Raw genomic sequence first — 72089 nt, forward strand, 5'->3', positions numbered from 1 at the left:
ACGTTCGATTTTACATTTCTACCTTTCCGTGGCTATCAATTAAAAATGTTTCGCAAAGTGGAAACATGTTTTTATGACATCGTATATTTTGCTCCAGGATTTAGCTGATGTGACAGTGGCGTTAGGATTGACATATGCAAAAATTGTTATGCTACGCCCACACTACTCTAAAATACCACGATAATCTGTGGTTATTAAAATATGAGATAAACTGCCTGATTGTATTTAGTTTTGATACATATTTTTGCGATCTCACAAATTCGTTATCGTCGTCAGAAAATCTAAAAATTTTATATAAAAGGCCATATGGGTACATAGAGTTGTTTTCCTTGACCTGTGTTAATATATTAAAATCTAAATTAATCGCGTTCGGGTTTGCAACGAGTTCGTCTTCATTACTATTCATAACATTAGGATGTCCCTATTTCCGCGCGTATGACAATAGTGTCCATAAATGCAAACGTTCATGAGTGCAAATGTACGTGGATGCAATTGTACGCGGGTACAAATGTGCGCGGGTGCACAAAGACTCACTCGTCACCTCATTTTTTGGTACTCCCGAAGTATGTGAACCAAGATGGCGGACACCAGAACGTGGGTTAGGCCATAACTTCAGGTACAAATACTACGGGAGTCACTTGGCTAGTCCCCGATCTCGTAATAGGAAAAAACTAAGGAAAATTGCAATAAAATTATGGCCTAACCCTAACCGGTGTCCGCCATCTTGGTTCACATACTTCGCGAGCGCCCATTTTTCAAATATTGGACAAACTGAGATTTTTCGCAGGATGCAGTACGAGTTCAACAACAATATACTCACCTATAAATAGTACGGCAGTTCCGTAAGCTTGGATTAAATAAGCATAAGCTTGCTCGTTTGCAGTATCGGTGGCGCGAAGCCCATCGGATTCAACGATATTGTTCAAACCAGCTTTTTTCTGCCTCCGCATATAACGAAAGTTTGTTATCGTATCAAACACTTTTATATAATTTGGGAAATGCTGCGCCAGTTTCATATATTAATTAAATGCGTTGATAGATCTTTTTAATCATCAGTAACTTCGAGATATAGCATTCTAAACGGAATTCTGCATTCACTGTAAAATCAAACAAGCAGTTCTTAAGGTCGATTACAACATTCGTGATAGACAAATAGTAAATCGGCGTATTCGACGGGTTTATAAATAATGCATGCATCAGTGTTGTTAATCTGCGTCTAAAAAGCACCTGGAAAGCGGACATTACGTCGATATTACGTTATTCAGTGAACACTGTCGCTGCGGGTGAGTGGTCTAGCAATATCGACGCCATAACTAAATCGCCTTTGTGAAGATCACAACACACCTTCTTTGACCTAATAGGCAATACGTTCAGCACGGGGCTACGCTGAAGTTACTCATGCTACGAAAGATATGTTTTCTGATCCTCATAATGAACATAGCATTGTTGTAAAATATGAAATTTTATGTTTTCACGGGCCACAAAAAAAAGCACGTTTTATTATTATTTTCATCATGCCAACCTGGAAAGTGATCATGTGATTTTACTAAACGAAAGCTTCCACAATGGCAAGTCGATTTATTCCCGGAGACAAATATCCATCGCGAACACAACCAATGCCAAATATGGCGTTCCTTTTTGACGCCAAATTGCAAACTGTAATCCTACTTTTCTTTATAATCTATGGCCAGATATACATACACATTTTACGCCACGCTAGGAATTGCGAATCTTTTGCACCCGCCAACGCCCAAAATAAGAAAATTAGTAATTATCCGGTCAGGATAGGGAATACAGATCGCGCTGGAAATTCAAATTTTTAAACCTTTCTTAACCCCAATTGGATAATTACTAATTTGTTATTTAAAAACGCAGCGGAGGTGTTTTTCTCTCAAATCTCCAGGCTTGTCCACGGGAATGGGAATCTCATGGGAAAAGTCCCATGAGATGGGATGGGACAGCACACATTTGTATTTCCCATGGGACACGTGGGACACGAAAACCGTATGAATTCCAGGGAAATGATGGTAAAACATTTCGTTATGGACCTCGTATTCATATATTTGAGCATAGCTCTCTTGTTAGTTATATGGAGCAAAATATATTCAGCATTAAAATATACTTCGTGAAGGGGCTGATGGACACATGTATAATAGTTAGGAATATAAAGTGAGGCCGTAAATTTTGTTGTTTTGTATGTGTATTCGTACATGTAGTCCTATTTAGTAGAGGCTGATCTTGAATTTAACACTTTCTATTGAATTTTATTCCAAATAGAAATCCCATGGGATGGGACAAGCATAATTGCTATGGGGTGGGATGGGAATGGGACAGAAAAATATGTCCCATGGACAAGCCTGCAAATCTCACATTTTTGTGCATTGAGGGCATTTCCCCATCTACTGAACGGCTTGAGGTGGTAAGCCCGTGGCGCGGAGCCGATTCTGCCTGATAAACTGTTCAATGTAATTTTAAAATTTTTGATTTGGAGTACAACAAAATATACATGTAAATGTCCATCAACGATTTGGTCATTCCACAAAACTATGTTCAGACTGGCGATTCCACCTCACTGCCTTTTATCAAGAGTTCGTGACCAGATAATCACAACAAGTGATCTAGGGGTTGGCACCTTTTGTCTGATTAAGCCGGCGCAAATGTTTTTATCATAAAGAAATCAGTTGTCAATGCTCAATGTCCGTATAATTTAGTGGAACGTCGCGGTGCGGATCTTTCGCTCCGTGAGCCGTAGGTTGCCGATCACTGATCTAAGCCTCGGCAGTACATTAAACCAAATTATTGCATTCTTTACTCTGGTTGGATATTTATTCAACAACAGGTGCAGTCACACAATGCACCTTAATGAAATTTAAAAGTGCTTTTTAGTAAGCCGAAGAATTACTCTTCGAACAAATAACGACGGATTAAGAAACCCATTTTACCACCGCTACCAGGTTTTCAATCACTGCCATGGCTTTTTACAGAAACTCCAGACATTTTAACTTTCAAATAATCGATGCGGATACGAAAATCACGCCAATGCGTGCGTGTATATATGCGCTGGTGTTTTCGGTGATGGTGAATTAGAAAAAATCCAAAATTCCAATTAATGGAGCGGATAAAACAAGGACAAAGTTGGAATTGTGCTTACGATGCATTTCCAGTAACTTATCAAAGTTAAATTTATTGCCAAGGGACTTCCCGTGCGCGTTTGTGCGTAGAAATTAATGCAACATTTGAAATAAATCATGTACATGAACTTACAAGTGAACTGATAATAGCATTAGAACTGATAATAGCAATAGCAAATCCCGAACATGTGACCAGAAAATACATACAAAACTTTAGGCCGAAAAAGTAGTTTTACCTTCTGAAACATATTTTGATTGATTATTTCTTGTTATCGGTAATCGCAACCAGTACATTTTTAAATAATATTCCAACTAATGACGTTACGTAATTTAAAGTTTGGTATCTGTTAGTACTTGGATCCTGGTATTTAAGGTAAAATTACTCGACTAAAAGACAAAACTGTCGAGAGTGGAACAGGAGATTTTTACCAAGTCAAAGTATGTTGAGATCTCATCTTTATGTGTCTCAAAATGCGTTCGAAATGGATTTTCTGACTATATACTAATAATTTGAGACGATTGTGCTGATGCCCTTGGATCGAGATTATTTTTGAATAAATATATACGAGAATTGTAGATTGGGTATGAGAATCGTTAAATAAAATCTTGATTTCCTCGAAAATACTTTTATGCCAGTATACTCCGAATCAATCAAAAAGAAAATATAGTCGCTAACTGTCGAGTGTGATGTATTAAATTTTTTTGCAATGCTATAGATAAAATTTTAGAAAAAGTATCTCATGCTATTCCGTATCCACGCTACTGATATAGCAAGCAATAAACGATGGTATTTACTCACGTTATAAACCCTTGGGAAATATGTTAAGATATAATCTCATTTCACATAATATTTGTTTTCATGCACCGGGAATAATACATGGAATTGTAGTCAAACACGTAGTTATTAGCAAATTTCTAGAAATAAAGAAAAGGATAATTTGTGCATTCCCGTTGAAATTATTCCTTGTGCGTAATAAGTATGCTTTATGCATGTTAGTCAATTCTGTACAATAAACATTGCACGTCCACGGCTATTTTGTAATTTAGGTTTCTATAAGTTAAGTCAACATCAAATACGTATATATTAGCTAGACTGAGTGAGAAAAATTGTTGCGAATCAACGAGGATTTTCTTTGGTCTTCATTAAACAAGGCGACACGAACACTAATTAGAACTATAACAGTAGCACACAACAGCATCGTTTAGGAATAAATTATGTCGATGCAAAGGTGTTGGTAGTTCTTCTCTGCATCGCATTGCATATAGAAAGGATGGCATGAATAATTAAAGACCGAAAATGTTTAAATTCAGTTTCTGCTCCGTGCATGCGCTAGATGAGAATTTTTAAAGTCCAGACGACAGCAACATTTTAAGCTAGTATTGCCTGATAGTTAGAAGTTTTTCTTACGCAAACTCTGGCGCTTAGAGGATGCCGAAAATATGCATTGTTCAGTTTGATAATTATGGTTTCATCTGCACTCCTCGCAGTGGCCAACCGTATGAGGATGAGAAGCAATTATCGGTCGGTAATTTGTAGTTCAATAGTTATTTTCTGCCAATAATAAATCTATAAAAAATATTTTAATAAAAAATATCATGACTTTCCCGCGATTTCTAATTCATGTTACCATGAAAACAAATTGACAAACACAACTGGGTTTTTATATTTACTGTACGACTCACACCTTGTAGATTTTACTTGCTATGTATTTCAGGCATATTTCAAAGTTTTCAATAAAAATGGTAGAAAATGTATGTTTATTTTTAATCTAAAGATTTATGTTTTTCTTTAAATCTCATTTACGCATATATTGGGTATTTTATATTGGGAGTCTCCAAACTGGACAAGACGATCTGAATGAATATGGGTCTACAAATATGACAAAATTTACGTACGTTCGAATCACATAAGAAAAGATAAATCCAGTTGATTAAATATTTAATATTCATAATAAAAAAAAATTCACTATTTTAAACCATTATAAATTTCAGACTGATGTAGAGTTTATACTTTATTAGTTGTGCATATCAATATATATACTAGTATAAGAATATGCGAATAGCGCACAAAAGTGAAGCAGGATTAGGGCTATGAACGACGAGTCGTTTCTACAACTTAATTTTAAATGACTTGTCCATATTACTGTCCTTGAGCAATAGTCACAGCAAATACGTAACAAAGCTGATCTTAACATCCTTGTTTCAGTGAAGACATTCATTCAATTCTAATGTGAAGTTACAACACACAATGGGGTGTTTACTGTGTTTTTAATCTCACAAGTTCAGTTAAACTTTTCAGCCATCAAAACACCATACCTGTGTTGATAAACACTGTATTCTTGCGCAAATGTAAATTTAGTCTTACGATCCGACAATACCACTGTTTGCCATGAATTGATATTTCTGAATTCAATTATGTATAGTAACATTGTGTACCTGTTGTTATTTCCAGATTTGCGAATCAAATAGTTTATTATTACTATATATATGCATTATACACAGTAAATTATTTTCTTCATCTGAAGTGTTTTTAGATTATTGATTAATGGCCGAAAAATACATGGAAGCCAGATAGAAACGGCATCATGGCGGGCTTGGTCGAAAGTATCGAATATGTCGATTTCGGTCTCATAGTATTTACTTCATGAACTCAAATCCCTAGTCTAACGCATGAGGTTTTGCTATGATGTAGTAACCATTAGTACCTTCAAACTACTTCAGCGAAGTTATACGTTACCGTCAACATATTGGCGTCAGCTAAATTAAATAGCATGCGCATAAGGAAAAATACCTGATGCAAAATTTCATGTTTTTACAGTTGAGATGTGGTATATATTTTTTATGATTTATAAAAACATCCAATTTCGCTTCTGGACGACATGAACGATAACGCTAAATTGCCCTAATTGACGAGGCCGAGTTTAGCGATAAATCTACTCAAGTCGAACAAATTGGCAGTTCGCAATAACCCTTTTCAAATTACTGCGGGAATAATTCGTTTAAAATGGATTGAGTTGAAGAAAACGTTCAATATTAGATTCCGAGTTGCGTTCTAATAAAACCAAGCTCTATTCACTGGTTAAATTTGCTTCGTTTATTTGAACGAAAAATTTTCAATTACTTGAAGTGCAAATTTGCATGCTTATTGTAGCCCTAGCTAAGTTCCTTCGGGGCATTTTTTTTGTTTAATTATCGAACAATTTTAGTCTGTTTGCCTTAATTCCGTAAAATGACGCGAAACTGCCTTGGGACCATATCGATTAGGAGTATGGATAATTAAGACACTAATGCGTCGTCTGAGCCCAGCTTGTTTGTGCATTGCGGCAGGTAACGAGCAGGATAGAGGATTCGGGTAACTGTGTCTGTTTTTTCGTTCTCATTATTTGTCCCGAAACGGATTTTGACGGTGGGATAAGAGAATATAACATTGGCTGTTTATGCTTCACTATTTAAAATTTTTAAATATTCATAACAGTCCAAAGTTTATGATGACTGGTAACCATGCAGGGTTGATATTTGCATGGGGACTTACATCAATTTTGCTTTCAAGTATTTTCTATACATAGTTTAGAATTAAAGAAAAGTGTTAGCTTCCATAGACATACCATATATCAGTGTAAGGTGCATGCGTAGTAATGTAGCGTTTTTTTGTGAACAGTTTACATTTAGCAGAATAGGAGGAAAAATATTAAATAGAGTTTACCGCATTAGCTATTGCTTGTAAATAACTTGAGATGTTTACTTTCATTAGCTTGGTTCGGAACAGCATACTATGTTCTATTAAATTTTTCAACAAGAATATTTTGTGATTCAATAGTCTTGCTGCGCACTAACACAAATATATATATTTCTGCAACCTTTCGTCTGACCAAGGTCAGACTTCCTCAGACACACACAGTTCAACTAAAACAAGAATAGATATTTCATGCACATTTATAAATTTGCTGCACACAGATATAATTAGATATCTGTAGCGTTTCTTCTGACCAAGGTCAGGCTTCCTCAGACATACATAGTTAACAAGAATAGCTAACAACTAAAACAAGAATAGAAATTGCATCCACATTATGTTGAACTATGTACGTCTGAGGAAGTCTGACCTTGGTCAAAGGTTGCAGAAATATATTTGTGTTAATGTGCAGGAAGACTATTGAATCACTTAGGATAGTTATCTCCACTCTTGCTACAGCATTCTTGCATTATATGAATGGATCCACCGGCACAAAAACATAGAAGACGGAGAAGTAGTTGTCTCGTAAAAACCCAAGCGATAGCACAAGGAATATTTTGTAATAATGATTTTATTAGTTTGCCCTCTTGGCAATAGGCATTCTGGCTCAACATATTGAATTAGTGTATCTAATTATTGCATTGATTTATAATCTAAGTGTATGCCCGGGGAAATTTCCGGAAGACAAGACTTTACCATCGAATATGAGATGGAATCGGAACATTGCGCTAGCAATTTACCGCTTATTTATTTATTTATGGAAGCAATATCCCGGAAGATCAATTTGTAGGAGTATTTTATAAATATTTAATTTCAATCTGAAAGTCGCGTCAAAAAAGCAGCAACGGTTGTTTCCTCAAGATTGTTGATTGTTCCCTCAAGTTTATTTCAAGTGTACGTATTAGGTAATTTGTTTTCGTACATTTGCATAATTTGTCTAAAGCAATTGCTTGATTAATATTTCACGGCCTGGTTCACCCTTCCATGCCTTATAACGAAATAAATTTGTTTCTATTTTTACGCTAAGTACTACCGTAACTCATTAATGATACCAATGAACGATTGTGAAAAATTGAAGTAGGATTTTATATGACCTGTAAGATTCTGAACTTTTGAAGAAATATCACCTTAAATTAGTTGTATCGAATATTAATCAAATACATGCTAAAATCGATTTTATTAGGATACGCCGAGTAAATATTGATTTCTTAGCCGTTTTTGTTCGCAGACAGCTGTAGAAAAATGTTTTTATATAATGTATGTCATTACTTGTGCATCATGCTGGGATTCTGGACTGTTTTAGCTGGTGGATTCGGAAGAATTCGGACAATAGAACCCCAAAACAGTTTATCTCCCGGTTCAGATGTCAATTATTTTACGTATACTGCAAAGAATGGAAGAGCGCGCAAAATTTCTTTCGGTAGGTCAGAAATACTAAGGAAAAACAAGAGATCAGTCTCACCAAAATCTACATTCGATGTAGAAATGTGGCAAAAAGGTTACAACAAATTTGACAACGTTAGAAACACTGCACCTAATGGCAGAACATCTTTGAAAAAAATGATTGAAGAATTTCCATGCCCAGAAAGACTATGTGAAGACGACAACAGGGAAAATGAAGTTGTGACTTTTTCTACAGTAAATGAAAACATATCCACAAGCAGTGATAATTCTTCGGCTACAACAACATATGGATTTTTGTTCTCTGCGAGTCTTCCTGAGGTAAACTTCTTTCTTTGGCCAAACAGAAATAACCAAGATTAATTTGAGCATGAATAACATCTTCAAATAATTGATCGAATGCGTGAATACTAAATATTTCATTAATCATGTGTAAAGAACAAATTCAAATACTTTTGCATAAAAAAGAGCTTGGAAATCGATAGAATAAGTGAAAATAATAGTTGATTTGAATTTTATAATTACATTCAATTTTATCTTTTATTGAGCGGAATTTTCACCCTTCAAATAATTCGATTATTTTTCAGTTTCCAAAGCAATTGTTAATAATACTTCCATATCTTTTACTGTTATTGATATCGTTATTTTTCTACACATAATATGTAGATTTGTTGCAATCAGTTTTACTAAAATCAACCCATTTCAGTAGTGTATGCCAGAAACTTGAGATTTTTATGAAAATACAATACTGTCTTCAGTTTTAACATTAAATAAAAAGGAAAAATCATTCAGTAATATAAATCAAGATTGATTGACCTGGTATATAGATTTAGTTTTCCTCCCACTTTTTAGCGTTGGATGAAAATGATTTTGTAAGCGGTCTCTAAATATGTATATATAATAAATTGCAGACCAATAGGATTTCATTTAGTAATTTTACGTAAATCTCAAAAGAGATTCGCTAATAAAAGAAAGGTTATTTGTAGCGCATAACGACGATGGTCGATAGCAAATAACAAAACGCGCTAACCTTGCAATATCAGCCAGAGTTCATACAGATCAATACAGTTCATTATTACCATATATGACGTATTAGGGGTTGTCGTCCGATGTATACAGTCTATTACTAACGATATTTAATCCTGCCGACTCAAACAGAAATATTAATAATACAACATAAAGATGAAAATAGCGCAATCACATGGCAATTAAACGCTTGCTTGTAACTTTGTTATTGACTATAGTGGAATGTCAACTCAAGTACTGGGAAGTTACTACTTACATATTAACACGAGCTTGTTGAGTGCTAATCCATCTTCCAATATCGTAAACATTTGAATATATGGCATATGTATAAAAGCTCAAAAGTCACTTTTTATTTTTCAGATTATAGCAATCTGCATCTCATCTGGAACGGCAAGTTTGATAACGGTCGCTGGAAACGTTTTGGTGATTGCTTCGTTTGCAATTAACAAATCTCTTCGAATTGTGAATAACTATTTGATTCTAAGTTTGGCAGCCGCTGATTTACTGATTGGCACAATTTCAATGAATTTATTCACGATTTCAATAGTTCACGGAGAATGGAGACTCGGTGCAGCTGTTTGTGATTTTTGGTTGACTCTTGATTACGTTGCATCAAACGCTTCAGTTATGAATCTCTTTATCATATGCCTTGATCGGTGAGTACACTGCTGCCAAATGATTTTATTTGTTCCCAACGCCAATTATATACGCTCTTATAAAATGCAATGAATGCATTTTTCTCTTTGGATATACAAAGTTCAACTTGACAACTCTATAGAAATTAAATGTTAGGAATCGTTGGGCAGAATTTCGCTCACAAAAATAGATGAATGGTAAATTAATAAGATGGACTTCATGTAACATTTTAACACTATAAACCAGGGGTCGGCAACCTTTTGTCGCTCGCGTGCCAAAATTATAAAGGTGGCAAGTCATTGGCGGGCCACACATATTTTTAGAAAGTTAAAAATAGAATGGATGACCGACGAATCACATATTATCACACAGTTCAGAAGTTAAATTTTAAGCAGCGCGCGAAGACTGACCATTTGCATATTTTTTGCGTCATTAATTAAACCATTTGCACTTAGCATCAAATTTTTTGCGTTTTGTTGCCATTTGTCTGAATTATAATTAAATTATAGGCTCATTAAACGAGTAATTGTGAATTATATACTTGTTACGTTATAATATAATTTAGTCTACACGTAAATTCGTTTGCGTAAAGAATATGATCGCCAAAACAGCTATAATTTGTTACTATAATTTAGTGGGGTGTCGCGGGCCGGATTATATTGCTTCGCGGGCCGTAGGTTGCCGACCCCTGATATAAACGATCTAGCAGTTCTATTCATTTGTTCATGACTTTTCATAACACTTTTATTCAACCAACCGCAATCAAAAGAATCATTCCGCTTTTATGCTCAAATGTATATACAACCAAACACTAAAGTCCCTGAAAAGGCACGGTCTCTACATTATCAATATCTAAGTTTGATTGACGGATTCGACAATAAAGAGCGATTAACTTCACGCCGCTGATCAATTATAATTACATGCATCATTTTCCATATTTAGTGGTTTCCTCGGTGTCAAATGATTGGCTTATTCAAATACATCAGTGCGTGCACTATTGGTAATAAAATGCGAAATATTTGCATTGATTACATCTACTGCAAATCGAAGAATATGCTCAGCAGTTTTTAGAACCAAACTCGAAACAGATATTTTTTCCGTCCTTATAAAGTTGTTGTATACAACAATACACTCGAGGTCCTGTTGAATCATTGGCATCGCTTGTGATATAATATGTTGACAAAACAATACTATTATTTATATTCTGTGAAGGGATATGAACAAAAGTACAATACAGCGTAAAATACAAAAGATGATATCCCTTATAAAAAGATTTCTTTCGGCTTTAACGTGGAGGTATATCACCTTCAGTTTAAAATCAATTTTCCCTTTCTTGTCATACTACCGTGATATTTCATCCGTAGTTTTAGTGCTTGATTTAGTCCACTAACATTGTTTCAGGTATTTCTCTGTTACAAAACCGGTAAAATACCGCAACGCAAGAACAAAAAAACGTTTTCTGATGGCGATCGCTGGTGCTTGGATAATATCGTTCGTGTTGTGGGCGCCGTGGATTGCTGGGTGGCAATATATTGTTGGCAGCAGAAGTGTACCAGAGGTAGGAACATTTTTGTTCAGTATTGTTATGATTTGTATGAGTAATTGTGCTAGTCTATAAATAATAAGTACTTTTAATGTACTTTCTGTGACATCTCTGCATATATTACGGCTGTTGAATATACTGACGTTCTGAATGGTGTACCGAAGAAGTAATGCAATCAGATATTAATCAAATCTAGAACACGCACTCACATAAACATCTTTCTTATCAGATACGTTCGCGTTACTTTCCAAGTCAAAATTGTAATTTTGTTAGATTATAAATTTTATCCTAAAAATTCAAACTCAATGGCGCACACATATATATCATTATTTTGCAAAATATTGTTCGAATGATTTTCGAAGTATGATCAGGTAGACTGAGCGGCTAAGGAAAATTCATTCACAGCTGCAGAAAGCGCCCAACAATTTATGTAAATATTCTTCACTGAAAGGTCACACAGCGTTTAAATTCCATACTAAAACAAAGTCTCTCTACCTGAATGGATCAAACATGGTGTAAAATGAGGAAATTCAATTCAAGACTGTATGTAGCAAAATGCCGCTCCGTCCATTTTCCGCACGCCACATTGACCATGAAATCACAAAGCAATTTCAGATTATCGAATTCATACAAATTAGATAATGCAGTGAATAAAAGGGAATAAAAATGCCTAAAAATATTTTTGTCTAATATAATATAAACCTTTATCTATTGAACAAATTATTGTCCATATTCTTATGAAACACAAGACGAGAAAGAACGCTGGATACAATCTTCAGTCACCAGATTGATCTTTAGAAGTGACTAGAAAAGCTTATGTGAGATATTTGCTAACGATATAAATATTAGTGAGGAAGTGAATATTTGCCCGCGCTCTTTTGCGCTGATTCTTAAACTAGTTTGTGTTCTATCATGTGGACGCATAGAAATGAATTATTCATGCTTAGTTTGCCCACGCTTGAACCCCGGAGATCACATCGGCAAAAATGAAAATAAACATTTTGTGATAAAGTCTTTGAAAAAGATCAGCCGAACACTGATGTGTCTTGAGAACGGCGTGGATTGTTTTCGCTTGATTGCTATTCGAAACAAACTTGCAAATATGAAAAGGATGCTGGCTGTCCACTAACTACGGGGAAAACACGGTCAGATGATAAACGCATCCTCGATAATTTCAAGAGTAGATAAAACCCGAAAATAAATGAAATAAATGGTGCACGTAAATAGAAGGTGTTCCCAGTCTGTGGCCAATAAGTTTTTCCGTATAAATAAATATACGTCTACCATGTAAACTGGAATATGAATTTAAATACGATTGTCAGGCTGGACAGATGTCGGTGATCAGATTTACGATAGGTCGTCTGCATTCATTTTCAAAGTTCAATTTTTTTAGCCTAAATCATAAATCATACAGAACACGTCACATAAACATGCAAAATGTGGTTTGGGAAGTTTTTTTTATGATCAGACGCATTCAAATATAATTCTTCAGTTTATGTTATGACATGCTTGCTTTGACATCCCTGAAGGCCCATTTTTTACGTGTAAACTTTGAACTTCAGAATCACCACCAGATTTAATACAAACGAGTAAATTGTACGCCAGTCTAGTGCAAATATTTATGAATATTCCAGTTACTAGTACCATTTGTAAAGATATTGAAGCAAAAATAATAGAATATAGATACGAAACCACGTCGTCAATTTTCTAGTCCTGGTTACGCCGCAGAGAACTAACTGACAGGACGTTTTAAATTAAATTCTGATTGATGTTTTTCTACACAGGTTTCATCTTATAATCAGTAATATTCTTTGACGAGTTAATTATTACGAAATGCGACAATGATGCTTGTATATCCTCAATTTATTATAAATAATTCATTCCAAAGTGGTGTCATATCGAACACGGCAGATGACAAAACTATGTCCTAATAACCACAAGAGGTTTGGATCACGATGACATTGTTGTAATCGACGTCACAACAGCGAACTGACTTATTTCCGCATATATCAAGCCGGCAGCAAATATTCCTCTGCCAGGGAAGCCTGAGCCCATAGAATTTTCTGTAACGCAAATGCCACCTGATGTCGATCATTATAAGAAAGTAAACAACAGCCGTGCATAACTAAAATCTATGTGTACCACGTTAGGGTTAGGCAACCTGGGATTTTTTGAAATACTTGGTATGATTTTTTTAGCCTGAGATATTCAAATAATCAATCAATTTTATCCATCGTTGTGATATAGAGCTGAATGCAAAGCTAATCGTGTATAAAAGAAATAAGCGTCATAAAGCAGTGCAAAAATGCTTCGCACTTTCCATATTTATATATTTTCATCAAATCTCACAGATTGCCGTGAAATTGGATTCTGGATATGGTTTTGTCATAAAATATGAAATGTTTTGCATATTTAGCAAAAATTATATTTAACCCAAAATGTTATGAAACCTCACAGCAGGGAAAATGTGGATTTCAAGTGGTCTAAATGCATAAGACTCCATGGAGCTACATATTTTTTCAGTAAAATCAATGAACAACCATGCACGTCTGTCTTTGTGCGATTACCGTGTCAAAAATTGCTTGAGATATATTTTTAACGTATATTATTAGATATTTGGAATTTATAAACCATATATATCGTTTTTTCACAGAGACAAAAAAATAACGATTCGGAAGACTTATAATCATCCTCTGGGGTACCGTATAATATCGCCATTGGTGTTGGTAAATTAGAAAGAAATAATATTTATTGGACACTTAGTGAACATAACGATCGTTTCAATATTATGTTGTTGTTGTTCTTATTGTTCTTGGTTTTTGACGCGTTTTTAAAAAGTCGCTTTTCTCTTTGATTACTGGACCAATTGATTTGAAATTTTCGGTAGTTAAAGATGGAATTTATTTCTAGAAGGCTATTACTTTTATTAATTTCAAATATTCCTGTGAGCTTTATGGGATTCAGCGTACATAACCATACATTTGAGCATAGCTCTCTTGTTTTCTTATATTTTGTAAAATTCAAGAAAAGTAAATCCATGATGTTTCGAGGTCGATTACTCGGTTACATTACTTTTATCCGAAATTTTGAAGCTAGATGGTTCAAGCTTGGATCTGATGACAAAAAGTAATCGTTTAGCTGTACTGTATTAAAAAATTAATTAAAACGAAATGCCTTTTACATTTCAGAACCAATGCTATATCCAGTTCCTCAAAGAAAACAAAGCTGTAACGGTAATAACGGCGATCGGCGCATTTTATCTTCCTGCAGGAGCTATGTGCGTCTTGTATTGGCAAGTTTATCAAGGGATAAAAAACAGCAGGAAGTAAGTAATACCGCTTTTCGACATGAGTGTACAGATGGATTGTTTTGTTGTCAAATTGTTGCTAGTGATGTCATAGTTGCTGTTGGGAAAACCCGTTTATCTCTGCAACTAATGAGGCAATCGATCTGAAGAATTTTCAAGGCGGAAATTTTTTCCGAATTCACGATGCCCAACATGGGATCCAATATTTCAACCAAAATTTGCTTTATATCCACGGGAACACTCTATCTCGCCGCTGGTACCCTGTAATTTTCAGCGAACTTGGTACTAGGCTAAGACAACACAGTACCAGTACGGATTCGCGTAACTATATTTTGGCATTGGTTGTTTAAACATTTGCATGTCAAATAAGTCACTTATGCGAATGTTTTAAAAAGTTTTTAACATGGATTTTAAATCAGAATAACTACTGACTAAGTATAAATATTTGATAATTTAGAAAAATCTTAGGAATGAATAAAACGCCGAATGATGATTCCACAAAGTCTGTCAGTGATGATGAACATGGAGACCATATCACAAAATCAACAAGAAAAAATAATTTCGAAAGATGGCGAATACTTAACTGCTGTGCCAACGAGAAAAAGAAGAGAACTAGGAAGGGTATCAAAGAGAAGCGACACATTTTCACTTTAGCAACTAAATGTTTAGGAGGCATTCTTTGCTGTTTCAAAGGAAACAAGAAAGAAGCGATTTCGCCAAGTGTGAGAGAACGTAAAAACGTCGACGCGTCTAATCAAGCATTTATAAAAGGAGATTGTGCAGATAAAAGCCCGGAAAGGGAATATGAATATAGGTCGAAACCGACCCAATCTTTTCTCGAAATAAATAGAAAAAATGATAATTTTGTATCACGAGAAATTCATCCACAAGAAACCCCCAAACAGGAACCTTTTCATTATTCCAAGGAAAGCATTCCTTTTATTGAAGGCGACGAGTCTCCACCGGCCTATAACAAACTTCATGCTTCCGATGATGAACAAGCCGTATCGGTTACCATCGATTCAGACTTTCAAGCAAAAAGCTCAGAGATAAGTTTGAAAACGTCGTCTCGTAAATTGCCAGGAAATCCAGTGGACAAAAAAATGAAGGAATACGCTCTACCAACTCGGTCAGTGAGACGTCTACCAAACATACCCAGAGAATCAAGAAGTACTGCAAATGAAGACGTGCACGGTAAAAGAGATACTTTACCGCAGCAAGTCTGGCAAGATATAAATAGCCCTAACATGAGACATGCGTGTTCTGAGCCGTATTTAACTGCAGATAATTCGGGCATACCCAGAGCAGATAGCCCAACTCTGCCACCACTTATTAACAGAGCTCCAGTTGAACATACGACATGCACTATGAATAGCAATAATCAACAACCAGCAGTTAAAGTACCCACAGAAATAGTTACTAGCGACCAAGCTCACATTGTCGACGAAGCAGTACTTGCGTACCAAGAAGAAGATACTCTTTTGCAGACAACAATTACAACTGTTGATAGTTCAGATCCGCCTATGTCTGCAATGGCATCTGCAAATGCGACTCCAAATCTTTGTCGAACGAAGGCGGGAAAAGAAATTGCATTTACGGCACACTCCCCGAAGCAAAGTTCAAATTTAGCAAATCCACCTATTGCTAAAGTAGGAGATCGATTAAAAACTCAAGCGGTGAAAAAGAAGCTACAATCTCTGAAAAAGGAGACAAAAGCTGCAAGATTATTGGCTTCAATTTTAGCTGCATTCATTATTCTTTGGACGCCTTACAACGTCCTTGTTCTTGTGGAAGCCTTCTGCTTCGGAGAAGAAACATGCGTCCCAGATATACTATGGAATATAGGCTACTGGTTGTGTTACTTGAACAGTACACTGAATCCCGTGTGTTACGCTATGTGCAACACATCATTTCGACGAACTTTCAAAGTGATTCTTTCCATGAAGTGGCTGGATAAGCGACAACGTAGAATGATGAACAGGCCCAATATGAAATTCTGATAGAAATGAGCATTTGTAATGTTAGCATAAGATTACAAAGTGACTTGTCCACAAATTTGAGTTATAAACGAGCTCACGATTAAGCTGCCACCCGGACTAGCAATAGATACTACAATGTGAACTCGAAAAAAAACATTGAAATCTAATTGAAAACCTCGAATCATTCCAATAACAAAATTAAATATTAGCATGTGGCAATTTTTCTGCATACGTAACGTATGCGATCCCACACAAAATTATTATGACCTCATGAAATCTGTCACAAAGAGTTACCGAAACACTTAGGTCTTAGAGTAATATCACATCATATGTGGCTATTCCCATATGCGAAGGCGGGAAATGTATTATTTTCCATTATCGTACGGTTACAGTTATCGTGCATGAAAATGCAGTGAATAAAGTAAAAATAAATAAAAATGTGTTGTATAGGGATATAGTCAGTGGTGGGATTCAGCCGGTTGCACCGGTTCCATAGAACCGTCTCACGGAATATTATGAGATCAGCGAACTGGTTACTGTCAATGTTCTGTTTGTTACAGAACCGGCTGGAAAATATGATTTTTGTGAAGGAACCGGCTGACCAAAAATTAGAATCCCACTACTGGATATAGTATAATAGAGTAAATGTGTGACCGCAATATTCTATTAAACCGAAGTTATTCTATACCTGTTTTATGCTATGTTGAAGGCTCAGATCAACTGACTTTTGTCTTTGATGGAAAATATTGAGGTCTACTAGACGTTCCGTGGATAAGTGGTTTTCAAGTTCATCATTTAAAAAATGAGCATTTTGTTTTTCGGACTGGATAAGAGGATATATACATAATTCCGGGTCCAGACCAGAACCTGCCTTTGTTACATCAGCGTATTTTGTAGCAAGAATCGTAGCTTGATATTAATGTAAATTATCTCTATCATTCACATCTAGTAACTTCACACCATCACCAGAGGGTACTTGATGTTTGGTTGATGTTGACTACGTTCGGCCGTTTTAATATATAACAGGGTGGTCCAAGGTGGCGAGGTTGAAGGGCCGCAAAAACTTGAGGAGGTCTCGTGGGCCGCAGTCGGAAAAAACCCAAACGTGATCAAAACATCGCGAGTTTACCCATTTTGAATATATTTAAGAATGAGAGTTTATCGTTCGAATCATTTTTTTAGGGAAACTATATAAAGCCTTTAGTTATTTTAAAATTGCGTCCTGAGAAATATCGTGGTATTTTCTGTATCTTTTCTCGTGTTTGGTTTTGTAAAATTGCTTAAAATCATATTATTTCGTGAAAGATACTACTAGAAAACACACCCGACGCTGTGGTTTACGGTTGTTGTGGGCAGTATGTTTCACAGTTTTTCGTTCTAGGAAGGGTGTTTCGAAATTTAGGGGGTGGTAAAAATTTTGCTATTAGCGATATACCGATTTGTAACTTATAAAAATGTATTATATATTTGACAGACGATCTACGCTGATAAATATGCCATTTTCAAATACACTATTACTTGAGTAAAGAATTACAATGTGGAATCGCACCTCAAAATTAGTGGAGTGTTTGAAATTTTAGGGTGGAGGGAAATTACTGGTTGTGGGCAAGGAAATGCGTTTCTTCTCAGTTCACTTCAGTCACCCTTTTCTGCACTTATTGTATGATGAATTGTTATATTTGAAAAAATTTATCACCTGTATCGTAAGCAGGCCTAGTGCTACCGTCAAAAAACAACCAAATCCCGCGATAAAAAAAATGGATCGCGCGGCGCTGAGTCAGCTCTGTGGTTCGTCACATGGCCAACTCTTGAAATATAGGAGTGTTTTTTTACTGAAATAAAGGCGCAAAACGTCCCTCCGGATGAGGAGTTACTTGAAGCGGGCTCATCTTATCGGCTTGGTCCTGTCTGCACAAGACAATTCATTCTTCTTGTACCGATCACAGGACGTCATTCCCAAATAGGCACCGTCTTGGCGTTTATAGATACAACAATGAGATTCCGTGATTTTAACAAAGATCGGTGCTCCTGAAGTATGTGCACCAAGATGTCGCATAACCTGAACCCTAACCTGGTACACATACTATGTTCAGGTTGTGCGCCATCTTGGTGCACATACTTCAGGAGGTCCCAAAGATCAATTCCGACATCGGGATTAGGAAAAGGCCTATTCTCATTTGGAATAGTTTAAAAATAAATTAAAATTGTCCTGCTAATAAATACAAATATCTGCCAATGGTTCAGTAGTGTACGCTAAAATTGTTCTGCTGGCCGCACGGAATGTGTCGGCGTGCCGCAGTTTTTGGACCACCCTGAATATAATATGCGCATAAGGATTAATGTCACCATCCCATTTTTTTTTCTTTTCCGTCGGACTTCCGCGAAGCACAATTGCCACTAAGTTATCAACCATGTGGGAACAGCATGTTCTTTAGCAGATCTACTCACAAAACTGAACAGACCATCACCTGATGTAACATTTGTTACAGCGTATGCATACCAGTGATATAATCGAATGTAACACATCTGGAGCGGTATATAATATATGGGCTTTAATCTGGAGTATAATCTTGCTAAAAAAAAAAACGGCTAATCTACTGCAATAAAAGTGGTTCACATACCGGTGAAGATGATCAGTCAAAATATAACACATTTTTATAAGTTACAAATAGTTTTATCACTAATAACAAAACAAAGTCGGAGAACATACTGTGACAGATATATATTTAACGTTAGTTACATATCTGTAAAAGTAACAAAAGAAAAATTATTTAGAATGTGAAAGTTAATATTACAATTCAAAAGTTTTACTTATCATTGCAACGTCGTGAATAGTGTTCGATGTAAAAATTCAAATTCGTCAACCTTCGAAATATATTTTACAACAATCCCAAACTCGCAATCACCTCGACCCGTAGACATAAAAACTCTCCCAGTACTGGTTTCAAGCGTGTAGAGATTTCTTTATATGACGTCATAATGCTCGGTATTATTTCTAAAATTCATTTCAAATCGACTTTAGTCAAAATGGGTTATGATGCGGCAACGTTTTATTTCCCGTTCTGTAATATGTTGCGGAAATCAGCAATAAATGAGGCGAAATAAAGTCGGAATCGGGGATTCCGATAGTGTAGTGAGCAACTCAATCAAACGAATTTCTTGTGGAAGAAAGAAAAGAAGCAGGAAAAACAAAAAACAGGTGAGATAATACGTTGTTAAAAAAAACTTTCGACACTGGAAATTACATGTAGTGATCATCTAGGTGGGTTCGGCTCAACACATCCGGGAAGCAGTTTTTACTATATGGTGATAAGCAATACTGTGGGGTGAAAACACGAACATTCTTCGTGATTTTGAAGATGCCCTATTAATCGAATCCACTGTTCATAATATTACTCTTGGCCTGTGTGTATGACGTAGGGGTGACGACTGTGTGTATGACGAGGGGTGACGACGTGCTTGCACAGAGAACCTGAGCGTATGTACATTCACTTTAGTATATATCGGCTCCTAATTCAGACTTTTGACATTTATGATGTACCCGTCTTGGGGGGTGTTATGTAAGGAATGCCTGTCGACCTTTATTATTCCGCGTGGGATTTAGATGAATATTTGTGGTCCCAACTTAGAATTTATACAGCTGTATGCATTGGCAGAATGGCATTGATCTGATACCATATCATGCACGCACCACTGATAAATGTGCGAGAGCGTTGGGAGAAGGGGTGTTTAGTTGTTGGTGGATACTGTTAATGTAATTCAGTTATGTCTGTGTGTGGAGGGCTAGAGATGAGAAGGAACACGAGTATGATGTATTTGCGCTAGTACCGGTACTTGCTTAAAGCATATCGCCACCGTGTTCGCAGATAAATGAGGCTTACAAACAGGGATGTACCGGTACAATACGAATTTTATATTAGAATATCACGACCTTCGAATATCGGTAGGTATCGTTTTAGTGTTTATAAGCATATCGCACGAAAGTCCGCGTTTTGATTGAAAATATTTCACAGTTATCTTATATTTATTTCATCATCCGGGTAATTGAAGATAGTCGCGTGCGCCGTCGTAACATACCGGTACCGGTACATACATAAATCTTAGCTGTCATGAGAAATTTAATTCACCGTCACTCGAGGTACGTATAGCACATCAACACTATGAGGACGTTTTTGATTGAAAATATTTTCCAAATATTATCATAAATCCATTTCATCATGGTCCAGATAGCGCGGCCGCAGTACTTACAGCAAAAATTGTACCAGTATGTAATTATTTGTATATTGTCGCCAGATCCTATCATGATCGGGCATAACAGAAATTTCTCTCGATTTAAAGCCTCTGAAATAGCGTTGACATTATTTAGTTTATATAGTGGATTTTGTTTTTGTTGATGAAAATATTATTCAATTTAAGTTAGCGGGATAAATTTATAATTAAAGATAAAAACATTACCTCAAAATAAAATTGATTGATTACAAATCCACAAGAAATATTTCACTTATTTAAATCAGCGCCAAACCACAATGCCATTTGGTTTATTTATATCTGTTTCATTATGATAATAATATTCAAGGACAATTTATGGTTATGGCCATCCCAGTTTACAGGTTGAGCGACATGGCACTATCGTCCAGTGGTCTGACAGACTGAGTTTGGCAACTGGTCAACAGACGATAGCCATATGATTGACAGTTGTTTTCAGCGACCCTTTCTTCCTCTCATATACTAGAATTGTGAACAATTTTACAGGAGTCAGAGAAGAAGGAAACTTCTGATTCTCAGGGGTGTGCAGGCTCTGAGGGGTCTGCAGCCTCTGAGAGCTCCTCAGCGTTTCACTGCTTCCTGGCAGGCCTAGCATGGATCTTGACAATTCTTCACTTCACCAAGAAAAATAAGGTAAGATGATTTCTTGATGAGCATTTCTCAGTGATGACTATAAGTGGAAGCAGAGTAACTGAAGATCTAATAATATCCTCTCGGTCATAAATTGTCTATGAGACATATATGTTGTCTTAATTGCAACCTGCATCAATGAGCCTAGTCAATTTTCGGCAAAGGCTAGATTGGCGAAATCAACTTTGAAGTCCGTCCTAATATTGAAATAGAGTAAAATCCAATTCATAGGCTACATGATTTAAGATTGTTTTTCTATCGCTCACTGAAACTTAATCCAGGTTTCGACAGAATGTGATGTTCTCCCGAATTCTGGACCGAAACTAATAAAAGTGGAACCAACAGCAGATAATAAAACAATTCCGTCTGTTGGTAATTCATCTTCACAGGATGATATCTTGCAGGTATGTTGCATAACCTTTAGTATGATGCATAACTTTCATCTTTATTCATTTCCTTTATGGGACTTTTCTACATCAGTGCAAGTCAAGTTTTATTGTTATAGGCATGGTGCAATGATACATTATCTCAATATGTTGGCAATTTGTGTCGCAATAGTTCTGTAAATGCCTGCTGGTGGACAGCCTTGCTTGAAGAAAAACTCCTAAAAAACTACAAATTTATTACGAATCTGATGACATATACTTTGTAATGACCCGAGGGTCATACTGACTAATAAAAGTTGGATGAGTTTTGTAAATTTCCAACGTTTTAATTTAGTCACCAGCAAAATCTGGGCAAGGAAACAACGAGGCGGTTAAGATCAAGATAGAAAGTCCAACATGTGATGATGTGAAATCAACTACTTCTGAGAGATCAAAATCAATCCAGAAGAAAGAAGAGAAGAGAGATGGTTGCAAATCACCAAATAAGGTACATCTTACTTTGACCAAAATGTTCAGATTTTGTTGACAGTCAGGTTTCCAGGCTCGGCTGCATGGCGCATTGTGCTAATTGTTAGGAATTCGCTCGCATGGGATTATATACGAGAGTATTGTTGAACTCCTCATACCCAATGGGTGGTTTAAGTAACCTCTGGTCGGTTCAGCTTCTCCACTATCAAGTATCTGAAACAAATAACTATTTAATTGATCCCATGTACGACATGGACTGGTCACTGGGCGAGAGGCTGTGGTTCGGTATATGATTCAGTCGTCTTATTGGCTTTCCTCTCCTCAGGATAATTATGTAACTATCCTATATTGGATTCGTGTGTTTATCTGATTTTTTCCCAAATCAAGCAATAATATTTTTTCCAGGTTCAAGCAACACCTCAGACAGATTGCATTGATCTGAAAGAAAAGAGCCCGATCAGAGTGGTTGGATCTCCATCTCCAAGTTCTGCTTCTTCCTCCGCCATGAGAAATTATAGTCAAAGTGAGACAACAAAAAAAGCAGAAGATGGCAAACAACTATCTTCTAAGGTCTGTTTTGTAGCATTTCTTATAAGATTGGTTCGAGTGATAAAAACAACAATATGGTGACAATAGAAATTTATATTCGTCACTCGATTGTCATCATGCCCAAGAAAAATACTACCAAATATAAAATTCAAATTTTTGTTCTATCGCATATTTGTTTCAGATTCCATTCAATCCCGAACACAATTCAGGTGTTTCACAAGGAAAGACATCCAGCTCTGTAAATGATTCTCCAACTTCTGAACCACTTTCACTGGATGGTGAACAAGACGAGCCAGTCAAGAAAGATGGGAACAACAACAAATTATCTTTGGAAGTGAGTTTTTAAATGCATTGTACGAGGTGCGGCTAAAATGAAACGGGACTGACATCACAGATTGCGTAACACGATTAACCATCGGTAATCAACACTTTTGCAGTGTGGCGTAATATGTGTTCTTTGTTTATCAGCTGTTTTGACACAATATCGCAATTATTTTTGCTTTTCAGGATCCATAAGTGAATGTGATAAATTTCTTGTTGAAAAAAAATGCTGTGCGAGGTCTGATTGAGTTTTTTGGCGATAGGGGGTTCAATTGCAGAATGACGATTGAGCAAAGAATTAACATTAAATTTTGTGTCAAACTTGGAAAAATGTATGTCAACTCGGCATGCATTCAATCGTTGAGCTTTCTGCTCCTCAGTCAACTCAAGAGCCTTTGGCATCATTTTGGCACACACCTTTCGCATTCCCAAAGTGTCAACTAAAATGGTGTGGACCGTTTCTTTGTCAATCCCAATTTCGTTGGCAATGACGCGAATTGTTAAGCGACGGTCACTGCGAACCAACTGCCAAACCTTTTCGATGTTGGTATCAGTAGTGGAAGTGCAAGGCCTCCCTGACCTCGGATCATCCTCCCTACCTTCCACAAATCTCTTGTGCCATTCAAAAACTCTTGTTCTGGACATGGAAGAATCTCCATAAACATCACGCAACATCTGCAAAGTCTCAGTCGCCGTTTTTCCAAGTTTGACACAAAATTTAATGTTAATTCTTTGCTCAGTCGTCATTCTTTAATTGAACTATTGCCCCCTATTGTCAAAAATCTCAATCAGACCTCGCACAGCATTTTTTTTCAACAAGAAATTTATCACATTCACTTATGGATCCTGAAAAGCAAAATTAATTGCGATATTGTGTCAAAACAGCTGTTAAACAAAGAACACATATTACGCCACACTGCAAAAGTGTTGATTACCGATGGTTAATCGTGTTACGCAATCTGTGATGTCAGTCCCGTTTCATTTTAGCCGCACCTCGTACAATGATCTAAAATTAGCGATTGCGATTTACAATTGTTATAAATATATTCAAACAAGAAAGTATTAGTCTCATGTTTCTGTCTCCAATGTGATATCTTTAAAACAACTAATGTATTAGTCTAGCAAGTTCTAATTCCTTTTATCCAAAGTTACGATACTTCCAATCAATCACCATTCGTATGTTCCTTGTCTAGGAACCAACAAGAGACTGGCAAAAAAATGAAAAAGGCGAACAATTAGATTTGGGGGTATATTTTCTATTCTTAATACTCACCAACTCGAATTCTGCTGATCTCACAAGCTCTCAAATCGGGGGTTTTGATATTGCGAATAATGTTTGCAGGTGGCATAGTGTCTTGGTAGGAATTTCCTTTGGGATCTTGTTTTTATACTTCAATGTGTACTTTAATGGTATTCAAAAATAAATCAATTATCTATCTATCACAATATGAAAGGGAATACTGATGGATGATAGTATGGAGGTGCTTAGATCTTATCAAATGACTTGTGTACTTTAATGACACACAACCTCTATCGTCAATCTGTGATTGTGAGCTTATTTTTAACCTATAACTAGTGTAAACCTATATTTTACTCTGCTGTTTTTCTATTAGTTTAGATCTAACTGTTTGGGTCCACTATCAACTACTTTATCTGGAGTTTTGCACACTTATGTGTGAGTGATCTTGAATTTAGCCATACTTGTGGTTTGATGCTGTGATGTTGAACAAACATTTATCTAACATTGTTAACTGAGAATTGAGATATAACATTTTTGCGAGTGTGTACTGTAACTTATGAGTGATTTTGTGATCCATAATTATATTGATTTAGCTTCAAGCAAAACCTGAAATGATTTTGGACGATTTGCAAGAAAAGGCTTCAGTGTTTGTGAACGATCTTCTGACTTCGGATTCCTTGAAAATCAAACTGTCCGCAGCGGTCAGGGAGAGTATGGATGGTGGAAGAATACCTTCAAAGGTTTTTATAGTTTTTTCTGAAAATCTAGAATATTTTTCTGATTTTTTTCATACTTGTCTTGAAAGGAAAATTGTTGTTTTTCGACTTAGTTGTCAACATAAGAGAACACAATTAATAGACAGAATAATATATGTTTACAAAATACTATACCTCTTCCACAAGTAGAATTGATTGTTGCCTTTTCCTGATTTAGTTACCAGCACAGAATGAAACAATCAGTGATAACTTGAATGAACAATCCCAAGTTAACAATTCGGATTTGACGAAATTCATCAAGTCTGAGGAAAAAGTACAAGACACTTTGGAAACATCTTCTCAGGTAAAATTTTAAGTAAATTTACCATATAACAGCATGTTACAATGGTAAATTCTCTGTGATAAATTACAGTACCATTTACCTTGTAATGAAAATTTGATGTTTTAATTGATATATAGGTTTCAGCAACTTGCGAAAACAAGGGAGCTGATGAGGGACATGAGAAAATTTTGAGCGATAGTGTTGAATCTCTCCCATCAGATATTTCTGTCTCTAATGGAAACTTGACAGCAGAACAAGTGCTTGATCTGGAATTGCCAGTTCAGGTAAAATAATTTATCATAAAGTCAAAACGCAGAATTTACATATTATTTTCATGATAAGATAAGATTCTACGTTATTATAAGGTGTTATGAAATTTCACCATAATATTTTATTCAGACTGAATCCGTACTTGAATGCAAATTGACCGATTTGCTAGAAAAGAACTCGGAATCCGAGATCGATTCTTCAATATCCGATGCGCTTTTGTTTGATGTCAAACATGAGGAATCCGAGGATATTGACGATGGCAAGAAGTTATATTCTGAGGTGAGTTTTTATAAACATACGCGATGGTCAATTGGTCATGCAACAAAGTAGTGAGGTTGAAAATTGTATTTGGTGATAATTTCATTGAAATTAAGAAACGGGAATGATTATTGTGCCAGCATGCACACTGAACATTTTGTATTCTTCTTTTTGTCAACACATATATTCTTTTGTTTGTTCTATTCAGAGTCAAGCAAGATCTGAAAAGATTTTGGATAATTTGCAAGCAAACACTTCAGTTTCTACAAATAATCCTCAAACATTTGATTCTCTCAAAATGGAACAGGATGCGACAATCGAGAAAATTGGAAATGGCGATAAAATACCATTAAAGGTTTGTTTTTTAAACTTTCAATATTTCTGAATGAAAAGCGCGGTGAGTGAGAATTACGCAATCGTGATGATAATTTATTTTTACTGAATAGTATTAGATATGATTATTTGTTTCTGATTGTTTGAAATTTTTTCATTTTTCTGATTTAGTTACCAGCACGGGAGGAAACAATCAATGATAACTTGAATGAACAATCTCAAGTTAACAGTTCGGATTTGACAAAATTCATCAAGTCTGAGGAAAAAGTGCAAGACACTTTGAAAACATTGTCTCAGGTAAATTTTTAAGTAAATGTAACATATAACAACATGTTACAATGGTAAATTCACTGTTCTTAATTACAGTACCATTTACCTTGTAATGGAAATTTAACGCTTTAATTCATATATAGGTTTCAGCAACTTGCGAAAACGAGGGAACCGATGAGGGACATGAGAAAATCTTGAGCGATAGTGTTGAATCTCTCGCATCAGATATTTCTGTCTCTAACGGAAACTCAACAGCAGAACAAGTGCTTGATCTGAAATTGCCAGTTCAGGTATAATAATTTATCATAAAGTCAAAACGCAGAATTTCTCCATTATTTTCATAATAGGATAAGATTCTACGTTATTATAAGGTGTTGTGAAATTTCCCTATAATATTTTATTTAGACTGAATCTGTACTTGAATGCAAATTGACCGATTTGCTAGAAAAGAACTCAGAATCCGAGATCGATTCTCCAATATCTGATGCGCTTTTCTTCGATGGCAAACATGAGGAATCTAAGGATATTGACGCTGGCAAGAAGTTACATTCTGAGGTGAGTTTTTATGAACATACATGATGTTCGTGTGCCAAATAATTGATTTCGAAAATCGTATTAGGTGACAATTTCTCCAAAATTAAAAAACAGGAATGATTATTTTGCCAGCATGCACACTGAACATCTTGTATTTCCCTCATGTCAATCCATATATGCTTTTGTCTGATTTATTCAGAGTCAAGCAAGATCTGAAAAGATTTTGGATGATTCGCAAGAAAACACTTCAGTTTCTACAAATGATCCTCAAACTTTTGATTCTCTCAAAATGGAACAGGAAGCGACGATCAAGGAAATTGGAAATGGCGATAAAATACCATTGAAGGTTTGTTTTTTCAAACTTTCAACATTTCGGAATCAAAAATACAGTGAGTGAGAATTATGCAACTAGTGAGGATAATATATGTTTACTGAATAGTATAACTCTTCTGCAGGTAGAGATATGATTATTTGTTTCTGATTGTTTAAAATTTTTTCCATTTTTTCGATTTAGTTACCAGCTCAGGAGGAGACAATCAGTGATAACTTGAATGATCAATCTCAAGTTAACAATTCGGATTTGACAAAATTCATAAAGTCTGAGGAAGAAGTGAAAGACACTTTGAAAACATCTTCTCGGGTAAAATTTCAGATAAATTTAACATATAACAACATGTTACAATGCTAAATTCACTGTTCCAAATTACAGTAAAATTTACCTTGTAATGAAAATTCAATGTTTTAATTCATATATAGGTTTCAGCAACTTTCGAAAACGAGGGAGCCGATGAGGGACATGAGAAAATCTTGAGCGATAGTGTTGAATCTCTCGCATCAGATATTTCTGTCTCTAACGAGAACTCGACAGCAGAACAAGTGCTTGATCTGAAATTGCCAGTTCAGGTATAATAATTTATCATAAAGTCAGAACGCAGAATTTCTCCATTATTTTCATAATAGGATAAGATTCTACGTTATTATAAGGTGTTGTGAAATTTCACTATGATATTTTATTTAGACTGAATCTGTTCTTGAATGCAAATTGACCGATTTGCGAGAAAAGAACTCAGAATCCGGGAACTATTCTTCAATATCCGATGCGCATTTGTTTGATGTCAAACATGAGGAATCCAAGGATATTGACGATGGCAAGGAGTTATATTCTGAGGTGAGTTTTTATAAACATACTCGATGGTCATGCAACAAAGTAGTGAGGTTGAAAATTGTATTTGGTGATAATTTCATTGAAATTAAGAAATGGGAATGATTATTGTGCCAGCATGCACACTGAACATTTTGTATTTCCTTCATGTCAATCAATATATTCTTTTGTCTGTTTTATTCAGAGTCAAGTAAGATCTGAAAAGATTTTGGATAATTTGCAAGCAAACACTTCGGTTTCTACGATTGATCCTCAAACTTTCGATTCTCTCAAAATGGAACAGGATGCGACGATCAAGGAAATTGGAAATGGCGATAAAATACCATTGAAGGTTTGTTTTTCAAACTTTCAGTATTTCTAAATCAAAAATGAGTGAGTGAAAATTATGCAACTAGTGAGGATAATATATGTTTCCTGAATGGTATAACTCTTCTGCAGGTAGAACCATGATTATTTGTTTCTGATTGTTTAAAAAATTTTCGATTTAGTTACCAGCTCAGGAGGAGACAATCAGTGATAACTTGAATGAACAATCTCAAGTTAACAATTTGGATTTGACAAAATTCATAAAGGCTGATAAAAAAGTGCAAGACACTTTGAAAACATGTGTTCAGGTAACATTTTAATGTAAATTTAACATATAACAACATGTTACAATGCTAAATTTACTGTACTAAATTACAGTACAATTTACCTTGTAATGAAAATTCAACGTTTTAATTCATATATAGGTTTCAGCAACTTTCGAAAACAAGGGAGCCGATGAGGGACATGAGAAAATCTTGAGCGATAGTTTGGAATCTGTCGCATCAGATATTTCTGTCTCTAACGAGAACTCAACAGCAGAACAAGTGCTTGATCTGAAATTGCCAGTTCAGGTATAATAATTTATCATAAAGTCAAAACGCAGAATTTCTCCATTATTTTCATGATAGGATAAGATTCTACCTTATTATAAGGTGTTGTGAAATTTCACCATAATATTTTATTTAGACTGAATCTGTACTTGAATGCAAATTGACCGATTTGCGAGAAAAGAACTCAGAATCCGAGATCGATTCTTCAATATCCGATGCGCATTTGTTTGATGTCAAACATGAGGAATCCAAGGATATTGACGATGGCAAGAATGAGGTGAGTTTTTATAAACATACTCGATGGTCATGCCACAAAGTAGTGAGATTGAAAATTGTATTTGGTGATAATTTCATTGAAATTAAGAAACAGGAATGATTATTGTGCCAGCATGCACACTGAACATTTTGTATTTTTCTTTTTGTCAACACATAAATTCTTTTTGTTTGTTCTATTCAGAGTCAAGCAAGATCTGAAAAGATTTTGGATAATTTGCAAGCAAACACTTCAGTTTCTACAAATAATCCTCAAACATTTGATTCTCTCAAAATGGAACAGGATGCGACAATCGAGAAAATTGGAAATGGCGATAAAATACCATTAAAGGTTTGTTTTTTAAACTTTCAATATTTCTGAATGAAAAGCGCGGTGAGTGAGAATTACGCAATCGTGATGATAATTTATTTTTACTGAATAGTATTAGATATGATTATTTGTTTCTGATTGTTTGAAATTTTTTCATTTTTCTGATTTAGTTACCAGCACGGGAGGAAACAATCAATGATAACTTGAATGAACAATCTCAAGTTAACAATTCGGATTTGATAAAATTCATCAAGTCTGGGAAAAAAGTGCAAGACACTTTGAAAACATTGTCTCAGGTAAAATTTTAAGTAAATGTAAGATATAACAACATGTTACAATGGTAAATTCACTGTTTTAAATTACAGTACCATTTACCTTGTAGTGGAAATTTAACGTTTTAATTTATATATAGGTTTCAGCAACTTGCGAAAACGAGGGAACCGATGAGGGGCATGAGAAAATCTTGAGCGATAGTGTTGAATCTCTCGCATCAGATATTTCTGTCTCTAACGGAAACTCAACAGCAGAACAAGTGCTTGATCTGAAATTGCCAGTTCAGGTATAATAATTTATCATAAAGTCAAAACGCAGAATTTCTCCATTATTTTCATAATAGGATAAGATTCTACGTTATTATAAGGTGTTGTGAAATTTTCCTATAATATTTTATTTAGACTGAAAATGTACTTGAATGCAAATTGACCGATTTGCTAGAAAAGAACTCAGAATCCGAGATAGATTCTCCAATATCTGATGCTCTTTTCTTCAATGGCAAACATGAGGAATATAAGGATATTGACGCTGGCAAAGAGTTATATTCTGAGGTGCGTTTTTATGAACATACATGATGTTCGTGTGCCAAAGAATTGATTTCGAAAATCGTATTAGGTGACAATTTCTCCAAAATTAAAAAACGGGAATGATTATTTTGCCAGCATGCACACTGAACATCTTGTATTTCCCTCATGTCAATCCATATATGCTTTTGTCTGATTTATTCAGAGTCAAGCAAGATCTGAAAAGATTTTGGATGATTCGCAAGAAAACACTTCAGTTTCTACAAATGATCCTCAAACTTTTGATTCTCTCAAAATGGAACAGGAAGCGACAATCAAGGAAATTGGAAATGGCTATAAAATACCATTGAAGGTTTGTTTTTTCAAACTTTCAATATTTCTGAATCAAAAATACAGTGAGTGAGAATTATGCAACTAGTGAGGATAATATATGTTTACTGAATAGTATAACTCTTCTGCAGGTAGAGATATGATTATTTGTTTCTGATTGTTTAAAATTTTTTCCATTTTTTCCATTTAGTTACCAGCTCAGGAGGAGACAATCAGTGATAACTTGAATGAACAATCTCAAGTTAACAATTCGGATTTGACAAAATTCATAAAGTCTGAGGAAGAAGTGAAAGACACTTTGAAAACATCTTCTCGGGTAAAATTTCAGATAAATTTAACATATAACAACATGTTACAATGCTAAATTCACTGTTCTAGATTACAGTAAAATTTACCTTGTAATGAAAATTCAATGTTTTAATTCATATATAGGTTTCAGCAACTTTCGAAAACAAGGGAGCCGATGAGGGACATGAGAAAATCTTCAGCGATAGTTTGGAATCTCTCGCATCAGATATTTCTGTCTCTAACGAGAACTCGACAGCAGAACAAGTGCTTGATCTGAAATTGCCAGTTCAGGTATAATAATTTATCATAAAGTCAAAACGCAGAATTTCACCATTATTTTCATAATAGGATAAGATTCTACGTTATTATAAGGTGTTGTGAAATTTCCCTATAATATTTTATTTAGACTGAATCTGTACTTGAATGCAAATTGACCGATTTGCTAGAAAAGAACTCAGAATCCGAGATCGATTCTCCAATATCTGATGCTCTTTTCTTCAATGGCAAACATGAGGAATCTAAGGATATTGACGCTGGCAAAGAGTTTTATTCTGAGGTGAGTTTTTAAAAAAACATGTTTGATGGTCGTGCGACAAAGAATTGAGTAAATTCACTGTTCTAGATTACAGTACCATTTACCTTGTAATGAAATTTAACGTTTTATTTCATATATAGGTTTCAGCAACTTGCGAAAACAAGGGAGCCGATGAGGGACATGAGAAAATCTTGAGCGATAGTGTTGAATCTCTCGCATCAGATATTTCTGTCTCTAACGGAAACTCAACAGCAGAACAAGTGCTTGATCTGGAATTGCCAGTTCAGGTATAATAATTGATCATAAAGTCAAAACGCAGAATTTTCATATTATTTTCATGATAGGATAAGATTCTACGTTATTATAAGGTGTTATGAAATTTCATCATAATATTTTATTTAGACTGAATCTGTACTTGAATGCAAATTGACCGATTTGCTAGAAAAGAACTCAGGATCAGGGATCGATTCACCAATATCCGATGCTCTTTCTTTTGATGGCAAACATGAGGAATCCAAGGATATTGACGATGGCAAGAAGTTATATTCTGAGGTGAGTTTTAATAAACATACTCGATGGTCATGCAACAAAGAATTGAGGTTGAAAATTGTATTTGGTAACAATTTCATCAAAGTTAAGAAACAGGAATGATTATTTTGCCAGCATGCACACTGAACATTTTGTATTTCCTTCATGTCAATCCATATATTCTTTTGTCTGATTTATTCAGAGTCAAGCAAGATCTGAAAAGATTTTGGATAATTTGCAAGAAAACACTTCAGTTTCTACAAATGATCCTCAAACTTTTGATTCTCTCAAAATGGTCAAGGAAATTGGAAATGGCGATAAAATACCATTGAAGGTTTGTTTTTTCAAACTTTCAATATTTCTGAATCAAAAATACAGTGAGTGAGAATTATGCAACTAGTGAGGATAATGTATGTTTACTGAATAGTATAACTCTTCTGCAGGTAGAGATATGATTATTTGTTTCTGATTGTTTGAAATTTTTTTCATTTTTCTGATTCAGTTACCAGTACAGGAGGAAACAATCAATGATAATTTGAATGAACAATCTCAAGTTAACAACTCGGTTTTAACAAAATTCATCAAATCTGAGGAAAAAGTGCAAGAGATTTTGAAAACATCTTCTCAGGTAAAATTTTAAGTAAATTTAACATATAACAACATGTTACAATGATAAATTCACTGTTCTAAATTACAGTGCAATTTACCTTGTTATGAAAATTCATCCTTTTAATTCATATATAGGTTTCAGCAACTTGCGAAAACAAGGGAGCCGGTGAGGGGCATGAGAAAATCTTGAGCGATAGAGTTGAATCTTTCGCATCAGATATTTGTGTCTCTAGCGGAAACTCAACAGCAGAACAAGTGCTTGATCTGAAATTGCCAGTTCAGATTGAAGATAAACCTGAGCACAGATTGACTGACGTTCAAGGAAAGACTTTAGTCACTGTGACTGAATCTTCAGCTTCCTCTTCCATCTCTTTGAACAGAGAACTACAGGAATCAAGCAGGAAGGTTGAAGACGGCAAACCATTGCAGTCTAAGGTAGGATTTGGATTTTAATGGTAACGATTCCTCATATCGGGGTACAAAATGCACACATCCCCTAATTCGAGCGCAAATTTTGATGTAAAATACATGTGCAGGGTACTCAAAGCAGAAAAGTTACTCAAGCGCAAATTTAGATTAAATGTCCGAAGTGTTTGAAGCAGAAAAGTTACTCAAATACAAATTTTGATCTAGATTAGATATCATAAGTATTCTCAGATATAAACTTCTGAACAATATTTTAACAATACACAATGAAACGTCTTATTTAGAATGATATCCAACTCCATTTCAAATTAAATGATGCAAAGAAAAAAGTTTCAGTTTACAAGACGAATTCTTTATCGTTTAATACAAAACAAGACCAGACAGTTGGAAATGATTCGGTTGGTTCCTGCTTCAATATTTAAATGTCTATACTGATATGGATGCAAAATTTGTTCTTGATTTTTACAACTTTTAGATCAAATTATCATTCCTTTGTTACGACTTGTATAAAAATGCACTGATAATTACAGACAATTTGTGTTTTTCAGAAAATTATATTTCGAGACCGTAGACTAGCAAAAGTGGATGGAAATCCTTCCCAAAATTCAACAAAAAGTAAGTCAGTATGAGTATGCATCAGATTTTTTTTATCTTGTTTTCTTATATGCAGCGTGTTTTTTGTACTGATTATCATGAGCGAAATCACATACTAGCCGAATGTGACTACTGACTACCGTTAGTTGTAGTTAACGCAGATCGCAGAAATAGGTCTTGCGTGCCATAGTTTGAAGCTAAATGTGGTAGTTGTTGATAGCCGGGAATGATGTGGCCCGCACGCTACCTAAGTCAATGTGCATATTTAGCCCAGTAGTACATACATTAGTACGACAGTACAGTACAGTAGTACGACCCCTGTATTCATGGAAAAATATATTTCTATGTCTTCTTGTTAGTTGACCTCTGTGAGGAGTGCAACACTTCTTTGAACATGGCTTCGTACATGTAGCTACTAATATAGAGAGCTACTAGGTTTCCTACTATGAATTTTCCGGTTTGGTCTAGCCTATCCGTTTTATTACACCCATGCGGTTGACCATTACAGTTGTAAATGACGTCTTATGATGAGGAATGAATTTGATTGCAGATTTATTTTGAATCATAGTCTTCATAGATATTAATTCGTTAAATACCTTTGTATAATATGTTGATTGAATTCTATTATTTTTATTGAAGTTCATGGAGATTACGGAATAAAACCGAAAGCAGACAAAAAAACTCTTCCTATACCGATTCGGAGATGTGGAGGTAACATATTTATGAGTAGTTGGTGCCAGTATGGTACGTGATCTCACCAACATAAACTACTTTTGTATGCGATCTCAATGGCAGACACATCACACCACAATTGGGGCCATTTTAGTATCTGTTTAATCTCATAAAGACATTTTCATAGAATTTATTTCCTAACTTTGTCAGAGTTGGGTTAGGTTAATAGTAAAATCATTAAGATCACATGCCAAATTAGCATCGAATAGTTTTGTGTATTTGATGCATTTGCACTAAACGAGGCTTAGCATAAGCAGTTGCTGATTTGTAAGTAGCAAAGGTCATTATGACCATTTTGGTTTCACAAAATCTGCCCGACTGCGCTCGAGGTGGAGTGTAGAGTGTAGGGTTTGAACTCGTGATCTTTAGCAAGAAGACATTAATACCAATGCACTAACAATAGGCAATCATGTATTAAACATCTTTAGTCTTTTAAATATAAAAAAAAACTGTAGAATAGTTAATTTTTAGGGGTTGTTGAGTTTAGTTGTGTCAGGTTTTTTTTTTCATCTAAGTCAGCTGACATTTATTCTACTTTTTCTATAATATTGTTACTGAATAATATTGGTTTTTATTTTTAGTAAAATTTGACAATAAACTGAAGACTTTAAGCAGACAGATTCCATTCTATGGCGAGGGATGCGTAAAGTTTTTAGAATCCAATTCGGATGAAGAAGGTGAAGAATATTTCGAAATAAACGAAGATGTTGACAGTGGTAATTGGTCTTTTTGAATTGTTGGAATTTTTGTAGTTTAGTTTTATCTGACGAATAATAAATTTTTGTATTATAAGATGATTCGGACACTCAAAATAATGACGGAATAATAGAAAAGTTGGACGGACCCCTGGAAGAAAATCATTATGGTAACACTAAGTTTTTGGAAATATTTTCTCAAAGAAAATACTCAATAAAGTACAAAGAAGTGAATAGGATTAGATAGTAATTAAGTAATATCATAGTCATTTATTCATATTCATTTTGTATGCCATTTCTAGATATTTTCATGATTTTACTAGGTGAACTTGATTATAAACATTGAAGTAAATCAAAAGAATTTGATACATTTTAATATGTTATGTTTTTATTGAGCGATGAATTTATATTTTGTAAGATGGTGCGGGATTTCGTATCAGCAACAGAGAGGAAGAAAATCTTTTTCTGCAGCTAGAAGGCTTTTGTATTGAAGGTACAAAATTCACTCCGAAGCCTCCTCCAGAAGAGGAAGAAATAATGGAAGAGATCGATGCCGGTAAATCTCGTTCATTCAATTGATTAAACTGAATCGAAAACCCTCTAGGTTGCAAAACATTTTTTCAGGCTGTGATGAAGTTGTTGAGCCAAGCCGAGTGAAAACCAACAGACGACGAATGTCAACAAGAAGAGGACCAATGGGTATGCATGGTTTTTATTGGAATTGATTTAATGAGAGTATAATCAAATTATAAAATTAATAATTGAATGTGGTTATGAAAACTCAACATTACGAATTAAATAAAGTTTCTATTCTGTGCAATGACACAAAATATTTAAGTACCGTATTTAACGGACCATAATGTGCTCTTTCGCATCCCACCTATTTTCTTTATCTACTGCGTAAAACATATTTCTGTTCTTATATTTTATAAGGAGACTTCAACAACACACTCCAAGTATTGAGCAGAGAAATTCCACATTATGGTGGTTTCAGAAAACACAGGAATTATGGAATTGAATTGGATGAAAATAAGGAAGATGATGAAGATATGGAAAGCATTGAGGAATTCATAATACATGGTAACCATATTTACAATCATTGCGTTTTTTCGATTTATTTTCATCGATTTTTTAATAAAAATATTGAATTGTCAGGTGATTCGGATACTTCTATCGGAAAAGAAAGCAAAAATAAATATTGTGAAAACAGCAGTTCGAATGAATTGTTGGAAGAAATTGAAGAAAAGATTGATAAAGGTAACTTTATTATAAGTTATTATTTAATGCAGGGTTCTTTAAACTGGGGGTCCAACCCCATGATGAGTTGCAAAAAGGCCCAATGACGGTTTCTGTATGTTTCAATAACATTATTAAGACATTGACAAGAGAACAGTCGAAACAGATGAGAAAAATAGATCCAGACTTGATGAAGCTGAACATTACACACTTAAGTGAGCTGCAAGAATTTCATTTAAAGGAAACCAAGAAGTGCGCTCCTCCCAAACAGAACAAAATCAAACGTCGACGGGCCATCAAGCGTGACGGAACTATTGTTACATCACAACTTCGCTTCTAGTTTTTTACGTTCTTGAGCCAAGCGAAAAAATTTGATTGTGCCAAGTGACGGAATTAGTTTAAAGAGCACTGCTTTAATGAATAGAATAATTGACAATGCTTTATATAAACGTTACCTGAAGTTGAACCATTGTTTTTAGAAGATGACAAACCTTCTTCGAATTGGGAAGTAAACTCACCAGCCATTAAATCACTTTTGGATAAGAAGCAAAAGGGTCAGTTTTATTTTCAAAGAGTTGATTTTGCTGCAGCAATATTTGCTCAAGATCGTGGTTCCACTGATTTTATTTAATTTTTAGAATATGAGACTGGAAAACCTTTTTCAAAAATTCAAAATATGATAATAAACTTGCATTAGAGTTGTCAGTATGGCAAATTTTCACATTTGTTTTAGGTGGCAGGAAGGAAAATCAAAAGCAAGTTGCACCAAGACAAGCTGCAACGGCAAATAAATCCTGTCCACCTGACAACAAAAAGAAGGGTATGTCATTTCAGTGTATAGTATATTTCAAAGTTGAATTTTACCCATGTTCTTGAAGTTTTTACAATACCAGTAAGCTTTGACTTCATTTTACAGATAAATTATTTTTTCTAAAGGTGCTGGAAAATCCACAAAACAACCTAAAGGCAGTACTGAAAAATCCTCTGGTAAAAAACCAACGGGTATGTATGATTTTACATATAATTTTAAATGTCACACAACCAGCTAATTCAAACCACAATGTTCGAGTGTATATAGGATTCAGTGATATGTTGTGGGTTTGGATAGTAAGAAAACTTTAAGCAAATGATTAGAGTAAGCATATGAAGTGAAATCTTGGTCAAATCAATGGATCAATCATGTGAATAGCATCAACATCAACCCTGTTTTATCCTGTGTAAACATGAACAGCGAGAACAGGAATACAACAACTATATTTTAATGATACGAATGAAATTTTATATTCATCCTGGGGAGAAGAAAGTTCATAAGTCAACTTGGTCATATGACGTCTCGTTTAGTCACGAGTTCATGTCAGTTAGCGAACTCGCGATGGCTGATTAGATGTGCTATATGGCAAGCGTAATCCGGTGCTCCCGAAGTATGCGAACCAAGATGGCGGACATCGGAACGTAACAGGTTAGGGTTAGGCGATAATTTTTTCCCAATTTTCCTTATTTTAGTCCTATTATCAGTTCGAAGACTAGCCAAGAGCCTCCCGTAGTATTTATACCTAAAATTATGGCCTAACCCTAACCTAGTACACATATTACATTCCGATGTCCGCCATCTTGGTTTGCATACTTCGGGAGCCCCCGTAATCCTAATGCAAAGCATGATGCCGTCAACCATATAATTCTCGTAAACCATAACCAACTCGTGATTGGTGTTTTTCAATTTCAAACATCGTCACAGTCTTGGAATTTAATAAACTTTTATTAGTTTTAGTATTCTCGCTATATAATGCTGATGTTGTTATATTAAAAATACTTTTTAGCAAAAATGGAAAATGCGGATAACACGTCAAAGAAAAAGACAACAAAACAACCGGATCTGTCATCCAAAAAACAAAAAGGTAAAATTAAATTATTTTCAAAAATCATAGTCTGCCATTGTTGATTCAATGTTTATGAAACAAGAACTAGACTTTGAGACGAGTGGATATGTACGACTTCTTTTTGACAAAACTTTCCATCTTATATTCTGTACAATTGATTTGATGGTCTCTTCACAAAACAAATCAAAACAACATAACATTTTCCTCTATTTCTAGATTCATCATATGATGAAATAAATGCTGTGAGGCAAGAGGGAATTGTGCCATTTGTAAGTGCTGGTGGAATTCAGTCTTATGATGGACGGATTCCTGTTAAAAATGACAAGATGGCTAAAAAGGACAGAAAGGACGCTACTAAATGCGGTAACAGTAATCAATCATGTGTTGAGCATCTTCAGTTTATTACAATGGTTCTCAAATGGTAGGGCGCGTCGTAGTTATTTTTAAGGAGTGGTGCAATACTTGACAAATTCTAAAAATGGGGCACGGCTTAAAAAGTTTGAGAACCACTGGTCTATAATATAACAATCGAAAAAAGGTGCAAAATAACTAATTTTTTGTGGGTGTTTTGTTGTGTCAGATAAATCTTTGCTTCCCAACTCTTTGGAATAATCAAAGAAAAATTATCTTATTACAGACAGCTGACTTTCATTATGTATTTTTTATGATATCATTGCTGAATATTATTGACTTTTATTTTTAGTGAAATTTGACAATAAACTGAAGACTTTAAGAAGACAGATCCCATTCTATGGTGATGGTCGCATAAAGTTTTTAGAATCCAATTCGGATGAAGAAGTCGAAGAATATTTGGAAATAAATGAAGATGTTGACAGTGGTAATTGGTCTTTTTAAATTGTTGGAATTTTTTGTATTTAAGCTTTATCTGACGAATATTAAATTTTTGTATTATAAGATTATTCGGACACGCAAAATGATGACAGAAAAATAGAAAAGTTGGACGGACCCTTGGAAGAAAATCATCATGGTAACACGGTTTTTGGTTCGTGGTAACAGAGTATCCTGGTTTTTGCACCTATTTTCTCTAAGAAAATACTCATTAAAGTACAAGGAAATAATTAGGATTAGATAGTAATTTCATAATTGAAATTCAATATGGAATTAATTGCGAAATATTTCCATGATTTTACTAGGAATACTTGATTATGCACATTGAAATAAATCAAAAGAAACTGATACATGTTAATATGTTATGTTTTTATTGAGCGATAAATTTTTATTTTATAAGATGGTGCAGGATCTCGTATCAGCAACAGAAAGGAAGAAATTCTTTCTCTGCAGCTCGAAGGCTTTTGTATTGAAGGCACAAAGTTTACTCCGAAGCCTCCTCCAGAAGAGGAGGAAATAATGGAAGAGATCGATGCCGGTAAATCTTGTTCATTCAATTAATTAAACTAAATCGAAAACTATTTAGGTTACAAAACATTTTTTCAGGCTGTGATGAAGTCGTTGAGTCGAGCCAAGTAAAAGCCAACAGACGACTGAAGACAGCAAGAAGAAGACCAATGGGTATGTATGCTCTTTATTGATATGGGTATAACCAAATTATAAAATAAATAATTGAATGTGTTTTTGAAGCTTTACCTTACGAATTAAATTAAGTTTCTATTCTGCGCAACGATACAAAATATTTAAGTACTGAATTTAACGGATGAAAAATGTTTTTTTAAATCTTTTTTCTTTAAAAATTGGACATGCCAATTCCTGTTCTTATATTTCATAAGGAGACTTCAACAACACACTCCAAGTATTGAGCAGAGAAATTCCACATTATGGTGGTTTCAGAAAACACAGGAAGTATGGAATTGAATTGGATGAAAATAAGGAATACTATGAAGATATGGAAAGCATTGAGGAATTCATAATACATGGTAACCATATTTCTAATCACTGCATTTTTTCGATTTATTTTCATCAAATTTTTAATAAAATTATTGAATTGTCAGGTGATTCGGATACTTCTATCGGAAAAGAAAGCGAAAATAAATATTGTGAAAACATCAGTTCAAATGAATTGTTGGAAGAAATTGAAGAAAAGATTGATAAAGGTAACTTTGTTATAAGTTATTATTTAATGCAGGGTTCTTTAAACTGGGGGTTCTACCCCTTGATGGGTTGAAAAAGGCTCAATGGGGGTTGCTGTATGTTTCAATAACATTATTAAGACTTTGACACGAGAACAGTCGAAACAGATGAGAAAAATAGATCCTGACTTGATGAGAAGCTGAACATTACACACTTAAGTGAGCTGCAAGAATTTCATTCAAAGGAAACCAAGAAGTACGCTCCTCCCAAACATAACAAAATCAAACGTTGACGGGCCATCAAGCGTGACGGAACTATTGTTACATCACAACTTCGCTTCTAGTTTTTTACGTTCTTGAGCCAAGCGAAAAAATTTGATTGTGCCAAGTGATGGAATTAGTTTAAAGAGCACTGCTTTAATTAATAGAATAATTGACAATGCTTTATATAAACGTTACCTGAAGTTGAACCATTGTTTTTAGAAGATGACAAACTTTCTTCGAATTGGGAAGTAAACTCACCAGCCATTAAATCACTTTTGGATAAGAAGCAAAAGGGTCAGTTTTATTTTCAAAGAGTTGATTTTGCTGCAGCAATATTTGCTTAAGATTGTGGTTCCACTGATTTTATTTAATTTTTAGAACATGAGAGTGGAAAACCTTTTTCAAAAATTCAAAATATGATGATAAACTTAACTCTGCATTAGAGTTGTCAGTATGGCAAACTTTCACATTTGTTTTAGGTGGCAAGAAGAAAAATCAAAAGCAAGTTGCTCTAAGACAAGCTGCAACAGCAAATAAATCCTGTCTACCTGACAACAAAAAGAAGGGTATGTCATTTCAGTGTAAAGTATATTTCAAAGTTGAATTTACCCATGTTGTTGAAGTTTTTACAATACTAGTAAGCTTTGACTTCATTTTATTTTTTCTAAAGGTGATGGAAAATCCACAAAACAACCTAAAGGCAGTACTGGAAAATCCTCTGGTAAAAAGCCAATGGGTATGTATGATTATTAATATATTATTAAATGTCACACAACCAGCTAATTCAAAACACAATATTCGGGTGTATATAAGATTCAGTGATATGTTGTGGGTTTGGATAGATAAGAAATTTAAAGCAAATGATTAGAGTAAGCATATGAAGTGAAGAACATCAACCCTGATTTATCTAGTCTAAAATGCTACTATATTTTAATGATAGGATAGGAATTTTATATTCATTCTGAGGAGAGAAAATTTTATAAGACGACTCAATCATATGGCAAACCACGGCATCTCGTTCGCTTACAAGTTCAGGTAGCCATCCCATGCAGGATGATCAGTTGAGCGATGGCAAGCATAATCCTAATGCGTAGCGTGATAGCGTCAAAGTATAATGGACTGGACTATAAAAAGATTTCTTGTATTCTGGTACAGAAACTCAAAACAACTCATGATTAGTGTTTTTTGATTTCAAAAATTGTCACACTCATATATTGATAAACTTTTATCAGTTTTATTTTTCTTACTATATAATATGTACTTGTTTTCACATTAAAAATACTTTTATAGCTCAAAGTGGAAATGCGGATGACACATCGAAGAAAAAGGCAACAAAAAAATCTGATCTGCCATTCAAAAAACGGAAAGGTAAAATTTAATTCTTGTCAAAATTGCAGTCTGCCATTGTTCATTCAATGTTTATGAAACAAGAACTAGACCTTGAAATTGAAAAATAAAAATTCAAATTTTTTTGTGTTGTCAAATCTCGATTGAAAAATAAAAATTCAAATTCTTTTGTGTTGTCAAATCTCGATTGAAAAATAAAAATTCAAATTTTTTTGTGTTGTCAAATCTCGATTGAAAAATAAAAATTCAACTTTTTTCATATTTTCACATCTTTACTTTGAAGCTCTATGATGAGTAATGTTGATAAAACAATCTTATTTTCAGGGAAATTCAAAGGTGTACGCAAGGCATTGGGCAAAATAATACCACACCAAGGTAACTCCAACATAAGATTTAGTGAAGATGTTTCTGTAATAGTTTATTAATATATGTCCAAGAACCACAAAGTATTAATTTAGCATGTTGTTGAATATTTTTAATGTACAATGTAATAGATGTTGATATATTACTGTATCATTTCCCAGATCATAGCAAGGACAATCCCCAACGCAATGTGAAAAAAAATAAAGGTGAAATGAAACAACAAAATTCCAATGACATAATTGAAATTGAAAAAGGTACTGTTTATTATTTTCTCTTTTACAAAATAGTTTCATGATCCGATAGTAACGAAAAATATTCGAAACGACAATACATTTTCCTCTACTTCTAGATTCATCATATGATGAGATGAATGCTGTGAAACAAGAGGAAATTGTGCCATTCATTAGTGCTGGTAAAGTACAGTCTTATGATAGGCAGATTCCTGTTAAAAATGACAAGATCGCCAAAAAGAACAGAAATGATGGTAAGTTTGAATAAATCTAATAAAATGTCTAATGAGTTCGAATCCTGTTGTGGATAATTGAGTGCAAGAGGATAGGATAGGATTTACATATTTATCCCGGGGGAGAGGAAAGACGATAAGACGGCTTATCCATATGGCGAACCACGGCCTCTCGTCCGGTTACGATTCCAAGTCGGGTATGGGATTAGTTATATTGTTTGTTTTTGGAAGCATGGACTTGATGGTGGAGGAAGCCGTAACCGACCAGCGGTTACATGAACCACCCAACGACGGCGAGGAGTCCAGCAATCGCACATAACCATCCCTGCATGGGATTCGAACCCACGCAGAGTAATTAGAGGTGCGGTGGAGAGCGTATTCCTAACGCTTAGCCCATTGAGCCACACCGACGCACACACTGTCTGACAGTTCTGCATGTACGGCGTCAACAGGTACGACAGCGACGAACAACAACAATGATGACTTCAGTTTGAGAATAAAACCAAAGATATCCATATTTATGTGATTTAATGTGGCGATCCGACTTAAGAACTCTTCGACGTCTTTTTTGGCAAAAGCACGGCCTGGATGTTGGGTAACACACCACCTTGGGCGATTGTGACTCCGCCCAGTAGCTTGTTCAGTTCTTCGTCGTTCCTAATAGCCAATTGCAGATGGCGAGGAATGATCCTGCTTTTCTTGTTGTCACGGGCAGCATTGCCTGCCAATTCGAGAACTGAGCATTGCTGAACTCGCGCTGCCGCAAGGTTCTACACGTACCGACCACCGCAATTTACGACTTCATCCCCTATTGACTCCATGCATCTAAAATATATAACTGGCTAACTAATTCCATACAAGACATGGACTGGTCAACTGAATGAGAGGCCGGGGCTTGTCTATGATTAAGCCGTTTTACCGACCCTACTCTCGCCCAGGACAAATTTGAAAAATTCCAATCTATATAAACTACTGTATAATGTGAGTGTTCCAACACGTGATATTTTTCTTAATTTCTTCCAGATATTGACTCGTCTTCTGGCGACGAAAGCATCATATTTCTGACCGAGCCATCTTCGAAAAAAGTTTCACGTGCAAAAAATTTTTTTCGTTCTGTTAAAAGAAGATTATAATCGTTTTGCATTTGAGCAAAATTATGATGAAATCTTTTGATTCATTTAATTGTGCCATTGGTTTGGTTTATTTCGCATTTTAGTGATATTCCAATACAATATATTTTTTACATAGGTTTCCAATTACTTCGACTGGGTTTGGGCGCTTAAGCAGATAACTGAGCTAGTCAACATATGCGTATTGTTGGTAGATGTCAGCGACATATACTGTGTTTCCTTGGTTTGAAGTCTGAGCCAAGGTTGTAATTCCCCCCCCCCCCCTCGTTTGCCGTCGCATCGCAAATTACCCTTCGTCGGTACTTAGGGCTGGGCATTTCGAATCAAATATCTTGCATATTAATAGTTTTTTATTCAAATCGGTTCAGACGAAAATTTGAGGTGGCCGCCATCTAATTTTTTTTTCTTGTACGCAAAGGCGAATTTTATTGAAGTTCTATTGTATTTCTGTAACGTTTCGTCAGAAGAAAAGTTCACAACAATGCAATTCTGACATAAGAATATTTTCTTCCTTGTGAGTTAGTGACGAGTTTATGGCTTGTTTCTTATTGTTTGGGGCAATTGAGAAAACTGATTGAATGATGGATCCTATGTTTTAAGTAATTTATGCGCCTGCGGGACGATGAAAAAGTCATATACAATCAAATATTCTCCACGTACCAGAGATTCAGTTCTGAAATCATCAGGTATTCGAAAATGGCCAGCCCCGTCTGTTCGAATGCCTGTGCTGGTTAGGGCTTGCGCGAGATGGTCGCTTGGGCCTTTACCGCTCTGGTATATACGCAGACCGGAGTGGCTTTTCTTCCCAATCTGCAATCACACTCTATTCGTAACCGCACGAGAGACCTGATGTCCCATATGATTAATCCTTTTTATCAGATTTCCTTTACACGTGAGTAATATGAAAAATAAAATCTCATCGTATAATAGAACAACAAGTTTTTGAATATTAAGTAGTTGTCTCGCTTCTTTTAGTTGATGGTAATATCCAGATCCTAGAAAATGTCCAAATCGCTCATAATATCCTACTTTGTATCACTGGAGTAAAATAGTCTTAAGCCATTTCACCATGACTGCCAGTTCCAATACAATCCAGTTCACACTTGACTGGGAACGTTTCATTGAATTTGGAATTTAATACACAGATTATAAACCAATCCTTATTCGCTATGTGATTAGTTTGAAACAATCAGCTGCTAATGATTAAAATTCGGGTAATGGGCAGTAAATTAAGGCGCTATTGTGGCATTTGTCGTTTAGCGACAGACGAGGACTTGTTCTTCACAGTGCAACAAATAATAAGTTAAACTATATTTCCATAAAGTCATGCGTAGTATATATATAATGCAGATTTAGTACTCGATCATCATTTTGAACTCCAGTCAAGCAGGATACAACAATTATTAACGGATTCTCAACGAATCAACGACATAAATTAAAATATATTTTCAAAAACGGTATTGTGAGAATCCTTTTGAAAACTTAAAGCAGACTGATATTATTTCTTCGATTTAAGTTGTTTAGGTACAATACAATTTCTCTGAAACTGCTGTAGGCGATTCTCGATGAATTGAAAGACTTGGTAGCGAAAGAAAGTGATGCTTTCAAGAAATAGTAGCGCTAAATATTATTTCCCATGATTTCATAGTGCTGTTTGTCAACAACATTTAAATGGGTACTTCCGTAGTGTGTGTATCAGGTTATGGTTAGGCCATAATTTTATTCCGATTTCCTCATTTTAATTCTATTACGAGTTCGGGGACTGTCTGTGTTAGCCAAGTAAATATACCCTTTGCCCATATATAAAGTTATTTATTGCAATGATTATACAAGAAAATGATTTAAGCCTTACTTGGGTATGGAGTTGAAGCCGGAGACAGAAATCTCTGCGGCCAGAATATATATATTTTTTGTGGAGTTATAGCTGCTTCAGCAGCGGGCAGGATGACATCGGGAGCTACATTAGGACGAAATTATTTCATTGGTGATATTTGAACCTTGGGTGTCGCTGCTTGAAAACCAGCTTTGGTTCCCCGCGGCTTCCCTTCCCCAGTGAAATGAGTATTCAATATTATTATTCTTAATTTTGCATGTTAACTTTATTTACTGGATGGAAAAAATAAACTTGACTATGACTATGGTGTGTTTGCATTGATGGCAAAAATGAAATTTAACTGCGCGTTCAAAAGCATTTAGGATTCTGGGATGAATATAATTTTGAATACTATATTTAGAATTAGTTTTTTGATGCAAATAGGCCGAATACAAACCATGTAGGCTACCGTCAATTCACGGTTCATGCAGAACGCGTGGAAATAGAAAGTATACTTCCTAAAATTTGTTTTTTGTGCCTTCATTGAATAAAAAATGATGATTGATACATCCAAGTAAAACAATTTACAAACGTGATTTGGATATATGTGATGAAAGAAGACGAACAGCAGTTTGAACTCTTGTGGTGGAGTATACTGGTCCAGTTCTCTCACGACTATACCTGAAATCTCCAACCAAATTTTGATATATGATCAGTCATGAACATGATTAATCTATTACTAACATCTGGCGTGTACAAACTTCATCAACAAAATGTAGCTTCTCTAGCTTATTTTATCGAAAAGATCCCTTCTTTTACACGGGCAGGGTATTAAAAACGCTTCGAACAGTAGTTTATGAAATCTTCTTGGGTCTGGCAAACACGTTCCAAAATATTAATTTATATCAACGCACAAATTAAGGGAACGCAGAATAAGGATCATGTTCAGGATTTAAAAGTTATTGTTCCTGAAATGTTATATATAAGATACCTTTCATTTTTAATGTACAATTCAGAATGTATTATTCTTAGTGAATATTTATGTAGACTGTGCAGTGTGTGATTTAATGTTAACTCTTGTTCTTTATTTCATTTCAGTTATTATTGAGTTCCGTCATTGTTTACTAATAAAAGTGTAACAAATGGACTGTCAATCCTATCTATGACGGAACTCTAGCTTAATATCTAGTTATCGACATTTGGCTAACGTGACTATTTACTAGCACCAGTGCTTGCATTCATCATGCCCGTCGTCCGTTGCCCTTTTGAAAGCTGTACATACCAAACACCAGACCAAAGCGATGCCATCGTGGCTGCCTTGATAACAGCACATTCCACCACCCACAACTCATCGCCGGTTGCAAAGGTGGAAAAAGTGCGTAGGCCAACAATCACCATGGCTGGATCATCAGAAGAATGGGCATACTACGACTGGCAGTCCGCGAAGAAAACACAATGGTTGCAAGAGTGGCATTGCATAACATGCGACAGGACAGAGATAAAACTGTCCGATCTTTTGGCCCCCGCCTACGTGGACAAGCCGGAATATGCAAATTCCAGATTAAATGCCCTTCTTGCGAAGCAACTGTCAATTACACAGATGCTATCTTACGGGACGTGCTCACGCGAGGCATAGCTGATCAGGAAATACAACTCGATCTTTTGGGCGACAGAAATCAGGACATGACACTCGAAGAAGTCTTCCTATTCGTGGAAACTAAGGAATCTGGAAAACGATCAGCTACACGCCTGTTCGACTCGATGGGTGCGGAAGCTGCGCGTAGCAGTTCCTACAGACGAGATTAAAGGAATGCTCAAAATAAATGCTCTTACTGCGGCGAACCCGGCCATGGCGCCAGGGCAGTCCCAAAAATCAGGCAAGCTGAATGTCCGGCATATGACCACACTTGTGGACACTGCGGTCTCAAACACCATCTTGATCACATGTGCAGGAAGAAAAATAGTTCCAGAAGAACGGGAACTAGCAAACCACACAAAGATGCTGAATGCGAAGGAGCCGTTTTTGATGCGATGTGTTCAGTAAGCGCGAACGTTGGCACAATCCGATCTAATAATTTCAAACGATTGCCAAGCCAAAGCATATCACTGGATCACCATCTATACGACAATTCCTATGACATATGGACCAAGAGGCCTTCGAAACCTCAACCATTCATAGGCCTTGCCATAAGAGCTGTCAAAGAGGACTACGAAGCGCTCGGATTCTGCCTAAAGGCCAACAGCAGTGTCGCCAGAGTCACGGCAATGGCCGACACAGGATGTCAAAGTTGCCTTGCGAGCATCAAGATTATCCGCCGCATTGGACTGAAGGAAAAAGATCTCATACCAGTCACTATGAAGATGCATGCAGCGAACAACAAACGTATCAACATAATTGGCGCCGCGATCCTGCGAATATCTGGAAATGATGAAAAGGGCGATGCGGTTGAAACTAGGCATATAACATACGTTACTGACAGCATCGATGAAATGTTCATCAGCAGGGAAGCTTGCACCGCCTTGGGAATGATCTCTAACAACTTTCCCAAAATAGGCGACATAAAACAAAGCATCTATTGTGCGTCTGGCGCGGCTTCACTGGACAAATCCGTCGCAAATAGCAACAGGGAAGCAAAACACACAAGCGCCCAGATACAAAAGCAATGTGATTGTCCTCGCCGCCAACTACCTCCTACGTTGCCCACCAAACTCCCATTTCCAGCCACATCAAACAACCTCGCACAGTTTAAGAACTTTCTCATTGAACACTACCGAGCCAGCACGTTTAATACGTGTGAACACCAGCCTTTGCCCATGATGGAAGGGCCGCCAATGAAACTGATGATCAAATCAGACGCCGACCCAGTTGCTCATCACACCCCTGTACCGGTCCCATTGCACTGGCAGGACGAAGTGAAGGCTGGACTCGACCAGGATGTCAGACTTGGCGTGATAGAAACAGTTCCTATTGGCGATCCAGTCACTTGGTGTCACCGAATGGTAGTCTGTGCAAAAAAGAATGGGAGACCACGTGGCACAGTGGATCTGCAACCCTTGAACGCCTACGCCACCAGGGAGACCCACCACACGCAGTCACCATTCCATCAAGCACGCTCAGTCCCAAACGGCAAAAAGAAGACCGTGTTTGATGCGTGGAACGGGTATCACAGTGTACCTATACGAGAGGAAGACCGGCAACTGACTACCTTCATCACACCCTGGGGCCGATACCGCACTGCACCACAAGGCTACATTGATTCAGGGGACGGATACTCGCGTAGATTTGATGAAATTGTGGCTGACGTTCCCAATAAAACAAAATGCATTGACGACACCCTCCTTTGGTCCGACAGCATAGAAGAAAGCTTTCTTCAAGCCGCCAAATGGCTGGATATTTGTGGAAGACATGGCATCACACTTAATCCGGAAAAGTTCGTGTTTGCCGAAGATACCGTAGAATTCGCTGGGTTTGAAATAACAATGGACAGCGTAAGACCCTGCTCGAGATTTCTAAACGCCATCATTAACTTCCCAACTCCGCAGAACATCACCGATATCCGTTCATGGTTTGGACTCGTTCACCAAGTGTCTTACGCATTCAGCATGGCGAAACGCATGCTGCCATTCCGCGAACTGTTGAAACCCGGATCAAGATTCATTTGGGACAACGACCTGAACAGTATATTTGAGGAGTCAAAAACTACCATAGCAAAAGAGATCGAAGAAGGGGTAAAGATTTTCGACAAAACGAAGCCAACATGCCTCGCCACCGACTGGTCGAAGAACGGCATCGGGTATTGGCTTTTTCAGAAGCATTGCTCCTGTATAAACTCAAAGCCGTTTTGCTGTCCCAGTGGATGGAAAACAACTTCAGTCGGCAGTCGATTCACTCATAGTGCAGAATCACGCTACGCCCCAGTCGAGGGAGAAGCTCTTGCAGTAGTCGATGCCTTGGACAAAGCTAGATACTTCGTATTGGGCTGTGATGACCTTGTGATTGCCGTAGACCACAAACCGCTGTTAAAAAATTTCGGCGACAGGTCACTCGACAAAATATCAAATACACGTCTCCGTAATCTCAAGGAAAAGACCCTAAGATACAAGTTCCGCATGATCCACATTCCAGGCGTAAAACACCGAGCTGCTGACGGCTGTTCTCGACACCCCACAGGGCAACCTGAGATGATGCATCTTACAGACGACATTGCATTGATTGTGAACGAAACCTCTCAGCTTTCTACGATTTTTTCATCAACCTTAATGGAGAAAGTTCGCACTACCGTGAATCACAAGAGCACTTTTGAGACCTCAATCATGGAGGCAGCAGCTTCATCAATTGTTGCTCTGCAAACTGTCACAAGGGAAAAGGTAAAGTTGGCCACTGCCAGCGACGATCACATGAACAAATTAGTCGAAATAATTGAGTCGGGAATGCCAGATAAGCGAACTGAACTTCCAACACCGCTACGAGAGTATTACAGATTCAGGAACGACCTCTACACTGTGGACGGGGTGATAATTTACAAAGATCGAATCGTCATCCCCCCCACGTTACGCGGAGACGTTCTACGTGCCCTTCACGCCGGACACCAAGGAGTTTCATCAATGACCTCAAGGGCAGAAGCATCCGTGTTCTGGCCAGGAATTACAGCAGCGATCTTAACAACACGCAACAAATGCCGAGAATGCAATCGCATGGCTCCATCACAGCCATGCGCTCCGCCTACATCTCCATATACACCATCTTATCCGTTTCAATGCATTTGTGCCGATTTTTTTCACTACAAAGGTGTCAATTACTTAGTTATCGTTGATCGTTACTCCAATTGGCCAATAGTCGAAAGGACGTCTGGTGGTGCGACAGGACTTATCAGCAGCCTACGAAGAACATTCGTGACATTTGGTATTGCAGATGAACTGGCTTCTGACGGAGGACCTGAGATCACCTCCGCTGCAACACAGAAGTTTTTGAGAGAATGGGGCGTACATCATCGGTGGCATTCCCACACAGTAACTGCCGTGCAGAAGTCGGAGTAAAAACTGTTAAACGACTTATTTGCAACAACACTGGGCCTAACGGCGAACTGGACACAGACTCCTTTCAGCGGGCCATCCTGCAATACCGAAACGCACCGGACCCGGACACCAAAATGTCACCAGCAATGTGCGTGTTCGGGCGCGCAATCAAAGACTTCATCCCTATTCTTCCCGGAAGACATAAACCGCACAACACTTGGCGTGAAACTTTGGCAGCCAGAGAGGAAGCTCTTCGTAACCGGCATATGAGATCGGCAGAAAGATGGTCGGAACACACGAAAAGGCTCCCTCCACTAGTCATCGGAGATCGCGTAAGGATTCAAAATCAGATCGGCCCAGAACCGAAAAAATGGGACAAAACGGGACTGATAATTGAAGTTAGACCATTTGATCAATACGCCGTAAAAGTCGACGGATCCGGAAGAGTGACACTTCGCAACAGAAAATTTCTGCGTAAATACACACCCGTTATTGGACCTCAACCACGACGCGTCATCGACAACGACATCCTTTGTAAGCTCCCACCTGCTCAAAGACAATACACGAGAAAAGAGCCTTTGGGGAACGACGTCACACCATCGGGGGAACACGACGAACCGATCGAAGCCAACGATCACAAAACACAAGCTGAAGTCACAAATCCTAACAGCCCGCCGACAAAAGCAGGAGTGGAATATCCTTCATGGCCTACGGACGCTGACATAGATGTTGACACGTCACCTGAATGGATGCCCCGACGTTCGAATCGTGCTCGAAATGCTCCTAGATGGCAAAAAGACTATGTCATGACTTAAATCCCTCAGAAATATGATCATTTTACTGCATATACTCAGTCTTTCATACCCTGCTACTCCTAGGAAACGGCGCACAAAAGACTTGGGGGGAGATAGTGAATATTTATGTAGACTGTGCAGTGTGTGATTTAATGTTAACTCTTGTTCTTTATTTCATTTCAGTTATTATTGAGTTCCGTCATTGTTTACTAATAAAAGTGTAACAAATGGACTGTCAATCCTATCTAATTCTGTTTGTGGAAGGGTATGCTTTTGGCTTGTTGCTTCTCCAATGTAATTCTGTTTATTTTTAAGATTAATTTGATAAAAATCCTGTGCATTTCAATATATACTAGAACAAAACAAAATTTTGAAATTGTGTCAGGACTTAATAAATACCCTCTACATCACAATACTAGCAAAAAGCGCTGAAGAAAATAATATCAATGATTTCTACGATATCAATATTGTGTTTTAGTAAATTTCCAAACAACAATGCATTATATAAAAACAATTTGTGGAAGATCGAAAGCAGTTTAACAGGGTCAGATGTTCATGAAATATACAATTTATTCTTACACACACTATGTGTGCGGGTGTATGCACGCTTCCCAAATTATTTCCACTCTACTTTGCTTCAATATTGGCATATTTGGGTTAATTGCTACAAATTGAGTAAAACTAGCATACAACTAAAGAAAAAAAAATTTTATTTCATTTTCAGAACGCACTTTTTACGTGTATTTTTGTTTCTTCACATTATAACACTGTTTTACTTCATTTCACCCCTTTTTTCCTTAACAAAAAAATTCAGTAAAATTAATTTAAACAAGAAATTGAAATTAACTAAACAAAAAAGTACTTTTGAGCAGTGGCGAATCTACGTCAAATTGAGCCAATGGGAAACCCTCAAAAATGCACCGACTTTGCCGTTGACTGATAATTTTTACCGATTGTTGTTGAATTTAGATACTTGTACGCCATTATTTGAGTAAAAATCGAGTTTCAATTATTCCCTATTTGAAATAGTTTCATCGTAGCACCCTGTCCAAACGGCCCTCATGACTCGAGGTCGGAATCGAGTGAAGAAGGGGTGACTACATATGGGGGCCCATTCATATCCATGAAAAGTTATTTAAATGAATTTGTATTCTTTTTTCAAGATTTAGGAACAAAGATCTTAGAATAAGGAACGAATATACAGTGGTATGGTGTTTTATGTCACAAAGACCCGATCTAAAGATCGATAAGTAATAACTATCCTAAGTGATTCAAGAGTCTTGCTGCACACTAACACAAATTTATTTCTGTAGCGTTTCGTCTGACCTTGGTAAAGGATCGAAACCTCGCAGAACACCCGTAACAGATCGACCACCATGGACCTTTCCCCGACCTTTAACCCCCAAAAAATTCTTCCTATACTTTACTATTGCAAAATTTTCGCGGTTATTCTAAGAGTGCTTTTGCGAGTTGGCACCTGTAAAATGGGGTATGTGTTTTAAACCATCCCTATGATTCATCGCATACAACAATCTGTTTTTTAAAAGTATCGGTAAATTTTTTTAGCCTAGTCTATCACAGCTATTTCTACACTAATTTTTTATTACTGCAATTAAATTAACACTCATAGGAAGACAGAGTGATCATTGAATTATCTGATTCATATTTAAGTTTCCGAAACACAACTGAAGACTAACGAATAGATTTCAAAAACGCGAAAACGAGGTAATGTTTATACGACCACGCTTGAAAATCTGTCTGAGTGAGAAAAGTGTCTGAGCGGATGCGAAAGGGGAGCATTGTTACGTCACTTTTTGCTTCTTGCTGATTGGCCAATGTCACGAAGTAAACAAGGAAGTCGATGATCGGGGAAAGGTTCATTTAACTTTAAATTCAATCTAAAAAAAAAATTTTATCCATAAACTTCTTCCCGGTAGATTGGCTTTAATCATATTGATATTACGCAATACAAATCCAACAGTAAATACCGAAACACACAGCGCGTAGTATTCTCAGTCAAACAGCCTAACATGCTCAGAGTCAGCTGCCGCAGAGCTGCCTGTATCTTGTATCAGTGTCTGAGCAACATAATTTAATCTAAGACTTTATAAATCTTGAATGGTCCTTTAAAGCAGGGAATTGGGTGAAAGAAATTGAAAGTCAAATTCGCAAATGTAAATAGACCATGTTGACGAGAAAAAAATTCAGCACATGGGGCTATCCTGCTACGATATCCAGATATCTGTCTTTCAGTCTTTAGGTACCGGTACGGTACGGTACCTAATGCAAACAATGCTGCAATGAAAAAAATATGATGGCATAAGATACGGTACCGGTGTGGACCATTTGATCCCATATCAGATTCCCGACATTGACTGGTACCTTAACCGGATGAGAGGTCTTAGTTTGCCATATGATTAAGCCGTCTTATCGACTTTCTTCTCCCCGGGGATACATATGTAAATCCTATCCTAAGTGATTCTTTAGTTGAATCAACTCAACTAATTTAATTTAGGGAGAACAGTGGTCAAAAAGAGCATCTTCTGAGCTTTCTGTCTTTGTGTTGTGATACGTAGCAGATGTAAATATAGCACATCATAGTTTTGTGATTATTCTTTAATTATTAAGGGTTTACTTTTGCAGTTTTTAAGCTTCTAATACTAACTACTGAATAGTGAATAATGTTCAGGTAGACCAAATCGAATACTAAGCAATTTTTTTGGAATTTCAAACTTTAATATATTGGAATTGTGTGTAAAAAAGTCCAGTATCATGTAAGTATAGACTGATAGAGTTACAAAGAAGTATTAATTATAGTTCAGTAGTACTGAAATGGTCATATAGGCTATCCTGTATATAGGTATAGCTATTATTATGCATACCGTAACATTTGTCTGGAATTTTGCTGGTATTCTGATATTTGAGCATTGCTTTATCGTTTTTGCAGTGGTTATTTATTTGTATTCTACTTTGTATTAAATCATATTGATATTCCCAAGCAGTTACTCAATTCGATCTAGTGGAACATAAGTTTAGTAATGGGAACAAAGCATTGTTTAGTTAAAAGCTGACTTTTCAACAACAGTAATTTGAGATCATATTTATCTACCCTATCAACTTTATTTGCCGGTAATAATTGCAAAATCTAGTCTATAGATCATGGGTGGGCATGGTTCTTGAATCAGGGGCCAAAAATTTTGCCCACCTTGACTGTCGGGCCATGTAAGTATGAAGTAAAGAGTCAGACTACATTTTATGAACAATGTTTGCAGTGTTACAAAAGCAACAGTGGAAAACAATAAACCTCGTGCCGAAACTAAATTTAACCGCAATCTCAACAAATTCCTTGAGCTATTTGTAACTAAAACATCAAAATTTCAGTTTGGTTGTGGCAGCATCAGGCGGGTCAGATTGAATTACCCACCGGGCCGGATTTTGCCTATGTCTGCTATAGATGTTACAAGTGATTTGAAAAATATTGTGAAACTTCCCCTTGGCCATCATGACTCTAGCTTCAATCTTTTTTTTTCGAGTTTGTTAGGAATTTTCACTTATATTGTCGTCATTAAAAACAGATTTCAAAGTGAGTTTTTAAAACATGCCAAACTCAGACAAAAACAGCCTGTATCAAATCCCATCATATACGATTATGTGTTCAAATTTGGGTTTAAAAAATTAAATGCAATGAAAAAGAGGATATGTTGGGGTGAGAGGCAAAGAACTGAATAATGTAGGGCTAAATCACCCCTGCCTAAGTTTTTACTGACCACTCTTTTCCCTAACTTCGTTAATTTGTTCACAGGCACTCATTGTTGCGCAAATCCGTCAGTTTGACAAACAAGTACCCACTTTTTACTCGATATTCATCATCTTCCTCTCATATCACTCAAGAAAGGAAATCAATTGCTCAAGCTACAATTGAAAAAGGCCATGGAGAATGGCAACCTGGCTTTCGTCCTGTTTATTTGGATGTTCAGGTAACACAACTATAATGATTGCCATACCAGAAATATTATATTTACTTTAGCTTTTCATGTTTAGCCTACAGAGGAAAGGGAAGTCAATTTTAGTCAAAGGTAATTTATCCAGTGAATATGTAAATGTTGTATGTTAGCATGCAAATAGTTGCTACTTTTCTCATGGCTAGAACAGGCCATTCATTGTGTAGGAATTGTGACTTTAACTTTGATTTGTTGAAATATTACCTTTTTAAATGAGGTTGAACAGAATTGATTATTTGAAAAAATATATTTGAATTCTTGACACTAAAAATGTTGTGCTCAGTTGTGTAATGTTTGATGGTAAGATTGCTATATCTCAAAGATAAGTTTTGAATTTGCATGAATTTTGTAAATTTTATTTTCCAATTGTTTTTCCAATTTGATTAGCTATCGACTGGGAAAACAATATTATCCTAATATAATCCATGCTAAGCACATACAGAAAACATAAAATTCTGCAAGGAGAATATCCCGCGTCGTTCCTATTATCAGGATTTTTTTTATGGGATAGGATTTTGAATGTATAATTATTTCTTCTGAACTTACCTGCATATTATATATTTAACTTTTTACAAGGCCACCGCACCAATGGATCCAAGAGTGCTGGATTCAATGCTTCCATATTTTGTAAGTTACTATGGAAATCCACATAGTCGTACACATGCATATGGATGGCAGGCGGAAGATGCTGTTGAAGACGCTCGAAAACAAGTTGCAAGTTTGATAAATGTAACATTGTTTTAACATTCTTAAATTCCTGTTTTAATATTACACCAGGCAGTACCTGCATAGTTATGCTAAAATAAATTTTGGGAAAAGGTAGATGTGCAAATTAGCCAGGGTAATTCCAACGCAGATTTAAAATATTGACATGTCTGATGACGCGCAAGGGCAAGGTTTGTCAATATAATTCCATTTGTTCTTGAATGCTGGAAAATCTTCAAAGATACCATCTCAAGTGTTAACAAGTGTTTTTAGAAGATCAATTGAATTGAATAAACCAAAATTGGTTATAATTTCACTATGTTATATATTTACATAGGCTGATCCACGTGAAATTATATTTACAAGTGGAGCAACTGAATGCAATAATATTGCTGTAAAAGGAGTTGGGCGATTTTATAAGTAAGTAGACTTATTTAATGTGAAATTTCAGCCAGCTTTAAATAGATATTTTAATAATTTGTATTCGTTGTATAGCGATTCCACAAGTTGAAAATGCTTAACTTTATCAGCAAATTATAATTGAGTACTGTATTCAACTGTGTAGTCTATTATTATAACAAAAAAGCCTTCCCTTATATGCTAACTCAATTGAATACATTTCTTTTGTAACGCCATTTCTTCAATTATTTTTGTATTCAGGAGTAAAAAACGTCACATCATAACAACCCAAATTGAACATAAATGTGTGTTAGATTCATGTCGATCTATGGAAAGTGAAGGCATTGAAGTTACTTATTTACCTGTGCAGGTTTGTCTCTTCTAAGATATATATATTGGGAGTTCAATATGGCTCCATCTGACCATTTGTGCATTCATTATATTGCAAAGCACTAAGAATTATTAGAATATAGCTGGTAAGCTGGTTGTTTACTTTCTGAGAGCTTAGTAAATGAAATAATTTGCTATTTCAAATACACTTTGAATAGTAGCTCAGAATATGGAATATTCCAGAATTGGGTTTGTTTATCACAGAATTTGCAATACTTTAATGATCTTGCACATCTTCTAAGACTGTTAAATCAACTTTTGGGTGTTCGATTCAATTCATTGGCTCTATAAATTTGAGATGGGTGATTTCTTAAGTTTCCCCTTGCTAAAAAAATCTTTAATAGTTTTCGAAAAAAAAATTTCCTTTTATCCTTTCTGTCTTTATTGGGAATAATCACTTGCCAGAGAACTGTGTGTTAAAGTTGGATAAGTTACTCAGTTTTCCACGATTTTTTTTGCTGTTAACCTTGCAGCTGATTCACTAACTAGCGCATAAGATGCTCTCATAGTCTGTATGATTAACAACAAAAGACGTGTCTGCAATAACTTTATTAAGGCCATGTGAAAGACGCTAAATTGTTTTCATTTCAATATTACTTAGTAGTGAGTGAAATGCCTCTACCTTGCTGTCATTTCCTTAGAATCAATTTTTGAAAACTTGGCAAAAAAGGGATATGTAATAATTCCCGCTAATGGTCAATCAATAATGTTGAAGTATTTCGTTAAATAATGCATTTGAAGTTTTGTTTGTGAAGTTTTTTAAAAAATGTTAGGAACTATAAGCTAGTAATTTTTTTAGGTATGTGCACACATATTCGGTATTAACAGCTGAATAGCCTTGCTATGTAAGATTGTACATTCACAAGTTGATTTTTATAGTTGTACATACATCATTGTCCATATAAATTTAATAATAGGCAATGTTGATGAAGTTAAATCAAGCTTCAACATTTTGTTTAGCCGTTTTTAAAGTTGAACCAATGTTATATATGATATTCTGGTTAAACTTGTTAAATAAATACAGGAAAATGGGATTATTGATTTAAATGTCTTGGAGAGTTCGTTTCGTCCCGATACATCTCTAGTCTCGGTTATTATGGTAAATAATGAAATTGGTGTACGGCAACCAGTTGAAGAGATAGGAAATATGTGTCGAGAAAGAAAAGTGTTTTTCCACACAGATGCTGCACAGGTTTTTTTCGTATTTAAATAAGTAATCATATTCTTCTTCAATGTTGATAAGTTTAATTTATTGTTCAGTTTTGGAATATGACCTGTAAAATTCAGTGATTCAAATGTCGAAACTCTGGATATGATTTACATTACATATTTTCCTTATTAAAGGAAAAACACTGGTTTCAATGAGTTCTAGTAATCATGGACAGAAATCACTTATCACAGGATTCAAGCCAGCTGACAAGGTCATAAATATTGACAAAGTGGAGATAATCTGATAATTTCTTACTGTTTAATAAGACCTAAGCTAATTATTATTGATAGTCCACTTTTTGCTATAGAATTGTTACACTGTTGAAATATGTCCCTCAGCAAATATTATTATAATTCATTAATCTTATGATTTTTTGTAGAAAAGTAGTTAAAAATCGAGCTTTATTATAGTTTTATTTTTAGGCCGTCGGTAAAATTCCCATTGATGTGAATGAAATGAAAATAGATTTAATGTCAATAAGTGGACATAAAATTTATGGGCCGAAAGGTGTTGGCGGATTGTTTTTACGGCGTAGACCTCGTGTCCGAGTGGAACCTCTTCAAAGTGGTGGTGGCCAAGAGGTGTGTATACATTTAACAATAACGTATTGTTATTTCGAGGATCATTTTTGGCCAATTGGTAATGTTAAGGGTAGCAATACTTGGGAGCCAATGGTTATATCTGAACCATGGGGTCTGGGTTATTTTAAATTTCGACCCCCAACTCAAGGAGTGAGTTTGAAAATACGACTCTAATATCAATATTGAAACATGCCAAACTCCCAACACATGTCAACATTTTATAGTTTATTAAACATCAAGTTCTTATGGATGAAACAACAAACTTTTAATTTTCATAAAATAGGACTTTGAATTGAATTTTTGGCATTTTAGCAACTCAACAGCTAAATATGACAGACAGTTCACAGCTTTATGCAAGTCCCATAACACTTTAAAGCAGTAACATCAAAATACCGTTTACACATGATTGAATAAACTTTGTTTTACAGAGAGGAGTTAGAAGTGGTACTGTGCCAACACCTCTAATCATAGGTTTCGGTGCAGCATGTGCATTATGTCAAGAAGAAATGACATATGACCATGAAAGAATAAGTTATTTGTCACATAGATTAGAATCAAGAATACGAGAAAAATTATCACATGTGATACGGAATGGGGATGTTAACCAAACTTATCCAGGTATCAAATTGTTTTAAATGATCACTTTCAAATAAGGTTCGTTGGATTTCTCTTCGTTAACTTTTATTTTGCTGTTATTTCAATTACCAGCTGTGATTGCTTTGTTAGATTGGTTCTTCAACCAAGGCTAACGGTATATTTTGCAAAATTCATCACAGTTTAGATGCTGCCTGACAAACATATTATTTTCTTATATATTCCAATTAAATATTATTTTCTCAATTGTTGACTATTGTTGACTCAATTATGACTATTGGCACAGTGGCACTGATGCATTGTTATAAGATGTTGGCACATCTTGCTATTAATCTGCTGATTCACTCTTTCCCTATGAAATTCTATCCTAATCATAATAAAATTTCTATTTTTTTCAGGATGCCTGAACCTCTCTTTCGCTTATGTAGAAGGTGAGAGTTTGTTGATGGCTTTAAAGGATGTTGCGTTGTCATCAGGAAGTGCTTGTACATCTGCATCTCTCGAACCTTCCTACGTTTTACGTGCAATTGGTGCAGATGATGATCTTGCACATTCTTCAATCAGGTAAGATATGAGAATATTCAAAATGACTCTCGAATAAGACTCGATTATCTTGAATTTGAAATTCTGTGAAAATAAAAATGTGAATTATTGCGTTTCGCTCAACAATACCCAACACATTGATTTTTAATTTGTCATCCATTTCTAGGTATGTTATTGATTTAGTGCATAATGTGGATATTTCAACTACTGGGATGTGAAAATCCGGCAAAATTAATAAAAAGGCTTACGGCTCATCATTTGTACATGAATTTTAGGTTTGGCATTGGAAGATTTACTACAGAAGCTGAAATAGATTATGCTGCGGATAACATTATTGATCAAGTTACTCGACTAAGGGAATTAAGCCCATTGTGGGAGATGGCTCAGGAAGGAATTGATTTGAAAACAATTGAATGGACGCAACATTAAATCATCTGGTTCGCTGTACAATATCTGATCATTGTTGTATATTCATCTCTCACAGCAGCGCCAACTTGCAATTGTATCTTAGTGCCTGCTGCCCACTAGCAGAATGGTCATGGGTGCAGGGTGGCATACTAGGTTAGTACAAAAATGCATTTCCCAACTTTATAAAATCGTTCAAAGTTGTATGGAATCTCCCACCATTCCAAGCAGAGAGAAGTTATGGTTTGTTATCTGATGGGAAATAAGATCAAGTTTCTGCCAGTGTCTGAGTTGACGGACTTTGTCTGGAGGCAGGGTTCAATTCTTTTTGTTCTGCAAACATTTTTAAAACAATTTAGACCATGCAATTTCTATCTGTCATTCGAAACAAAGTTTCTATCATTTGCATATGTATGCAATGATTGTTTCACAAGATTGACGAAGAAGATTGGTAACTTGAATATCTGCCATCCTTAAATGCGGTTTGTAAATGTGTTTGCTGATCACTTAACAAAATATATGTTTGTAACAGAATTATTGCTTTTTCTATGTATTTGTGGATTTCGGGCTGAAGGGGCCGCATCCAGTAATGTCTGAAATGACTAATGTGATTCTCGAGGCTGGACAGTCATTTGCTCGTGGGCACATGTGGCAGGAATATATTCATTTTTTTAAATTAAAAATCCAAAACGAACGCGCAGAACTGGTGTTTTTCATATTCCTTCCTGCGCATTTCAGTAGGTTGGTAAGCAAACTAAAGATTGTGATCTAAATCTGTTTTCGGTTCATCTTAAAAAGCAGTAAGAGTGTTCGAAATGCTTGAAAATTCATGCATAAGTAGTATTGTTCAGAAAGGTGTTTCTAGTCCTTTTACCAGAAATTAGGGTGTAGTGCAGGGATCATATGAGTCGCCCGCAGATCTGTTTTGAAATAACTCCTAACGGCACTTATCAGTATGCTACACATCTATTAATTTACCCAGAAAGTAGCCCGCTGCTTTATAAAGGTTGGTGACCCCTGCTGTAGTGGGTGTCGGTAATGCCATTGATTGTGATTAGTGAATTGAAGAATATACGGAAATTATTAATTGCTTCTAGGTAGAGATTTTAGCGCGTTTGATGTTCGATAATGTTAGCTGTGTGCTATGGATATACAGCCAAGTCAGTGACTTGCATACCGATCCTATTGAGAGCAATCTGCTAGATTTCATGATGTAGACGGAGTAGCAATTACCATTAAAAATCACTTGCCATTAGGGCTGGAATTAGTTAAACAATTTCAAGTGGTTAACGGTTACGATTTGTTTTTACCATTAACTGACATCTCGGGTACAATTTCTTCACAGATGTACGTTGATCGCAAATTTATCTCCCGTGGCGTATATTTCTAAGGAATTAAACATTGCATATCAAATTTTCGCGAAGTAATGACGAACGTAGTGATAATATTTCCGGGCGTGTTGAATACACTCTCTGATTGACGCACTTTGAACTTATATAGCTATTAGCTCCTGAGCGTAGTTGATGCTGTTTCTCTTTATGATATCAAAGTAATGTCGCATATAAATGAAAGTTTTGTCACATAAATGATATTTATTAACGGAATCGGTTTTACTAAAATACTTCCATATGTCGAAAGTACGCTGGAGATATGCAGGTTGCATTACATTTGAACCCATGACAATTGCACCTACATATTATTGCATCGATGAAAAAAAATTTTTGTCTTACGGATATCTGAACCCATACTAATCCTAACCCATGGGTTTCAGCACCCGCATATAGATTGAACTCGCGTATATACACATGGGTTCAAATGTACGTGGATTCAAATGTACGGTCACCCTCTCTTTCAGAAGAATGATGAATGAAATCTCACGTTTTTGTATCAGTTGCGGGGGATTTCTACAAAAAAAAACGAATTCTTCAACATATTTGACCCATCTTTGACAAATACTTAGTAGCAGTGTTCCCTCTAAAGTGTGCGCGTGTGCGCGCGCACACAGCTTTCAGAGGCTGCGCACACGCATAGATTTACTGCGCACAGACGTATTTCGATGTAATGTAACAATGTTCTCGGTTGGCAGGTTGAGAAAGGTTGTTGTTTCCAAAAAAGTGCGCACATACCAAAATTTCTGCGCACACATACTACAAAAAATTAGAGGGAACATTGCTTAGTAGGTAGTAATATTTGCAACCATTCTATCTATTTCTTTTTATCTGAGAGGTCTGATCCCAGGCTGTGCATCAGATCGAAGTTCAGATCCATCAAATCGATTAGAAAACTTATTTTCCACGTATTATTGAACGCTCTCCGGTTAAAGTACATAGGAAACACTTTTGAAATTTTAACTCATGTACATTCAAATTCAAACAATCGTTGATTCCAAGAATAGGTATAGGTATATATGATATTTCTATCAACAACTTGAACTTTGAGCAAATATGGGAAATTACGGAAAACACATTTCATAACAACAGAGCCAATTGTAGGAATTCTATTATCAGAAGATCCATAGTCAATCGAAAAGAGAGGATTTCTCCGGCAATTTTTTTATCAGATCTTACACGAATGAAAATACACAATGGCAGAATATTGCATTTAGCACCTTATTTCTGATCTATATATATAAATGATTTGGTGAACCTACATATATAACGAGCTTAAATGGGATCACCACTTCAACTCCCTTAAACCGAAACCGTCTAGGGCTGTAGGAATAATGACAACGTTAAAAAATTTGGTTCCTAAAATAGGCCGCGAGCCGAGGCCATTTATCTTTCAGTTTCGTAGCGCACATAAGGTAACTACCTGAAAATGATTTTAAAATGTTCCTTATTTAGTAACAAATATTGCCTTGTTCCCACTTTCAAAAGTTGCATATTTTACAGAAAAGACGCTTGTACTACAATAAATATGTGTTACCATCTGTCCTATTTTCTCTGACTTTCCGGTATCATGGGCCAATGAACGCAGGCTTCTGCATGACGCAACAATCAAATTAGTCAGCTGTAGGTGGATCCCCAATCAATCATCAATTATTCGTCAACACAATTTAAACATGGTACGATATATGAAAAAATATTACAAATACAAGTGGAAACTAACTTAAATTGTGTGACAGGAGTCGCGAGGGACCTCAAGAGGTCTTCAGGCAGCGACACCCACAACGCTTGTTGATTCAGGTTAATAGCTTGAAAAGTTAATGAAACACCAAAACATTTCAAAATAAATATTTTGAAGAGAAAAGAACATTTTCAGGAAACGAAAAATACCAAATATCCATCATAAGTATTTAAAACAAGAGAGCTATGCTCAAATATATGGTCACGTAGCGCCACCCAGTGGCAATAATTTTGATGACGTCATAGCAACAACAAAAAAAGTAATAGCCTTCTGGAGAAAAATTTTATCTTTAACCACTGAAAATATCAAAGCAATTGGTCCAGTATTCGAAGAGAAAAGCGATTTTTTAAAAATGGAGACGGAGACAATTAAATAACAATGACAACAAAATTTTGAAACGATCGTTATGGCCACTAAACGTGTCCAATAAAAAAAAACATAATATCCTGGTTACGAGCATGTTTTTTTTTATTTAAATCAGTGACCAAATTCATAAAAGATGGTCGGATGAATATCAGACGTAACTACTACTGCTCGCTTTTTGCGTTGAGTAGCCTCCATAGTTTTTTTCAGTTATTATTAGTTCAGTTATTCTAAGGAGGTGTTGAAAAGTATAAGTAAGATATTAAACACTTGTATATCCTTACCATAAATAGCAATTTTAGTTGAGCACTAGCTCATAAGACGTTGTTAAATAGGTACGGTGCGGTAACTGCAAGGAAGGCTAGACCTAGAATAATATGTCACAAACAACGATATTTTCTGGCTTGCATGAAATGTTTATGATTAATTTAATGACTCTTCTTGACTATTCAGCAGACTTATACTACTATATAGGCCACAGCATATTTGGAAATAGAAATTGATGGCTGTTTCTGTAATGCACGGTTGTGTGAAAGAGAAGAAAATAATCAATTTTACTAATGTCGGTTGGTCTAAATCTAAATTCATAATCAATTTTTGGACACGTAGTGGACATAACGATCGTTTCAATATTATGTTGTTGTTCTTGTTCTTGTTCTTTGACACGTTTTTAAAAAGTCGCTTTTCTCTTCGAATACTGGACCAATTGCTTTGAAATTTTCAGTGGTTAAAGATTAATTTTCTCGCTAGAAGGCTATCACTTTTGTTTATTCTTAAATTTTATATGAATCCTATGAGATATGATATTTCATACAAAATTTCGCGGTATTTATTTTTACTCATGGGAACACTGTTTTACACTTATTTCAAGCGGTTTCGCGATCGATTGTTTCGCTCAGTACTACAGCTACCGGTACCGTAACGCAGTGAAATTGACTTATTCCTTCCGCGGTATTACTAATGCTGCAATGCAAGTTTTATAGCCCATCGTATGCGGAACGGAATATCAGACCTACAGGTTCGGTACCGGTACTGGTAGCTCAGTACGTAAGTACGATACTGGTACTGGTGCCGGTACCGGTGTCTTACCACAATGAAATTACCGTAACTTATTCTTTCACGGTCCTACCAGTGCAGTAATGCAAGCGTTGTAGCACTTGTAGCCTACTATATTTGTTTATTTTGATGAGAGTCTACTGGAAACAACATAAAATTTGAAAGGGAAGAATTGTTCTGTGATCAATTATCTGTCCTAAAGTGTAAACAACATAAAATTTGCAAGGGAACAACTGTTCTGTGATCAATTACCGTATATGGCCTACAGTGTACAGGTAAGATGCTGCCTGACTGCTAACTCAGTACCGCTTGACACGTTTTTAAAAAGTCGCTTTTCTCTTCGAATACTGGACCAATTGCTTTGAAATTTTTAGTGGTTAAAGATAAAAATTTTCTCCAGAAGGCTATTACTTTTTTTTCGCTATGACGTCATCAAAATTATGTGACTCTACGTGTCCATATATTTGAGCATAGCTCTCTTGTACTAATGTCGGTTGGTCTAAATCTAAATTCATAGAGTCGACAAGAACCTGGGAAGCAATGATAAGTTATGCCGGGGTGGAAAGAAAGTAGCATTGGAAACGATTGAGAGGTGAGAAATCAAGTTGTAGACAGACAGTTGATGTTTTAAAATACAGTCTATAGTCCATACTCATACTGTCATAGGGCATTTCAGACTGTGATATATCAAAATTTAGTGTAGATATAGTCTAGTAATGGTATGCAAACACTGCTGGACGGCTCTAGTTCACCTTCCAACGTAGTCCGGTTTAGTTATCACACACTTTGATCGTTTAAAGCGACGTCCTCAGAGATTGGGTTCTGACGTTCATCAAGTCCCTTGGGATAGGTCCTTCGCATAGCAACACGTTTGGATTAGGTGTTTTTATTATCAGGAACCCTGCCTTTCTAAGCGCAGCTGGCTTAACTGAAATTTCCACCCGTTTTCCTCGAACCTTGTATTTCGGTTTTCTGCTGAGATGAATATACTTTCGTCCTCGCGATTCCAACCCAATTTGCCATATAGAGTTTAGGTTTTCCACGCGCGTCACATGATATAGTGTTTCATTACCAGTATATTCATTGTATTGTGGCGTCGTTCCCCGCGTGTGCCCATAAGCTGCTGCTAGCCCATCCTTAGTTACAATAGCCCTTTCGCTATCTCGCATTACCTCTTGGATGTACATTACGTCGCAGTTAATGCCACTCTGTTCCTGTAGTACTTCCTGTAAATGCTGCCAAGAATGAAAACCTTCCTTTGCGACAGGACAATCTGTATGTCTGCAATGAGCTATCAAGACGCGTTGAATTTTTTCTTTTTTCTCTCGTGCAGCGAGCTTCTCCCCTTCTTTTTTCGTTGTCGTTTCAGGTATGGCCCACGCGCCAGTTTCTTTGGGCGTGAATGCCATCTCAAGCCAGAACGAACGAGACAAACCATCTGACGTAAATACCTCCCTTGTAGTTCGATGTATTACTTTAGTTATTTGGAACCCAGATATATGATTCAGCCAGCGTTGAATTAGCATGCGCGGGCTGGGGTTTTTTGCATTGTCTTTCATTCGCTTTAGCAAGCCAAAAACTCCCATGTTATCTGTTATAACTGTAAAGGGCATAGTGTGTAAGATCGATAGCCACTTATCCAAAGTTTGTTTTAGGGCCTTAAGTTCCTTCGTGCAGGGATCGTATGCCCTTGCCGCAGGCGTATTCCACTTCTGGCTGTAGTATGCTATTGGGTAGACTGAGGTAAAGGGCGGTTCTTCTTCTTTGTTTGTTTGAAATATAATTGCTCCAAACCCGTTTTCGGAGGCATCTGTTTCCACAAACAACGGGAGATCAGGATTTATGTGATACAAGACCTCCGCGCTATTCAGCTGCTCTCTAGCGACTTTATAATCTTCCAATAGTTCTTTAGTCCATAACACTGGTGTAACCCTTCCGCGCGTAGCCGGAACGTTTCCCGTTAGAGCATCAAATTTTGCCAGTTTTAAGCTAAGTTTCGGGATATGATCTGCAATGTAGCGTAGGGCTCCAATCCAACCCCTTAATTCGTATACATTACGCGGCGGAGTCAATTCTTTCAAGGCCCTCAATCGTTCTGGTTGTACTTCTATTTTCTTACCGCTCAATGTCGCACCAAGTAGATTAATTCGTCTTTTTCCGATAAAACATTTGTTTATGCTGAGCGTTAATTTCATTTTAGCTAATTGTTCAAAGGTTATTTGAAGCAGTATTAGATGATCCTCCACAGTTTTGGTACTCAGAAATATATCGTCAATGTATGCTTCTATAGGTGAGGCCTTTACCTCGTCAAGCCGCTTGCAATTATTCATGTGTTTTCGATATAGAGCTGTAATAGGTTCTACGACGCAAGCTTGCATATTAGCTGAGAAGAGGGCCACGGCGGTCTTAAGTCCCATCGGGAGTTTTCGCCAGCGTAGATGTTGACCTTTGACCGCTATGCCCAAAAAGGTCCTACTGTCTTCAACTACATCACAATGAAAGTATGCCTTTTTTAAATCAAGGAGTGACAAGACCTCTCTTCCTTGCGCCATTTGCTTAATATCGGGGATTAACGCTGGGGCGATTTCAATAGATTTGATGGCAGCATTCAATGGTTGGAGATTTTGCACCACCCTCCATGATTGTTGCCAGCCAGTTTCTTGCTTTTGTCGTTCGTTCATTTTTTGCGGTACCACAAATATTGCCAATTTCCATTCCGCAAATCCAGTCTCTATTACTCCGAGATCTAGAAAGTTTTTTACGGCTTCTTCGAGAGCTTCTGATTGTTCTTTTCCTCTCAGGTTGTATGGTCCTGAGACAAAGGGTTTTACAGTGGGATCTTTTAGTTCGATGTGACACGGATATTTCAGTTCTTGTTTAGACGATAAATGACCCCTCAGATCTTCCAACTCTTTGGCATAAGGTTGATACACTTGCCTCCATTCTTTTTCTGTTATTACTGTGTTTTCTGGTGAATTGAGTTCAGGCGGGACGTAAGTTTCCCCAGCAAGAGCTATCGCTTCGTCGCTGAGCTTCTGCAGTTCGCTTTTTACTTTGTGCGGTGTTCCCTTTTTCAACACGTATTCGTTCACTGGTCCTTTCATGACAACTCTTTCGTTTGATATAGGTATGACGGATGATTTCCTTGCACTTCGTGCTTCACCCCGGGGGTCCGAATCTGGCTTTCTACTAGCTCGTTCGGATTTTTGACCCCTGAAACTTCGTTCTCGGTCATTAGTGTTTCGCAAGCCAATACCACTGTTAGGCCTTGCGCGCTGTTTCCCCGCCTCGGTACATTCCAGAGGATCGTCACCCTCTGGTTCACCGGCTGTCATAACTAAATTGCTCATACATGACGATGGATTGTTCATCTCCGTGACCATCGTCGTTAAGGCTTGCACCGGTCCCAACCATTTGAACCCAATTATGTTTAATGGTATGCCCTGTCCCGTTGCAAATGGAACTTCGAGCTCTCCCATGTTTATAATCATCAAGGAATTAATTTGGCAAGTTCCTCCTATTCCCCTTACATTCACTGAAAAAGGTTGACGGTTTTTCCAACTATTGGGATAAGATTTTTCGGCGGTTTGCCTTGTCATTAAGTTAGGCAAACTACCCGTGTCTGCAAGGAACATAGTTCCAGTTTTGATATCCCTTAAATACATCAATTCACCTCCAAATACATCGGTAAGGCTTATACCGTCAGTTTTTTCCGGTTTTCCCAAAAAGGTGAATAGAGGTAAGGTTTCATTGTTTATGATTTTTTCATATTTACAAGGTACCACTTTATCCGGAAGTTGCCGCACCGGATCAGACAACTTCCGTACTAGTTTAAAGATGAGTTTAGTCCTTGTTGCATATCATGTTCAGTCCAACCATGTTGGACATAATAGCAAGGAGCTGTTTTAGTTTGGGTAAGTGGCAAGTTCCAATGCGTCCTATTCTGCCAATGAGTTTTATCTCGGCTTTTGGGTCTAAATCCGAAGTATAGCTCACACAGATTTGCCCTTTTTTCTAATGTTGGGGACCCTTGAGATATGAGGTATTTGTTTAGGTCATCAATGTCGCGCAATGGAAGTGCTAAAGGATTATTGCCGCCTAGGAAATCGGACCATTTTTCCTTGCATTCTCGTCGCAAATTGTCTGGCAGTTTTCTTGTTCGCGGCTTGATTACCCAACTTCCCTGTTCATCCTTTCCCAGGACCTTATCCGTGACCCACAATATAGCTTTAACCAGACACGAGCTTGAAATGTGACCAGGACTTTTACACAAGTAGCAGACTGATAAAGATTGACCATTTTCAGGTGAAATGTACAGTCCTAATGGTTCAAAGATGTTGGACTGACTCAAGAAATTGTATGGCTCACCTTGTGTTTCCGCTATTCTTGCGGCTTCGCCTATGCTACTTGGAGTTGTTTCTTGTTGGGTTAACTGCTGGCGTTGAGGAGAAATTTGTTGCTCTGATGTCTCTTCGCGAGGTGGCGTGTTTCGTGGATTCGCGTAACGCTCTTTTCGCTTCCACGGCTTGGCTTTTTCTTTCGCTTTTCTTGGTAGAGTGGCTCTCTCACGTAGATTAGGTGCTTCATTGCTCCTTGTCGTTTGGCCACCCGAAACACCTGGAGGGTTCATCATTCTATTACTTAATAATTGATTACTTTGGACATCAGTGGGGAACTCTTTAGTAGACCCAACGTATGCGTGCAAAAGCCTTTTGTTACCTTCTTCATAGGGTGTTTGGCGCAATGTTTTTTCCATCGCCGGCTGGATATTATATACGTTTACCGGAGGTGGTGTATATGTTTGTTGTAGTGCTGGCATCGAAGTTACTGGATACGAAGAGGTTCTGGAATACCGATCCATCTTATTTGTTACTCTTACGGTTTGGTCATCTAATAGTTCAGAGTTCCAGAATTTTTGTAGATCTGTCGCCACATTTCTCCAGGTGAAATGTTCTCGTCCTTGTAGCAAAATTCGCAATGTTTGGGGAAGTTTTGCTCTGAGATTTCTGAACAGGCGCATGCCATCTGGATCGGCCATAATTTGTTCATCGATATCAATATCCATTTCTCGTAATACCCCATGTATAGCGAGCATGGGCCTTTCTTTCCAACTATAATTTAAGGCAAAGTCATTTATCACCTTCTCGTTGTTAGCGATGCCTTGTGGATGAGTTACCGCCAACAATTCCATGACTGTTTTCCAATTAGGGCGAGGTACGTCAAACAAATCGGCTATTTGTTCTGCATCCTCTCGGCGGTTCGCTTCAATTAGCTTCTTTTGTATCGCGTTGGCCAGTATTCTGTCCCTTATTGTGTCGCCTGGACCATGTTCGATAAATGTCATCGCGTCTTCTAGCCACTTCAATAGATTTAATCTCCCAGGATTCTTCATGATAGCCATCATTTCGTCCACGTTCATGGGTTTGGAAGAAGTAGCCAAGGGTTGGTACGGTGGTTGTGTAATTTTGACGAAATTCGGCTGCGATGGTCTTTGAGCATACCGTTCTTCTTCTTCGGACGACGATGATGATGAAGGAGTCTCGGTATTACTTGATAAGTCCAAATTCGGGTCCGCTTGCAAGGATCGCTGAAACTCTGGGTCTTGTTGCAAGAACTGTCCATTGGCAAGGGATATCACGTCAAATTTTGGGCCTCCTTGCAGGGAGAATTCTTGAGAAACTGGTCTTGTTTCTGACGATGGCGAACGAGACAATTCAGTTCTCGTCAGCACTCCATTTTTTAGCTGCGCCCTTCTTTGCCTTCCTCGAGTTAAGCGTACGGTGGGATATTTTTTTGGACTTGGTCCCAACCTTATGGAGCTTAGTTCTTTAGCTTTTGTATTATCGGGAGCCGGTATTACCATTTGAGGCGTTGTTATTTCTGCCTCTTGATAGGGACCTTTCCCGTCACCTCTGGCTGTTCTTGAATTCAATCCCAACCGTCTTCTATTTATTATTGCTGACCTTTCGTCTGCTGGAGTGGAGAAAACAGGAGGCGGTATAAGCTGCGCCCTTTGTGAGTACAGCATTTTAACTCCGTAGGGATCCTCGCCTGGTGTAGTTAATAATCGTCCTTGACGTATCCTTTTATCGCTGACCACATCTACACCTTCGATTCCAATCGGGTAAGCGGCCATTTCATGTTGCAACCTGGGGTATATAGTTTCTATTTCTTGATGGTCTAGTCCCTTTTTCACAACCAACCTTGGGCCATTTGGGGTATCTGGGTGAATTGGCCAGGAATTCATCGTGGGTGTTCTGGAAACAAGTGTGGCGGGGTATGATGGTGGTTCTGAAGACGGTGGTGCCGACGGTTCAACAGCCACTGAATATGACTTCGTGACGTCTGCTTCACTGGTAGACATTTTGTATAACTTTCCAGCATTGTATTCGTTTTTGAGTACACCTTGAAGTTCTTCCATCGTGATTTTTGCGCTGGCTTTCTTTGCTGCTTTTTCAATGGCTGCTAAATCGTTCTGGGCCATTTTTACATCTTTCGTTGCCTGTTTAAGTTCTTTTTTGGCATGGGGAAGGTCTTTTTGTATTTGAGTAAATAGTTTTTGTTTATCAAGTATATCTTGCTTAAGCTTTTTTTCAGTGGCGCTAACCTCTTTATGTCTTTCTTGGGTATGCTTTATTAATTTCATTTTGTTATTAAGTTTAGTTTGTTCACGGGACGCCTCCCCTTTTTTTCGACTAAACCAATTGGGCATTGTTAGTCCTTAATTACTTTAAATATTTAACGTTATATTATTGTTATTGTATACATGCAGTGCCAAATCTTCTTGGCGTTACTCTTCTCGGACTGGTTCTCTGGACTGGTATTCCGCTTTTTCCGTTGTTATTGAGTGAAGTGGCTGGTTAACTATTCGTTATTAATATAAAAATTACTTGCAATTTTACGATTCCCTTTTTAT

The 72089-nt window shown here is 36.5% G+C and overlaps 3 protein-coding genes across 4 annotated transcripts; all 3 read left to right on the forward strand.

The window, feature by feature from the left end:
- The first annotated feature begins 7515 nt into the window (after positions 1 to 7515).
- LOC120336379 (muscarinic acetylcholine receptor M4-like) lies at positions 7516 to 17438 on the forward strand. Its single transcript, XM_039404046.2, has 5 exons — positions 7516 to 8583; positions 9649 to 9944; positions 11326 to 11482; positions 14656 to 14792; positions 15232 to 17438. The coding sequence occupies exons 1-5, from the start codon at positions 8104 to 8106 to the stop codon at positions 16772 to 16774; spliced, it is 2613 nt and encodes an 870-aa protein (XP_039259980.2). The 5' UTR covers positions 7516 to 8103; the 3' UTR covers positions 16775 to 17438.
- Positions 17439 to 19790: 2352 nt separating this feature from the next.
- On the forward strand, positions 19791 to 44378 carry LOC120336264 (uncharacterized). The gene is made up of 63 exons (XM_078110108.1): positions 19791 to 19952; positions 21506 to 21652; positions 21931 to 22053; positions 22370 to 22522; positions 22909 to 23073; positions 23234 to 23386; positions 25207 to 25353; positions 25547 to 25672; positions 25789 to 25935; positions 26051 to 26200; positions 26388 to 26534; positions 26684 to 26809; positions 26926 to 27072; positions 27188 to 27337; positions 27516 to 27662; positions 27831 to 27956; positions 28073 to 28219; positions 28335 to 28484; positions 28663 to 28809; positions 28967 to 29092; positions 29210 to 29356; positions 29472 to 29612; positions 29793 to 29939; positions 30089 to 30214; positions 30331 to 30477; positions 30593 to 30742; positions 30921 to 31067; positions 31236 to 31361; positions 31478 to 31624; positions 31740 to 31889; positions 32009 to 32155; positions 32271 to 32420; positions 32599 to 32730; positions 32899 to 33024; positions 33141 to 33440; positions 33716 to 33829; positions 33980 to 34046; positions 34665 to 34736; positions 35339 to 35473; positions 35551 to 35622; positions 35871 to 36008; positions 36077 to 36151; positions 36386 to 36532; positions 36608 to 36709; positions 37168 to 37242; positions 37422 to 37508; positions 37625 to 37690; positions 38506 to 38583; positions 38782 to 38928; positions 39269 to 39403; positions 39482 to 39568; positions 39815 to 39952; positions 40021 to 40095; positions 40311 to 40457; positions 40533 to 40634; positions 41094 to 41168; positions 41354 to 41440; positions 41545 to 41610; positions 42165 to 42242; positions 42546 to 42596; positions 42746 to 42838; positions 42934 to 43068; positions 44071 to 44378. The coding sequence occupies exons 1-63, from the start codon at positions 19845 to 19847 to the stop codon at positions 44178 to 44180; spliced, it is 7869 nt and encodes a 2622-aa protein (XP_077966234.1). The 5' UTR covers positions 19791 to 19844; the 3' UTR covers positions 44181 to 44378.
- Positions 44379 to 54415: 10037 nt separating this feature from the next.
- LOC120336465 (cysteine desulfurase-like) lies at positions 54416 to 61162 on the forward strand. 2 transcript variants are annotated; one of them, XM_039404148.2, is made up of 10 exons: positions 54416 to 54574; positions 55603 to 55777; positions 56378 to 56530; positions 56844 to 56926; positions 57167 to 57275; positions 58320 to 58487; positions 58928 to 59086; positions 59515 to 59704; positions 60079 to 60244; positions 60499 to 61162. In XM_039404148.2, coding segments are annotated over exons 1-10 (1359 nt in total). In that variant the 5' UTR covers positions 54416 to 54572; the 3' UTR covers positions 60653 to 61162. The 2 variants fall into 2 exon arrangements, with proteins under 2 accessions (XP_039260082.2, XP_039260083.2); XM_039404149.2 differs by lacking the exon at positions 58320 to 58487.
- Positions 61163 to 72089: the final 10927 nt, after the last annotated feature.

The sequence above is a fragment of the Styela clava genome, chromosome 2 (genome assembly GCF_964204865.1).
Source record: "Styela clava chromosome 2, kaStyClav1.hap1.2, whole genome shotgun sequence".
NCBI lineage: Eukaryota > Metazoa > Chordata > Ascidiacea > Stolidobranchia > Styelidae > Styela > Styela clava.

Coding starts and splice junctions, on each gene's coding strand:
- LOC120336465 (XM_039404148.2), top strand. Junction 56,531..56,843: donor AAGTTGCAAGTTTGATAAAT/GTAACATTGTTT, acceptor ATATTTACATAG/GCTGATCCACGTGAAATTAT. Junction 58,488..58,927: donor TCCACACAGATGCTGCACAG/GTTTTTTTCGTA, acceptor TTTTATTTTTAG/GCCGTCGGTAAAATTCCCAT.
- LOC120336379 (XM_039404046.2), top strand. CDS start 8,104: ATGTTTTTATATAATGTATGTCATTACTTGTGCATCATGCTGGGATTC. Junction 9,945..11,325: donor TTTATCATATGCCTTGATCG/GTGAGTACACTG, acceptor ACATTGTTTCAG/GTATTTCTCTGTTACAAAAC. Junction 14,793..15,231: donor GGGATAAAAAACAGCAGGAA/GTAAGTAATACC, acceptor TTGATAATTTAG/AAAAATCTTAGGAATGAATA.
- LOC120336264 (XM_078110108.1), top strand. CDS start 19,845: ATGAGGCGAAATAAAGTCGGAATCGGGGATTCCGATAGTGTAGTGAGC. Junction 21,653..21,930: donor ACTTCACCAAGAAAAATAAG/GTAAGATGATTT, acceptor AACTTAATCCAG/GTTTCGACAGAATGTGATGT. Junction 29,093..29,209: donor CTTTGAAAACATGTGTTCAG/GTAACATTTTAA, acceptor ATTCATATATAG/GTTTCAGCAACTTTCGAAAA.